This window comes from Lissotriton helveticus, chromosome 1_1 (genome assembly GCF_964261635.1).
Source record: "Lissotriton helveticus chromosome 1_1, aLisHel1.1, whole genome shotgun sequence".
Taxonomy (NCBI): Eukaryota; Metazoa; Chordata; class Amphibia; order Caudata; family Salamandridae; genus Lissotriton; species Lissotriton helveticus.
The window spans coordinates 1,569,476,188-1,569,548,276 of record NC_136057.1 but is presented as its reverse complement, the minus strand read 5'-3'; positions in this window follow the sequence as shown (position 1 = coordinate 1,569,548,276).

Here is a 72,089-nt window from a genome sequence, read left to right as displayed (position 1 = left end):
CTAAGACACTCAAGTCTGCAAGACCAACTTCTCTTTTGACGAGCTGGTATTTGTTAAACCAAATACCACATAATTAACTCTTTCTAGAGCCATACACAGGAACCCAGCGTAAATTCAGGAAGGGCATACTTGGCGTTAGGTGGGCTTTTGTTATGTATTAACGTTTGTTCCTCCACCACAAACCAGACCGTGGAATGTCCCAGAGCACTGCACTGAGGTACGGATAAAGTGTATAGGGCACAGGCTAACAACACAGTAAACATGAAAGATATCTCCACTCTATTATGGAAAACCCAGGATGAAACACGAGCAAGTCCTTGGAATTGCTTCACCTTAAAAACTCTTCGACCAATATCAATCAGGTGGTGCTTATAAGAGAATATATAAATAACTCCCACTTTGTATGACTGATAGATCTAGTGTGTGATGCTTTATCTAAGGCTGCCATCATGATAAAGATGACAGAGACGCATAATTTCCTTCTTCTACATTGTGGTTCTGACCCTTTTGCACAGTACAAACACAGCCTTGCACTGCCTACAGCAAATTCTGTAGATGAGAAAACTAGTGGTGTTAAATCACATAGAATGAGTGGCTTAAGAAACGCAAAGAAATAATGTCAAAACACATTCACAAAATTCAGAATTTGGCAGACAGGCATGGGAGGAAGAACGTAAAAAACAAATTTGAAAGAGAGCAAGAGAAAAAAAGGCATAAAACGAAGAGGTCAATGGAAGAAAGGAAAACGGTAACAAAAAGAACGCAGGGACGAAAAAGAACCTTCTAGACTGAGATAAGGAGACAGGATTTGTAAGGAGGTGGGAGAAAGAGGCACAAAAGTGTAATTAAGAACTAGTCAGCCATAGTATTCAGCAACCCTGGCATTCACCATGCTCAACGGCGGGCTCCAAAGAAGAGCATTGGGCTTCTACACTTTCCCCCCACATTTTAAACACTGTTTGCCCGAGGTAACCCCATATGCTGAATAATTCTTCACCCTTCTCTCACCAAAGCAGCTTGCAGGTCGTGGCATGTGAGATTATTACATTTTCCCCACAATGGAGCACAGTCGAACATACGACTTATAGAATGAAAGGCTCTGCCACATGCATCAAGTGATTTAGGAATCGCAAACGGTGTGAATCGCAAAAATTCGCCCGTTTGCGATTCCTAAATCACTATTTGGGATGCATCAATCAAAAACTACAAGAAATCGCTATTTTTTGCGATTTCTGAAAATGAGATTGCATTTAAGGAATCGCAATTTGCGATTCCTTAAATGCAATGCATGACAACTAAAAAAATTGCGAATCCGCAATTAGGAGGAAAAAATTACCATGAGGTTGGACTCATGGTAATTTGCGAAAAATCAAAAAAATGCAATTTTGTGAATTTTTCAAACTGTCATGTTGTGCACACACATGCCCTTAGGGCATGTGTGTGCACAACATATGTGAATAGATTGATTTCAGGGGTGCAACACGGTGTCCTTTGGACACCCCTGCACCCTTGAAATCGCAATCTCAATTTGCGATTAGCTAATTGCGAATCGCAAATTGAGATTGTCTTCCCATTCATTCCTATGGGCCTTTTGGCCCATAGGAATCAATGGGAAGGGATTCCTTAATTGCGATTCGCAAATTGTGAATCGCAATTAAGGAAAAATAAGGAATCGCTAATAAAATTGCCATTTTTTGATGCATTGCCGTTTGAGATTCCTTAATTGCGATTCCTTAATTTTCGCAATTAAGGAATCGCAAACGGCAACAATGATGCATGTACCTGTTTGCACCGAGAATGTCCAAACTCTTGCTTTATTTTTTGCATTTTCATATCCTTTCGGTGTGACAACCGCACTCACTGCATGAACGTATGCTACAGGTAAGCTGGATAATAAGGGGGAGATGTGTTTTTGTTCAAATATCTTTATTGTTATTTAAAAGAGAAAAAACATTTATAATATATTGCAATACAACATAGCATTATGAAATATATATTAGGCTAAACTGTAGAGTTACAGAATCAAACAATAGATTTCATTTCAAAAGTTAATGAACTGGGATAAAAAGAAGTATGAACATGTCAATATTCAGGCAAGAAAAACAAAATATATAAATGTCACATATTATATGTTATAAATCGAATTAAATATTATTACAAAACCCAGAAAGATGGATTAAACAAGATCGACAGCTTACATATGCTGAGATCATAAACCAGTCCTATTACTTAATAAATAAGATTGCATAACAGAAGAAAGCAAGGAAGAAGAAGAAAAGACAGAAAAAGTAAAGAAAAGAAAAAATATGAAAGGAAGAGGTAGGGACATCTGCTTCAATGAAAGAAATACCTTAAAAAGGATACTGAGCTATCAACCCCTGAGAAGGCAGATTAATATAATTGAATATGGGGAGATTTACTAAATGTGACTCAAATTGCCGCAAAATCTTTATTTCCCAATTTATTTTCCAGCGCTAAACTTGTTTAGCGCTGGAAATAACGGGAAAGCAACGCAAAATAGTGCATAGCGCAGGATTGCATTACTAAGTGTAGCGTCGCGCTCTAGTTGTCGCGTATGACGCGATGACGTGGCGCGAGGCACCCATTTTAGGTCGCACTCGGGAAAAGTAAATTGAGAGCTCCGGACGTTCCCGGCGCTCTCTTTGCTGTTAATTATAATATATAACCTACTTCACCTCATCTGTCTCCAGCGCTTCTTTTGGGGAAGTTTGGAACATTACAGTGGCGACGAGGCTGGGCTCCAGAAAAAAAAAAAAAAGAGAATCGGACCCACCAGGCACAGAAGGAGACACCACGAGGAGCAGTGCTTTAGAGGGGCAGAATAAGCAGCAGGAGAGCGTGGCAGAGGACATTACCACCACAGGCAAGCAGCCAGGGCACTGGCAACCAGGGGCACAAGGGGCAGGACCAGCTCCCAGTACATGCCTATCCCTGTTCCCTGGTCGGATCATTTTCTGGTTCCCTTTGTAGTGAGGGTACCAGAGACTGTAGTTCAGGAAAAAGATACCTGCAAGCATCCACGCAGGAAATGGAAACATTTTCTGCGGGATGACTTCAACAGGGCGCTGATTCAAGGTGGGCCCCCAGGTGGCACAGATAGCGAAACTGCCTGCCTGAATTTGGAGAGGCGTATAGTTGATGCTCTTAATAGGGTGGCCCCGTTGCTCCCTAATAAACCGATGGGCAGGACACATAAATCTGCACCCTGGTTCACTACAGATCTGCATTTTGCAAAACCTGAATGTAAACGCCTGGAGAGGCAGTGGAGAAAGGGATTCTCGTGCCAAGATAGATTGAAATATAAGGTGGTACAGAAAAAATACTAAGGTCTTATTAGATGGGCAAAAGCCACCTATTATCAGGCTAGAATTGGGACTTCGAAAAACTCTACTAAAGAGCTCTTTCAAGTTTATAAGGAGATTTCCTCCCTTGCAGTTACTGCTGCCCCAATAGTTGGCTCGGCTGAGTCATGCAACCGGGTTGCAAACTATTTCTCAGAAAAGGTGTAGAAAATCTACTCCTCCTTTCCTGGGACGGTAAGGAGGGGTATGGAATTTGAGGAAAAGGCTGATGAAGCTGAGGCAGGTCGGAGACTGAGCAATTTTTCCATTCCCTCCCCGGAGCTGCTCAGTAAAATCTATCTCAGCATTAAGTCTGGTTCACCTAGAGACCCCGCCTCACCTAAGTTGCTGGGCGAGAGTATGGAGACTCTTGAAACTTATATTAGGCATGTTTTGGAGGTCTCGTTTAAATCGCATATGGTGTCAGGGAGATGGAAAAGAGCTGTTGTCTACCACTCCAGAAGAAGTCGAATATTAGCCAAGACATATTGCAAAACCCAAGACCTATCTCGCTTTTGCCATACTTGGCGAAGGTCAACAGCTCATCACTTATATTGAGGGCTCTAGCCTCCTACATTCGTCTCAAACGGGTTTTCGGGCTTGCCATTCTACGGAGATTGCACTACTGCTTGCCAGGGAATACATCAGGCAGGGGGCCGATGCTGGACATACTATGGCCCTGATTATGCTGGACCTGAGCGCCGCCTTTGACACTGGATTCAAGCAAGCCGGGCTGAAGACGGCTGAAATGCCAGAAACCGGTCCTCGGAAGCTTGTTTCCGGTCCAGGGAAGTCATGGCTTGGCAGTTCGGGCTGGACTGTTCCCATGAGGCACAGGGTCAGACTGATTTGCAAATGGCCATGTCTGAGCTGGGGTGGCAGAGTGGGCTACAGAACGGTGATGGATTAAAGCCAGATCTGTTGACTGGGTGTGAGTATTTGAGTGGTTCAGATACTCTGTCCATCACCACCCCCTTTTGTACCGCTTTGTTCGCCATAAGTTAGGAGGGTATGCTCAGACGTGAGTCCCTTGCTCACTTTGCCACTGGTTTCAAGCAAGCCGTTTCCGGTCCAGGGAAGGCATGGCTTGGCAGTTCGGGCTGGAATGTTCCCATGAGGCACAGGGTCAGACTGATTTGCAAATGGCCATGTCTGAACTGGGGTGGCAGAGTGGGCTAAAGAACGGTGATGGATTAAACCCAGATCTGTTGACTGGGTGTGAGTATTTGAGTGGTTCAGATACTCTGTCCAACACCACCCCCTTTTGTACCGATTTGTTCGCCATAAGTTAGCAGGGTATGCTCAGACGTGAGTCCCTTGCTCACTTTGCCACTGGTTTCAAGCAAGCCGTTTCCGGTCCAGGGAAGGCATGGCTTGGCAGTTCGGGCTGGAATGTTCCCATGAGGCACAGGGTCAGACTGATTTGCAAATGGCCATGTCTGAACTGGGGTGGCAGAGTGGGCTAAAGAACGGTGATGGATTAAACCCAGATCTGTTGACTGGGTGTGAGTATTTGATTGGTTCAGATACTCTGTCCATCACCACCCCCTTTTGTACCGCTTTGTTCGCCATAAGTTGGCAGGGTATGCTCAGACGTGAGTCCCTTGCTCACTTTGCCACTGGATTCAAGCAAGCCGGGCTGAAGCTGGCTGAAATGCTAGAAACCGGTCCTCGGAAGCTTGATTCCGGTCCAGGGAAGGTATGGCTTGGCAGTTCGGGCTGGACTGTTCCCATGAGGCACAGGGTCAGACTGATTTGCAAATGGCCATGTCTGAACTGGGGTGGCAGAATGGGCTAAAGAACGGTGATGGATTAAACCCAGATCTGTTGACTGGGTGTGAGTATTTGATTGGTTCAGATACTCTGTCCATCACCACCCCCTTTTGTACCACCTTTGACACTGTGGCACATTACACCTTGCTACAGTGTCTGAACAAGGGCGGTGTCTCGGGCCTGGCCCAGAAATGGTTGAAGTCCTTCCTGGTAGAGCGTAGTTTTCAGGTTAGACAGGGAGCGCACTACTCCAGGGACTTCAAACTGGAGCAGGGTGTGCCACAGGGCTCTGCCCTGAGCCCTACCCTGCTCAACCTGTATGTAACTCCTTTGGTGGAGATAGCGCAGGGCTTTGGTATTGGGGTCGTCTCCTACACCGACGATACCCAGCTGGTGATCTCCCTGTCCCAGGCACCGGACGTGGCAGCCTCTAATTTCAGGGCATGCATGCAGGAGCTTGCCTCCTGGATGGCTAAGAACTGCCTGAAACTTAATGGCAATAAGGCAGAGGTGCTTGTGGTAGAGGGTGATCCGGCAGGTTGGACGTCGGCTTGGTGGCCTTCGAGTCTGGGCCCGACCCCTCTACCATGCACCCAAGCGAAAAACCTTGGGGTCCGGCTGGACTCCACTCTTTCCTAGGAAGTGCACACCAGACGTGTAGTGGGGAAATGTTTTGGAGTCCTCAGAAATATACGCAAAACGCTGAATCTACTCCCGATAGAGGCAAGGAAGTCGCTGGTGCACGCCCTTATCACTTCTCGCTAGACTATGGCAACATACTCTATCTTGGTGCCACCGCTAAATGCCTTGGTAGATTGCAGGTTATGCAGAATGCCACCGCACGGCTGGTTCTTAACCAGCCGGGAAGGGCTGCCTCCAAAAGAGCCCTAGATACCTTGCACTGGCTTCCAGTAAGGACAAGAGTGATGTTTAAGGCACTATGTACATGCCATCGCATCACTAGGGTCCCTCATATCTGAGGGAGCTTGTTACCAGCTACGTGCCGGGAAGGTCCCTGAGATCGAGTGGGACTTGCCTGCTGAAAGTGCTGAAGGTGAAGAAGGCCAGAATGGGAGGTAGATCCTTCCGGTTCTTGGCAGCTCAGAACTGGAACAAACTCCCTTTAAAACTCCGGATGGAGACTTCTGAAGTTAAGTTTAGGAAGGCGCTTAAAACCTACCTGTTCTTAGGTTAGTCACGCAGACGCCTGATAACGTAGTTTGGGCTGCTACCTCCTCTCACTGTAGCGCGGGGACACGCCGAGAAGGCATAACCATGCGCTTTATAAATTATTTTATTATTATTTTATTATTAGAGCAGCCCGCCCTAAACAAGGGAAAAAAAAAGAAGACAAAAGAGCTCACAGAGACCAAGGGGGAAGAACAAGCCTTACCAAGCACGACCAAGCAGCACATAAGCGTGGCAGTGTAGGAGACCACTCCCACAAGGAGACCTACCACCATAAGCAAGGAGTGGCGCAGAGAAGGATAGCGCCCCGCTAGAAGGCCGTCAACCATCACAGGTGCCCAGAAGATACCCAGGGCCCTGGCAGAACTAGTGCAACATGGAGAAGGGGGTGCCTTAGAGCCCCAACTGAACCAACCGCATGGCGTAAGTGCAAGCAAGCCGGGCAGCCCAAGGGGACAAGAGACAGAGCCAGAAAGACGCGCCGAGATGTGCGCGCAAGCATCCTCACTCACAAATCTTATCCCGTTCTTACCCAAAGCAGGTGAACCCTTGATGAAGTGGGAGGATTGGAGAGAATATTTTATGAACTACATAGAAGCCCTGGAGGACAAAAGCGGAGAAGCCTATCCCAGCAAGAGGAAGAAAAGAATATTGCTACACAACTTGGACACAGAAGGGATCAGGGTCTTCCAGAATCTAGTACCCACTCCGAGACAAGCCACAGACGACAACGTGTTTCGGCACGCGATAGAGGATCTAAACAACCATTATCGGCCAGCAGTGTGCTCATCCATAGATAGATATAATTTCCAACAAAGGAAACAAGAAACGGGCGAATCTATAGACGACTATGTAGCAGCACTAAGAAAACTAGCAATCACGTGCAAATTTGGTGTTTTGCATGACGAATTTATAAAAGAACAAATAGTCATGCACACAACTAACAAAGCAGTCCAAGACAAACTATGGGTGAACGGAGATGCAACCCTGAAGGAAGTTATTGCCATGATAAAAAAGGCAGAACTATCCAAAAGATGCGCTGACGCAGCAAAAAGAGAATCCACCCCGAGACCCACGGTCAATAAAGTCGATGAAGCAGAACCACCAGAGAGAAGCAAAGCCATTGCAGTGGAAGGGAAGGTGCGAAATAAATGGACGACAAGACCAGCACAGCAAAAAAGACAGAACAAAGAAAGCACAAACACGTGCTACAGGTGCTGAAGCCTGTCCCATGCGGTGTACGACAAACGCTGTCCGACGTTCCGAGCGAAATGCATGTACTGCGGGATTGTAGGACACTTTGAAAAAGTGTGGCCCCGCAAGATGAAGAGACCAACGGCAAGAACCAGAGGAGGAAGGAGAAGGAGAACTGGACAAAGAGGACAATGTACTGTGCGTCGAAGAGCAAGTGCTGGGCATTGACTGCAGACGCTCCAAGAAACCACAATGCGACATGGTTATAGGAGGGATACCGATCAAGATGGTAGCGGACTCGGGCTCCCCGTACACCATCGTCCAAAGGACAGTGTGGGGCTAAAGCTTCAAACCTAGTCTGGGATCGCACCTGGAACCCCTAGACATAAGGCCAGTCACGTTCATGGGTGATCCCATTCCAATGGTAGGATACTGAGTCTTGAAGTTCGAGTTCAAAGCTCGCAGTGCCGAGTGCAAGCTATATGTGGCGGAAAAGGGCCCATTGGTCCTTGAGTGGATGGATCAAGGTGACTTTGGTATACAATTGAACCCAGGAAGAGACACGCAGGTAAGGATGACCAGCACAGAGCGCCAACCGAACTTCGAGAAGATGAAAAGTGAATTCCCCACCGTGTTCGGAGGAACTGTGGGTAAATTAGTGAAATTCACGCTCGGATAAGACCTTAAGGAGAACATCACGCCGGTATCCCACAAAGTGAGGAACATACCCATAGTGGTCAGGGAGGCAGTACAACAAGAGTTGCAGAGACTGGAAGACAATGGGATCATCGAACCCATAAACTGCTCAGAGTGGCTAGCTCCGTTGGTGGTGGCAATGAAACCCAATGGCAAGATCCGTCTATGTGTGGACTCACGCAAATTGAACAAGTGCATAATCGTGGAGAAATTCCTGGTGCCACGGATAGAAGAAATGCTGGCAAAAACAAAGGGGATAAAGTGGTTCTCCACCATTGATCTCACTTCAGCCTATCACCAGATAGCCCTACACCCCACGTGCCGGAAACTGACATCTTTTATAACACCCTTCGGATGCTATCAGTACCACCGCATGCCCTTCGGCTTAGCGTCAGCAGCAGAAGTGTTTCAAAAACGTATGCACAAATTGTTCAGAGACATAGAGGGAGTACAGTACTTCCAGGATGACATCTTAGTGATGGGCAAGGATCAAACCGACCACAACTAAAAGCGGGCCAAGGTACTCCAAGTTTTGGAAGGAAATGGCTACACGGCTGAATGAAAAAAGTGCTGGTTTGGAATTACATCAGTCACCTATCTAGGTCACGAGATTGGCGAACAAGGCATCACACCCAAAGAAGCCAACGTAAAGGTGATATGCAAAGCACCAGCACCAAAGAACAAAGAGGAGGTGAGGTCCTTCTTGGGGATGGGCGAATATTACAGCAAATTCGTGCAACACTTTGCTACCAAGACGCACCACCTGAGGCAGCTCATACGGGACAAGATAACGTTTACATGGACAGAAGAGGCGCAAAGTGATTTCAGAAAAATAAAGGAAGACATCAGGAAAGCCGTACCTCTTCAAGGATATGATCTACATGGGCAGTCCATATTAACCACAGATGCCAGCGAAAAAGGACTAGGAGCGGTCCTTATGCAGGAAATGGACAAGTGGCGACCCTCAGCTTTGCATCCAGGTCCCTAGCCCCAACTGAACAAAAGTTCAGTGTAATAGAAAAGGAGATGCTGGCTGTAGTGTGGGCCATGGGGAAATTCCTCCAATTCTTGTGGGGCACGAAGTTCCAGCTCAAGACTGATCATAAACCCCTGGTCAAAGTACTCACGTCATGTGGCCATGCCAGCGCTACACCCCGCATCGCCAATATGACTCTGAAACTGTTAGACTACAGGTATGATGTGGAGTACCTCCCAGGGACAAGGAATAAGGTAGCTGATTACCTCAGCAGAGCCTCAGCAATGGAGGATGCTCCGACCAGCGCAGACGAGGGCGAAGTCCTTGTGGCTTTCGCAGAAGACCCGGAGAAAGTGATAAGTGGCCAAGAATGGACAAAAGCCTATGAAGAGGATCCTGACATCAGAGACGATAAAGACTTCCTGCTACAAGGGTGGCCGGAAAAGAAACAGCTCAGGGCAGCTCTCAGGAAATTCTTCGAGGTACGCGAGGAGTTGTCCATAGGAGACATTCCTGTTTAGAGGGAACAAAGTGGCTCCTCCAACGACGTTGATACCTCACCTGCTAGCCGTACTGCATGAAGGTCACTTGGGTATTGTGAAAACGAAGACAAGAACAAAACAGATGTACTGGTGGCCAGGAATGGACATCCAGGATGAACGACATGTAAGGGAATGTGACCAGGGCCAGAGAGCGGATAAAACTCAAACCCCACTAAGGCCATCACTAGGGAAATTCGACAATCCTGCAAATCCTTGGGAGGAAGTGTCAATAGATATTCTGGGGTCAGTACTGGATGCACAGGGTACCCCAAAGTATGTGTGTGTCCTCATCGACAGGTATTCAAAGTGGCCTGAAATAGATATACAAGAGGAGATGGACACGGAAACAGTCCTCCGATTCCTAACAGCCACATTCCTCAGAGAAGGCATACCTCGCTCCATTCTGAGTGACCAAGGACCCCAATTCACCTCGAATAAATGGTACAATTACATGGAGAGGAATGGGATCAAGACGAAACACACATCCATATATCACTAGGCCGGCACGGCCTAGCCGAAAGGTTTAACCATGTCATAATGGGCTCTATACAAGCTGCCATTGCAATGGGCATGTGCAAAAACAACAGGTGATGGAGTGGGACGGGTATGCTCAGACGTGAGTCCCGTGCTCTCCACGCCACTGGAGTCAAGCTACCCTGGCTGAAGACGGCTGATAGCCAGAAACCGGTCCTAGGATGCTTGATTCCGGTCCAGGGAAGACATGGCTTGGCAGTTCGGGCTGGATTGTTCCCATGAGGCACAGGGTCAAGGCTGATTTGCATATGGCCATGTCTGAACTGGGGTGGTGTGGTGAGCAAAGAAATGATGGATTTAGGCCCAGATCTCTGTACTGGGGTGAATGTATGACATTGTTCTGCAGTCTGTCCATCAACTGTTGTTTTTGCATTTGTCACCCGAGTGGGACGGGTATGCTCAGTCGTGAGTCCCGTGCTCTCCACACCACTGGAGTCAAGCTACCCTGGCTGAAGACGGCTGAAGGTATGACATTGTTCTACATTCTGTCATCAACTGTTGTTTTTGCAATTGCAATGGGCAAGGACTGGGAAAAAGAAGTGCCGAGTATGTTGTGGGCCTACCGAATTACACCCACTAGCACAGGGTATGGTCCATTCCAGATCTTGAGAGGACGTGACCCGTTCACCAAGGACAACCTGGCGTGGAAGGAAAAGACCGTCACAAGTAAGTGGTCTCCAGCAGTGGTACAGCACAATGTGGAGAAAGCACAAAGAATATACACCGAGCACTACAATAAGAGACGCAATGTGAAGGAGGCCTCGCTAGAAAGAGGAGAGTGGGTCAGAGTTAACCGAACTCCAGCAGCACCCACCTCAAGTGCATCCTGCTCAACACCCGCTCCGTCCACAGACACGCCGTAGAACTCTGGAACCTGCTCGACACCACCGCCCCCGACGTTGCCTTCATCACCGAGACCTGGATGAACGCCTCCTCAGCCCCAGACATCGCCATCGCCATCCCAGAGGGCTACAAGATCACCCGGAGGGACCGCGACAACCAGACCGGAGGAGGCATTGCCATCATCCACAGAGACACCATCCGCATCACGACCAACACCGATGACACCCTCACCACCGCTGAACACCTGCACTTCCAGATCCACACCAACCCACAGACCACCCTCAGAGGCACCCTGATCTACCGACCCCCGGGACCACGCACACGATTCAGCGAGGACATCGCCGACTTCGTCAGCCCGCACGCTCTCCCCTCCGCCGACTACATCCTCCTGGGGGACCTCAACTTCCACCTGGAGAACAACAACGACCGCAACACCATCACCCTGCTCGACAACCTCGACAACCTCGGACTCAAGCAACTGGTGACCACCCCCACCCACCTCGCCGGACACACACTCGACGCCGTCTTCTCATCCAGCAAAGACGTCACCTTCAGCCACGCAACAGGACTCCACTGGACGGACCACAGCTGCGTCCACTTCACCTTCAGAAGAACGACGATCCACCACCTCCAGCAACAGGTTGCTCGAAGAAGCTGGAACAAGATCACAGCCGACCAGCTCACCGCCTCCCTGAGCCAGCACCCACCCGCCAACTCAGCGAACCCCAGCCAGGCCGCCGACAACCTCACGAAATGGATCAACGACTGCGCGGACGAACTCGCCCCTCTGAGAACCCCACCCAGCAGATCCTGCAGCAGAAAAACACCATGGTTCACCGACGAACTCAAGTGCTCCAAGAAGAACTGTCGAGCCCTCGAGAAAGCCTGGAGAAGGGAACCAACGACGGACAACATGACCACCCTCAAGCTCGCCACCCGGAAACACCACCAACTGATCCGCGCCACCAAGAAAAATGCATACAAGGACCGGCTGGACAACAACGCACACAACTGCAAGGAACTCTTCAACATCGTGAAAGAGCTCTCCAACCCCAACGCCGGAAACAACGACATCACCCCGTCGCAAGACCTCTGCAACTCCCTCGCGTCCTACTTCCACAACAAGATCACGGACATACACAACAGCTTCAACAACCAACCAACGCAAGCCACAACCGCAACGACGCCACCCACCACCACCCTCCGCACCTGGACCCCGATCAGCACCGAAGACACCATCCGCACCATGAACTCCATCCATTCCGGATCTCCGACCGACCCCTGCCCTCACCACGTCTTCAACAAAGCCGACGCTGTCCTCGCACCCCACCTGCGGGACATCATCAACACCTCCTTCGACTCCGCCACCTTCCCTGAGAGCTGGAAGCACGCCGAACTCAGCGCTCTCCTCAAGAAACCCACAGCAGACCCCACCGACCTCAAGAACTACCGTCCCATCTCGCTCCTCCCGTTCCCGGCCAAAGTCATCGAGAAGACCGTCAACAAACAGCTGGCCGCCTTCCTCGAGACGAATGGATCCCTCGACCCCTCACAGTCCGGCTTCCGAGCGAACCACAGCACCGAGACCGCCCTCATCGCTGCCACCGATGACATCCGAGCCCTGATGGACAACGGAGAAACAGCGGCCCTCATCCTCCTAGACCTCTCCGCGGCTTTCGACACCGTCTGCCATCGCACCCTGGTGCAGCGCCTCAGCACCGTCGGAATCCAGGAGAAAGCACTGGAATGGATCATCTCCTTCCTCGACGGAAGAACACAGAGAGTCCGCCTACCACCGTACAAGTCAGAGGCCACCAAAGTCATCTGCGGCGTCCCTCAAGGATCCTCACTGAGCCCCACCCTCTTCAACGTCTACATGAGCCCCCTCGCGACCATCGCACGCCAACACAACCTCAACATCATCTCCTACGCTGACGACACCCAGCTGATCCTCTCCCTGACCAACGACCCCGCCACCGCCAGAGCCAACCTGCACGAAGGGATGAGAGACGTAGCCGAATGGATGACGACCAGCCGCCTGAAACTGAACTCAGACAAGACGGAGGTCCTCATCCTGGGCTCCACGCCCTCCGCCTGGGACGACTCCTGGTGGCCCCCCGCCCGCCCTGGGCACCGCACCCAAACCGACGGACCACGCACGCAACCTGGGCTTCATCCTGGACTCCTCCCTCTCCATGACCAGACAAGTCAACGCCGTCTCCTCGTCATGCTTCAACATCCTGCGCATGCTACGTAAGATCTTCCGGTGGATCCCCACCGAGACGAGGAAGACGGTCACCCAAGCCCTCGTCACCAGCCGACTGGACTACGGCAACGCCCTCTACGCCGGAACCACGGCCAAACTCCAGAAGAGACTCCAGCGGATCCAGAACGCCTCGGCGAGACTCATCCTCGACATCCCCCGACGCAGCCACATCTCCGGACACCTGAGAGATCTGCACTGGCTCCCGGTCAACAAGAGAATCACCTTCCGGCTCCTCACCCACGCGCACAAAGCCCTACACGACCAAGGCCCAAGCTACCTCAACAACCGGATCAACTTCTACACTCCCAAGCGCCTCCTCAGATCAACCAACCACGCCCTCGCCGCCGTCCCCCGCATCCGAAGAGCGACAACAGGAGGAAGATCCTTCTCCTACCTGGCCGCCAAGACCTGGAACTCACTTCCGACCAATCTGCGCCTGACCCAAGACCACCTCTCCTTCAGGAAGAAGCTCAAGACCTGGCTGTTCGAGCAGTAGCGGCACCCCCCCCCTCCCAGCGCCTTGAGACCCTACGGGTGAGTAGTGCGCTCTACAAATGACCTGATTGATTGATTGATTGATTGAACTGGCCCAGTTGAGAAGGAAAGGGGAGAGCAAATACAGCCAGCCCATGCAACTAAAGGAGGTGTACGACAGGGCAGCTTTGCTTAGCGATGGAAACGTCTGGTCCCAAGACCGCATGTCCAAATGCAACAAGATATTGCAGTGGTCCAATGAAGAAAGATCTAAGGCACCACAAGACCAAGCCCCATCCATAGACAAAGAAGTACAGCGCGGAGGAGAGGAAGACTCAGGAGCAGGAGTAGGCGGAACTGAGTTCGAGGATGGAGACAATCCTGTTGCAGGGGAACATCAAGAGGAAGTTGGTGAGACTGCGAGGAGAGAGAGCCCCCAGGTATTTGGAGTGGGACTGGTGAACCAGGCGGAGGATAACCTAGGGAATGCCTCCTCTACTCCGGTAAGACGCACACAGGCAGGCAGAGCAATTGTGAAGCCTACCAAATACAGAGACTACGAACTGGGTGACGGGAGATAATGGTGATCTGGTAAACAGACTTTAAGTTTTTCTATTGTTATATAAAGAAGGGAGATATGTAGCATCTCGCTCTAGTTGTCGCGCACGACGCAATGACGTGGCGCGAGGCACCCATTTTAGGTTGCACTCTGGAAAAGTAAATTGAGAGCTCCAGACGTTACCGGCGCTCTCTTTGCTGTTAATTATAATAAATAACCTACTTAACCTCATCTGTCTCCAGCGCTTCTTTTGGGGAAGTTTGGAACATCACACTAAGCACCCATGGGGCGTACCATGGGTGGAGCATGGTCGTTCCCAAGCAACCATCTAAGGTTTCTGACCCTAAACTCAATTTACTAAATAAAATAGACAGGGATTAGCGCCAGAAGATAGCAGACTTTTGAAATAGGTGCAAGGAAGGAGAAATACTTTCATTTCTCCTTCTTTTCCCTTCTTTTCTGACTTTTTCCGACTTTGTACGTGTACTTCACTGTACATCACAGGTACAAAGAGGTCACACGTACAAAGAGGGAAAATGTTTTACGCCAGTCAAGGCATAGCTATGCTAGACTTGCGGAGATACCCTTGCACCATGGCGCAAAGTTGTCTACGTTGGTGCACCACAGCTGATTTCAGTCCTGGCGCTAGGGAAAGGAGAGGAGAGGAGAGTGACATATTTAAGTAAATTTAGCACTCTCCTCCTCTCTGCTTTTAAGCAGCACAGCATTTGCAGCTGCTGCACTGCGCTGTGTGAAAGACTGGTAAATCCACCCCTCTATATGCTTAATATTTATCTGGTTATATTAATTGTGCAGGCTGCATTGGATTGTTATCTAAACTCACAGGCACACACACTGAAGTATGTGATTTTAAATGTGTATATGAGACATTTCATCCACTGGGGGGCAGGAGAGATCAACTATCTTTCACATCAGCAGTGTATCTGACACCGTCCTGCTCTACTAGAAAATGTAGACTGATGAGCAGAGAGCGTTTGACAGTGAGACTCAGGGAGGAAACTAAGACAGACATTCTCTGACCCAGCAACTACTCTCTGACATGGTATACCTATTTATACATTTTTGATTTATAAATATTTGAAATTAACTGAAAAAAACAAAGTTTACAGAGACATTATAGTTAGGCTCAGGTTTCACTTTTACAAAACCAGAGAGATTCAGCAGTTTGCCTCTGTGATGCACTACTTAAGACCTCACATATTACATCACTCATGACATGGTCAGTGACGTCATTGATGACATCTCAAATTACATCACTGATGACATCATGCACAAAATATCTGATGCACTGACTCACCCCGACATATAACCTTTCAGACACTCACTCCAACTTCCACCCTATTATTCTCTTGTTTGAAAGAATATTTTAATTAATACTTTTTGAAATGTATAACATTAAAATGTAGACGTGGGAGATCGCAGTTACCGTCAGACACAGAGCTATTACATGACCACACTACCATTCTCAAACCCTTACATACCCACTCACTGGGTACTTACATACCCACTCACTGATTCATAGTTCTACACACACATGCACTCACTCATCCATACAATCCCTCATAGACCCACTTGCTCACTAATCCAGCCACTGATATGTCCACTCATACACCCATACAGGCACTCACACACTGTCAGTCACCCATAGAGCTACTCACACACCTTCTTACTCAACCATAGAGTCAATCATATAGCCTCTAACTCACCTATACATTTATACACACACCCACTCACTTACTCATACAGATACTAACACATACTCACTCACCTATACAGTTACTGACACAAGCACACACTCACCCATACATCCCTTCTCACACTCACTCACCCATACATTCACTCATATATACACCAGCTCTCGCATATACAGCCTTTCACATATGCAGTTACTCACTTATATACCACTGACACATCCACTCACTCATCAACACATCCATACACACTCAGTAACTCATACAGACCCTCACACACTCACTCACTAACTCATACTGCCACTTGCTCATACTTTCACTCATCCATACAGGCACTCACAAAGCCCCTCACCCACCCACACAGACACTCAGACACCCATGTAGGTACTAAGACAACAAATCACTCGCCCATACAGCTACTCAGATACCCACTCGCACACCCATACAGCCACTTAGACACCAACTGACACACTGATACAGACATTCACACAACCAGTCACTCATCCATACATTCACTGAGACACATAAGCACTCACTTATACAGCCAGTTGTGCAGCTATTGAACCATCTATACAGACACTCATAACCCATTGATTCACCAATACACCTTGGTATATATATTTATCACTCATAAACCTTTTAAAAACACTCATAGTCACACAGCTGGCATAATAGGACAGCTAACAAGATTATTCGGTAACAATCTCAAGGCTGGACCTTGGACGGGAATGGCTGCGGAGTTCCACGCCGCGTAGCCACAGGTGTTCCTTGCCCCGCCCCCAGCAATGGCGATTTCTCTTTGCGTACTGGCGTGGGGAAGGCTGGTGTCCTCCGAGCCTTGCTGAGGAGGTCCAAGGAAACCTGGCTGAACTCGAAGCAGTGCGGTGGCGGGAGATTGACTAAGAGACGGCAAATGGTGCTTATGCGGCCGATCTGCCTGTGAAAGTGCGGCAAAGTGCGAAAGAGACCGACATCTCCTGGATCCAAGACGGTGCCTGCACAGTGGGGGCTTCATGCTGCAGCGGAGGTTTCCGCTTTGATTGACAAAAGTTGCGGAGCCATGGAAATCTAGAGGAGAGGCAGCGTGAGGGAGCTGGGCCTCGAGAAAAAGGTACAGGGACTGTGATCTTGTGACGTGGTGGCGGGCCTGTATAACAGTATTAAAGTAATTACTGGGACACTGCAACAATGCATTAAATAGTATATAAAAGGGCTTGTGGAATAATTGGAACAATTGCCCCCTGCCTCTGCCTTGATTTTTACTGCACTGCGCTGCCTGCATGCAAGTCTCTGAGGGGGGCAGCATTCGGTACTGAAGGGAGGAAGAAAATATTTTGAAGAACAGAACTTTATTCTGCATTGAGAACTGGTGTAATATTTAACAGTGCCTCTGGGTGCTTCAATGGCTGGGAAAGAAAAACGCTGTTTATCCTGTTGAAGAGAATTTCACCTTATAAAACCGCAGATTTCCAGACAAAGAAAACTCCCCATTTACAATTTTCAGGTGACTGCATAGCGAAATAAAAAAAAAAAAATTTAAAATCCAGGTACAACAATGGGCAAGCCCCAGAAGGATGTCGCTACTGCCGCTAAATTAAATAAGGCAGAGGCTGCTGCCCGCCTCAAAGCGAAAGCACGCCAGGCTTGGGCTAAATAGGCAGCACTTAGAGCTAATAAAGGAGCAGATAAGGGAAATAATTCCAGCGCCCCAGATCTTAATAGCACCCCGGAGAGTTCATGGGATGAGTCTCCGTTCATCACAGTTTCCCCTCAACAGGAAGGGTTGCCTGAATTAATGGATGGCCAAGTGGCGGCCATACCGGAGCTGGCTGAGGTCGACTTTTCATCTGTAATGTCTCCACAAGATAGCCCAGTGCTTAAACCTGCTCTTAAAAGTAGCCCAGTGCTGGATGGATCAAGGAAAGGTGGAAAAGGAGTTAAAGACTTTCCGCTGTTTGTTAAAAAAAACTGTCTCACAACTGCCACAGTTCCCTTCACCAAATCCAAATGCAGCCTCCAAATCTTTGAATACTTCGCCATCGAGGCCTGGACTGGTACTAATAGGATCTCCAGAGAACTGTCCTCTAAATCGATTCAGGCCCAAGACTTGGAAAATGAAAGCAGAAGGATTGCGACGGATACCTCAGTGAGCTTGATGTCGTCTCAGCCCCTGTTACAGCCTCTGTTGAAATCTCAGCCCCAACCTCAACTGAGATCCCAAGGGAAACACCCACCAGAAGCTGCACTAGCCCAGGTGGACCCAGAAGTAGGAAATTTGACTACTGAAGCTAACGGCCCAACATGCGATCCCGGCCAGAATATGGAGACTAGGGGGGGTCTTTCAGTTAGATATTAGGGATATGCTGAACTTGATTTTGGAGGAGGTCCGTGAAATGAAAAAAAAACAGCAGATGGAAATTGCGGTGTTGCATCAGAGGTTGTGAAAGATCGAGGAAGTGATGACCGGATTCCCCATTAGACTACAAGAGGCGGAAGCCAGAATCTCGGTCCTGGAGGATCAAATGAACCTGGCTATAGGGGAGTCAAAAGAGACGGTTAAAAGGAAGAACCACCTTGAGAACAAGCTGGAGGAACTTGAAAACCACTCTCGGAGGTCTAACCTCCGAATTGTTGGGGTCCCGGAAGGGATAGAAGGTTCTCAGCCCCTCGCTTGGGTAAACACTTTCATCAAACAGCATGTACTGCCTGAATTTGAGGGTTACCTCACTATCACTAGAGCCCATCAAGTCCCCGCGCAACCTTTCCCAAGCTCCGCAATACCAAGAACTCTCCTGCAGAACTTTACGGATTTTCGCATAAAGGAAAGGATTTTGACCAAAGCTATCCAGCAGAGACAGTTCTTTGTGAATGAGACGTCCAAGTGCCGCATATTCTCTGGAATGACTGCTGTGGCGGCACGCAGGAGAAAAGAGTTTGTTAAAATCTTACATCTGTTTGAAGCACAGGGTGTGCAGGCATCAATTGCCCAGCAGTCTAAACTGAGGGTTTAGGTCAAAGGAAATTTGAATTTGAATTTAATTTGAATTTTGAATTTTTTTAATTTAAAAGAATTTATAAAGCGCACGTCTACCAAACGGTTTCTCGGCGCTAAGGGGAGACTGAGAACCCAATGGCGGGGGCACATAGGGCTAGGATGGGAAGGCTTGTAAAAAGAGATGCGTTTTGAGAGCCTTTCGGAACTGATTGTAGGAAGGAGCAGATCTAATAGCAGAGGGAAGTGCGTTCCAAAAATTAGGGGCAAGGACAGTGAATTTCAGGCCTCCGACCTGCTTTTCTTGAAGCGAGGTACAGAGAGAAGGAACTTGGTAGAGGAGCGTAGCTCTCTGCAAGGGCGGTAGGCCGTGATAGCAGAAGAAATGAACGCGGGGGCAGACCCCGCTTGAGCCTGAAAGGTCGTACAGCCCAGCTTAATAAGAGCCCGTTCTTTAATGGGTAGCCAATGTAGTGATTTGAGTATGGGAGTGATGTGGTGGGATTTGGGTAGCCCATAAATCAGGCGGGCAGCCTGATTTTGCACTAATTGAAGGTGTCGAAGGGCACAAGCGGGAACACCGTTGTACACAATGTTCCCATAATCCAATCGCGATAAAACCATCGCCATTAGAATCAATTTTAAAGCAGAAAGTGAGAAAAATCGGGAGATTTTCCGAATGGTGAGGAGGGTAAAAAAAGAGGAGGAAACTACAGAGCTAATCTGGGCATGAAGTGTGAGGGGTTGATCTAGGGTGATCCCAAGTGTTTTAGCAGAGGCCGACGGTGAAGGAGGGGAACCTAGGTAGGGGGGCCCGAAGATGGGGGACCAGGGACTGCGACTACCACCGGTAAGAACTAGCTCTGTCTTATCCGGGTTTAATTTCAGATGGTTAAAGTTCATCCAGTCCCTGATAAACAGCATAACAGATTGAAAATTGTGAACAGTAGTTGAGGAGTGAGAGTGATTGAAGATGAGCTGGAGGTCATCGGCATAGTTGTACACCGTGACCTCCATCTCCTGAAGTGCAGAAATAAGGGGGAAAATGTACATGTTAAACAATAAGGGGGAGAGGGATGATCCCTGAGGGACGCCGCACTGTACCTTGCGTGGAGAAGCAGTGAAATCGGCAAGGTGGACGGCTAGGGTGCGCTCACTCAAGAAGGAGCTGAGCCAAGCCAGCACCAGGCCCCCTATGCCCGCCGCTTTGACACGGGTAAGAAGAATGGAATGATCAACCCTGTCAAAAGCGGCGGACAGATCTAAAAGAATGAGGGCCTGAGGGGTGTTGGAGTCCAGCCCCTCTCTATGTTCGTCTATGACCGAGACGATCACCTTCTCGGTGGAGTGTCGAGGGCAGAAACCCGCCTGGCACGGTGCGAGGTTGCCGCTGTCTTCCACGAAGGAGCTGAGCACCTTGGTGACATAAGACTCAAGGACCTTACCCAAGAAAGGGAGAAGGGAGATAGGGCGATAGTTTGAAGTGGAAGAGGGATCGGCACCAGGCTTTTTAAGGATAGGAATAATGGTGGCCGCTTTGAAAGTTCTTTATGTTCTCAGATCTTCACGAGGCCCAGGCCTTGTTAAAGGAGATTTCAGGAGGGTCCAACGCTTGAATACTGGTTTTTAATAGAGCTTTTGGTAGTACCGGCAACATTTAGGGCACCCTCTCAAGAAATCCACGGGTGGCTAGGAAATGTACTATAGATAGGCAATTGTGTACAGTAAGCTGGAGCTAACCCTTTGGTAAATGCGAGGGAAAAAAAAACGAAATTTGGAGGAGGGGGTCTCCCCGTTTTGATCCTTAGCTCATGAACACAGGAATGTATAGAGAACTGCAGTACTTCTGGGTATAGTAAGAGTTTCCCCCTAGAGACGTATACCGGGAGGGTCAGGGAATGCACTTATCGATAGGTAACTGCCAATAGCAATAATTAATATTTCTTGCCGTCATGTAGGCAGATTGCCTTGTTTTTCTTTAGAGGGTTTGCTGAGGGGGTCCGGGGCAGCGGGGTCACACAGGGTGTAAATTCATAACACCCAGAAAGATAGATGGGCGGGGAGAAATGTGGGTAGCGTGGATTGCAGGGGTTTCTCCACATTTCAAGGGGTGGGTTTTTCTTTGAGGTGGGAAGGGTCCAGGGGGAGTAAGCAGTCGTAAAATGAGCGGTAGCAGGGTTTCGATTGTAATAAGCGGTAGGAACAAACAAAGTTCTGGTGTAGTTGGCATGGCTTATAGACATAGTTTTTGTAATGATGAGTACATGTAATATTCTTTCGCTTAATGCGAATGGCATTTTGAACAAACAAAAATATGGAGCCCTTATTAGATGGCTAGCCCCAAGTATTATTCTTGCAGGAGACACATTTAAAAACTAACTTCCCTACAATATTTCTCCCAAAAATGTATTCTCATGCCTTCTTCACCTCTGCAGGTTTGGCAAAACGAGGAGTAGCGATTTATTTTGGAGGGGTCTCCCATGGGAATTTGGCCAAGTGAAGAGCGATCCTCAGGGCAGGTGGATATGGTTTGAGGCTAAATTGAATGGTACAAGTGTGCATTTCATTAATTATTATGGCCCTATTGTAGATGACACGATTGTCCTGTGTAAAATTAGCTAATTAATAAGGGGGATACCCGGGAAATGAATTATGGAAGGGGATTTTAATTTGATCCAGGACCTAAAAAAAGATACTTCGAACAAAAGTAAAAAAGAGCTTAAACCGAAAACTAAAAAGATGATTGAGGCCTTAAAACAGGAGCATATTTTGATCGATCCCTGGCGAACTGCCAACCCTTCAAAATTGGAATTCAAATGCTACTCTAGTCAATTTCATACAGCCTCTCGAATCGATTTGTTTTTTTGTTTTACAATCCCTGGACTTTACAACCTCCAATATTGAAATCAATCCTTTTTCCGACCATTCTCTTCTCAAACTCAGTATAGATATTGGTGTAAACATGAGGCCAAGATCCAGTTGGCAGATGGATCGGCTCCTGCTGCAAGATCATCAATGGGTGGCAGATACCAAAGAGTGGATTGTTGAATTCTTTAAGATTAATTTGAATACGGCAGAAATCTTCTCAGTTTGGGGGGCCCTTAAGGCGGCCCTTCGCGGGAGAATGATTGTACTTTCCGCCTTCCTAATTAAAACTAGAAAAGAGAAAATAGTTAAACTCCAGCAGGCTGTAGCAGAAACAACAAAAATCAGATATGCACAGTCTCCAGGCCTGGGGGATGCTAAAGCAAAGCTAGATAGGGCCAAATTTGAGGTAAAAGAGTTTTTTACTTTGGAAGAGATTGCTAGCTCGAGAACTTACTTACAGCGGGTATATGAGGAGAGTCAGATGGTTGGCAGGCTGCTCGCTGGGTCTGTGAAAACCAAACAGGAGGCAGCCACTATTACGTAAATTATAGATCCCAAAACCAGACTGCCTGTGACAGGCAAAGAGGAGATAGCTCATGTTTTTTTAGATCACTACTCCCAGCTATAACAACTAGATATAAGGCTGGAGCAAGTCAAATTAGCAACTATTATGACAGAGTTGAGATTCCCTCTGTTTCAAGGTCCCGGGTGGAACAACTTCTGTTGGACATCTCGGAAGAGGAGATTTTAGGGGTTATTAAATCCATTCCAGGAGCGAAAGCCTGCGGTGCTGACGGCTTTCCTATAGAGTTTTTTAAAACTTTCTCCAAAGAGCTGACCCCGTTCTTGGTAAACCTTTGTAACTACTTCACCCAAGGAGGGTGTGTTCCCTCAAATTTTAAGGAATATATATTGGTTATCTTTGTGAAAAAAGGTAAAAATGGTAGAGATATTAATTCATACAGGCCTATTAGTCTCCTTAATGCAGATTTTAAAATATTAATTAAAATCTAGGCACAACGCTTCATGCCTATTGCCCAGGAGCTTATCCACTGTGATCAAACCGGGTTTGTTGCAGGGAGATACATGTCTACAAATACTCGATTTTTAATGCAAGCACTTGATTATGTAACAAATAATAAAATACCTACTCTCATTACCATGGTTGATGCTGAAAAAGCATTTGACCTTGTTAATTGGGAGGCACTTTTTTTGGGATTAGGTACATTTGGTTTCCCGGCTCAAGTGCTAAACATGTTGAAAAATATTTACCAAGGTGCTCAAGCTCGGGTGATAGTCAATGGAGAAGTAATAGGGACTGTGGAAATAAATTGTGGTACTAGACAAGGGTACCCGATGTCCCCTCTTTTATTTACTTTTTTCATTGATCCCCTTGCTGTAAGAATTCATGGAAACTCCCTTATTAGAGCTCCTTGTGAAGGGATATCAAAAGTAAAATTATTTGCAGAAGACATAATCATGTACATCTCCCCGGAAAAACAGAACGTGGAAGAAGCCCTTTCAGAGTTTAGCAAATTTGAACAACTAGGAGGCTATAAGATAAGAAAACGGAGGTGTTATTATTTAACTCGAATGGTGATGGTGTACCTACGTTTTTAAGAACTCAGGCCCAGAAAGATGAGCCAATCAGGTACTTGGGCATCAATGTCTCACCCCATATAGAACAATTGTTCAATTTGAACTATACAGCTGGGCGAATAAAAATTAAAAATGTATTAGACAATTGGTCCCTTTTGCCTTTGACACTGATTGGGCGTGTTGCTTTCTTAAAAATGTCAATTTTCCCTTTATTAATATTTTTGTTTGTTAATGTACCCTTAAAAATTAATGCTAAATATTTTAAAGAAATCAACACTATGTTTAGGGAATTTGTCTGGAATAAAAAGGCGGCTAGGGTCTAATTGCCTATACTACAACTAGAGACTAATCAGGGGGGCTTAGCCCTACCAAACATCCGTACATATTATGAAGCTGCGCTATTAGATCTTACGGCACGCTTGTTGAACCGAATGATCAGATGGACACATTTTTTTTTAAGAGAATGATTGCTGAGTCCGGTACACAAATCCCAACATCTAAAGTACCGAAAAAGTCGCGCTATAAGACTGAGCGTGACTATTCGAATCGACTTCAATTGCTGTTTAAACAAGCTAATATCTCCGGATTTGCCTTTCTAAAACTGGATGAATGTAGGGGGTTTGGCCTGTTTATTCATTCAAGTCATGTTAAGTTATGGAAAGATATTTGTCTTGAGTATTTGGGCCAGTTTCTCATCGGTAATAACATGATTCCCTGGGAAGGTGTAATAGGCAGGGTAGGGAGCAGAAGGAAGCCAGGGTTTCTAGAATTTTTACAGATTACCAATTTTATTAAAAAATATATATTCCCGGTAAGTGGGGCACCAACTCCCCTAGCTAATGCACTATTCAAAGTAAATTTGAAGGGAATTGGAAATTGGTACTCCTTACTTATGAAGCACAAGGCATCTCCTTTGGTGGATGAATTTCTGGGAAAAATAACACGGGAGATGAATTGTGTCTTCTCTCATTAGGAATGGTAGACTATAGCCCAATTAGGAAGCTAATTTTAAAAGGATGGCTTTCCTGTCGCAATGGCTGGCTTATTACGCTCCGGAAAAGTTAAATAAATGTCATCCGGAGGTAGACAATAAATGCTTTCGATGTCTCTCCCAAGGTGAGGGAGATTGGCTCCATACGGTCTTTACATGCCCGAAGCTTGAGACCTTTTGGGAAGATATTTTTTTAGCAATGAGCCAGTCAATTAGAAAAAAGATCAACCCCGAGTCAGAGGTGGCTATTTTTGGACTTTCTAAAATTAGGTCAGAATTGACCAGAACTGAAGAGATGTATATGTCTATTTGCTCTACAGTGGCACTCTCATTAATCCTCCAAAATTGGAGGTCGGAGGAGGCTCCAACTTATCTTAAATGGGTAAATAATATGGTAAGAATAAGGAGATTTGAGGAAGCATATGCTAAACGGGTCGGCGCAATAAAACAGTTTGCTGTAGTTTCGAAGTTCTTGACATCTTGGCTGTACTACAAGATTTCTAGGACTTTAGCACGTAAGCACTTTAGAAAATTAGGCACTTTAACACACTGCACCTTTTTAATTCAAGTCCAGGTCTTGTACTGTAGTAATAATGTCAAGATTTGTCAAATGGAAAAAGACACCGATGAACTAACTGATTTACTTGTACTCCTGAGATCATCCGGTACGAGTCACTTTAGATAGTTTTAAACGTGAAAGAGGAAATTAATTGTTAGTTTGATGTTTATGAACTTAGGGTAGTGCGGACTCCCTGTTTTATTTCTTCTTATGATGTGTATATTCTGGTCTGGTGGGTTCCACCTTTTAACTGTACATATGATATAGGTGATATGTATATATTATAAACGATATATGTGCGCTATATGTGGAAATATGAGTATTATTCCTTCCTGATGATCAATGTTATGTTATTCCTTTTTTTCTGATTCTCTGCTCTGCTCAAATAAAAAAAACAACAAAAAAAACAATCTCAAGGCTGATTCTGGAGCACCTGGCACACATTGCATTTTTAATTTAGCCTCTATTTCTTGATTTTTTCCCATACATATGGCAATGTCCGGAAGTGTAAGGTCCTCCAGATCCTCATGATCAAAACTGCAGTTGACAATCTGGGACGCTTGTGGGGTCACTTTAACTGGTAAGGCACCTGGTGGTGGCTCTACAACTTTCAAGGGGCTAGGTATAGTAGCCAAAATCATATGTTCCATTTTAGCCACAGATTTAGTTGATGTATTTACATCAACAGCAATAATTGCCTCAAGCTTAGCCTTGTCATCATCCAAGTCCATGTGCAATTCCGATTCAAATTCAGTCTTTCCAACCTCTGTCAATAAAACAAATTCATCCACTTCCATTCCCATTTCATTTCTGGATGTTCTAGCTTCTGATGTTAAAATATAATCATCAGTGACCTGAATTAAAGGGATTGGTACAGGCAAATTCAATTTGGAGAACTTGGAGAACTTGGAGTGATGAAAGACTGTCGACTCGGGGAGAGCCGTACATATGCTTGTTATATCGGCATCAACAACACCTAGAGTCATTCCTGATTCCTTATTCCTTAACGTTGATGTTAGACCTGGCACCTTGGCGTGAGTCTCCCTTCCACTTTTTGCTGATGTGCCTCAGATGTTTTGCTGGTGTTCGATGCTCAGGGCACTGCGCCACGGCCAATCCGTGCCGCAGTGCAAGTGCTCCCAATCTGAAAGTGTATGTGTAATTGATTTCCACGATTGGCTTATTTGGTTTACTGTCAGTCCCCAGTAAAGTGCACGAGGAGTGCCGGGGCTCGTGAATACAAATGCTGCTAGTGGGCCTGCAGCGCTGGTTGCGCCACCCACAGAAGCAGCCTCGCGTACGGTCTCGTACTGTCACGCTGACTGCGCAAGTGCCCACACTTGCCAGTCTCCGAACCTTCTCTAACCTTCATATCAGTCACCCCTATGGTAGGCCTACGGGCAGGGTGCATTGTAAGCGTAAGGTAGGACAAGCCTAGAGTGTGGCGTGTCCTAGTAGTGAATTACCGCCCTTTTCATTCTTCACTATTGAAGGGCTACCTGTTCTCTTAGGCCAAGGTGAGCTGCCGGATCTATTACACGCTATAGTCCCGGCAGGCTCAGGGAACACGGTAGCACGTCAAGTTTAGTATGCCTGAACTCAGAATAATAAAATACTTCCTTTAGTAAGGTTTATTTTAATATCCTGTGTTTGCAAATGCTACTTTTAGAAAGTTAGCCTTTGCTGGCCTAACTGTTCAGCCCGCCTCTGCCAGGATGTGTATCTGCTGTTTGGGTTTGTGTGAGTGACAGAGCTGGGAGATTCCCGGGGATAGTCGGGGCCTTCAGGTGGTGAATAGGGTGCTTACTCCAGGATGGGTGGGCGGAGTAGTCCTTGACTCTGAATAGGGTTGTGCTCCACCACGACAATGCTGGCTCCACCTCCTGCGGAGCGTCTGATGTCTCTGCCCCACACCCTGAAAGAAGACGGCAGTTTCCTGTCAACAGAGTACTCCAAAACCGGGTTGAACTAGGCTCAGGCCCCCTGGCCTGCAAAGACAAAAGAATTGCAGTATAAATATAGGAGCTCCGCTCCTTACAAATCAGATCCAGTTTTGACCACGACGAACCTCTGCCTGACTAGAAGGACCAAGAGAAGCTGAAGGACGGAAACCGGTCTGTATCCTATAAGACTGGCCTGCAGTGGTGCCTTGCTGAGAACGGAGAGGAAAGGACCAGAAAGGACTTTGTAGACTTGTGCCTGAAACGATCTCCAAGGGCTTGATCGAGAGCTTGCCCCCTGAACGGAACCCCAGGACCACTGGGTTCTATCTGCTTGTGCCCGTCTGCTGTTGGGCCTTAGTTCTTATTCCCTCGCCAGAGTTGTGACTCGGGTGCCTTCGCCCCCTCCCAGGTCGTGACAGCTCGGAGCCTGGTCGCCCCGCCGTAGAGAGCCCCGCTCATCCCTGAGTGGCTCTGCGCTTCAGTGCCGGGCCGCCCTCTCTCCTGTCACCTCGCCGCTAACGGAGCGCGTGGTGCGCCTCTCATCTTCTCCAGCCGGAATCTGCACGGAGAGCATTCCATAGCCTCGGACGGTCCGTACGTCGTAACGTACCCGACTGTCTCGCTCTGCCCTCCTGCATACCAAGACTCGTGCCGCACCTCAAGATTAGCCTCCTCATACAGTGGTACCGGAAGCCTGGTGTTGCACCCGTCTGCCCGAGAACGCGACGCCCCTCGCAGATCCATGAGTACGACCCGGCGTGCTAAGAAGTAGTATGTCCCTCAGGCCTGAACGGCGCCTCGCCCTGTGAGCTGCATCGATCCCGGATCGCCACAACCCTCCACAGTCCTGCTCCCCTGCCTCGCTCCTCGAGGGGGACCGAGCCGGAGAGATCCTCTGGAGAACCGTCGGCCTCGTCCAGGGTCCGCCCTCACCAGTAGCCGCGCCTGAAACGCCTCGGACTTCCACAAGCAAGGTACACTTGAACTCCGTCTCGAGTTCACATTGGATCCAGGGTCCGCAACGTTCTTATTTCCCTGTCATCGTACCTTGCTGAACAACGAACATTTAAAGACTAAGCTTACCTATTGTAATCTGGTGGCCTCAAATCGCTAAACGTTATATGGTCTTGTGATAATCCTTGAATCTATCTTTTATATAAAGTATACGTATTTTTGATACAACATACGACTGGTGTCCGTTTGTGGTGGGTCAGTGGGTTTACTGTGTGTGATCATAAATGCTTAACTTACTATCGCGTTGAGGATTAGCCTTGTCTGCTCGCGCCACACTACCTAGAGGGTGAGCAGGGGTTATTCGAAGGAGTAGTTCCCTTGCCCTGACTGGAAGTGAGGGTCCCTGCTTGTCACAAGTACCTACCTGTGCCAACCAGAGACCTCCGGTTCCAACAGTTGAAATCCTCAAACCCTTAGCACGGAGGGATGAGATTTCACATGGGACAGGCAGGCTCCGGCTCTTCTTTCGCCAGATGGCCTTTATCAGTGTTGGAGAACTGGAGTGGTTAGAGGTAACCCCAGAGAAGCCAGGAAAAGATCCTTGCGATTCTACGAGGGACCCTGAGGATGTAATTAAGTGACCACAGTGCAAACACCTAGAGGACATCCTATTGACCCACAAAAGATGATGCGCAATTTAGCAGGAATGTCTTTCTTGCTTTCCTTGTTGATTTATTGATTTGGAGATATCTAGAGTCACCTGTAGGGGCATTTATTTATCAAGTTCCTTTTTGCCAAAGGACTGCATCCCCACACCTCTACAGACTGCAGTTACGGATGAGGGGCATGAGCACACAGTTTAAACAGCTGTTCAAATGAGGGTAAATTGACTGTGGCTTTAAAAGTATGTCACTTGCTAATGGGCTTACTGGGCTTCAGGACTGTATGAGGACTGTGCGACAGAAGGGGTGATGACAAAGGCAAGGGTGCTCTCCCAACTTCACAAGCCGCACCCAGACCTAGCTGGGCTGCCGCTGAGGAGCGGAGCTTCACCTGTGCTGTGAAAGCTGACCAGCAGCTACCTTGCCTGCTGAACAACCCCTATTTTTTTCACTTCTCCTGGGGCCTCAGTCAGAAAAGAAACCACTGCCCCGCTTGCCCCAACTTCACCAGCTGCAATGGTAGTACTTAGCAAGGCAGTCACGGTGGTAGCAGAAAAATATTCAGCCGGTTCAGTGGAAAAGGTGAGGTAAGGACACTTGAAGTTCTGAGGCATGAGGCTCTGAGGTGCTTATCTCAGCTGGGCGGGGCTGGCTGGAAACAGGCAGATGGGAGGTCAGGGGGGCACTCTCCCCGGAGGCCAGTTTAGGGGTACATGCCTATTCTAAGAGAGTGAATAAAGCTCTCCTTGCTCACCTCACTGCCCCCACTCAGACTCCTGCCTCACCGTCACCATTGGTGTCAGCTTAGAGGCTTCCTGTTCAAGGCTCCAGCACTCCAGCTGCTATGCGATGCAACATCAGCCCCCACGCCTGCTCCGTGCAGCTGCTGAAATCACAGCTGTGGTCGGTGGCTAGGGCTTGGGCTAGGGCTAGGGCTTGGCTCAGCACGGGCGGGAGCTTGGGTACAAGCACAGCCTGAGCTTGACTTCAACGGCACAACGCAGCAACAGCAGCGCGACGTGGCTCCGGCTCCCAGCTTTTGGCTTCCGACTTTGCAGACACACCCCACTCGTTCATTCCACTCATAGTCACTGGATGATGTCATCAGTGATACCATCAGTGATGTCATCAGTGATGTCACTGACCTCATCAGTGATGTCACTGACCATGTCATGAGTGATGTAATATGTGAGGTCATAAGCAGTGAATTGCGGGGGAACTAGTTGTAGTTAGCTCAGGTAACTAAAACTGCTGAATATCTCTGGTCTTGTATGAGTAAACACTGAGCCTAACATCTGTTTATCAGTGACTCTCTATGTTTTTTTAATTTCATTTCTTATCTGTAATGTCCCTGTAACTTTTTTTTGCAGGGAATTTCTAAGGTTTTTAAAATGTTGATTTATAACTATAAAGTACCTGTAACCTTTGGGTTTTTCAGTTAATTTCTATGGTTTTTTTAAGTAGTGGTCATGTTTGCAGAGTGGTAGAGAAAGGGGGCGGGGCCTCGGACCAGCTCTCAGGAATCCTGCTGTGTAGGACCTACAGGAGGTACCAGGAGAGCTTCCCGGCCCATAAGGTCCCTCAGGAGGAAAGTAGACTCGATCTTCCAATAATAGTGTGCCAGGCCCGTGTTTGCATAATGGTGGAGAAATGGGGTGTGGCCTCCTAAGACTTCTTAGCAATCCTGCTGTGTGGGACTTACTGGATGTAACAGGAGGGCTAGTTGGCCCGCAAGGATTGCTAAGAGGTTTTCGGAGGATTAAAGAAGAAGTCATTCCCCAACCAGTAGCGTGCCATGAGGCCCGTCTGTAGAGTGGTGAAGAAAGGGGGCAGGGTCTCTGGCAAGTTGCTGGCTTAAAAAAAAATTACTTTTTAGAAAGGGCATGGCCCCCTGTCCCTGGACCGATTTGGCCACGGAGAACCCATTCCCACGGCCTGTTCCCCTTTAAAAAAACTTGTATAAAAAAGAGAGGGGACCATGTGCCCCCCCGGGCTAATTTTGGCCCGGGGACCCCATCCCCCGGGGGCTTGGCCTCTCTACTGCGTGCCCTGGTCCCATACGGGGCACACAGTCATTTTCGTTGTGGACAGCGGTGGGATCCTGAAGGCCTTTGCGGTCGCTACTGGCTCATCACGTCCTGAGGGAGCAGGCATTGCTTTTGGACAGTGGGAGCTTCTTTATTGCAGATACCTCTGTCCAAAAGCTATTCTGCTCCGCTTCGTGCAAGCGAGAGCATTTTTCTGCTCTTGCTTTCACATAGCAGAGCAATGTTTGCTATGGCTTCCAAGACACAGCAAACTGCAATGTCCCATGGGTGGACATCCAGGAAATAGCAGGAGATGGCCCTGGGGTGTGGCAGTCCTAAGGGCCATGTTGGCTTCAGGAGGGGGGCTGCAAATTTCTGTCATATTTTGCCCCGGGAAGGCATCGGTCCCTGGGAGCTGTGGGGGGGCCTCACGGGGGTGCCCAGGTGAGGTGGCGGTCCGCAGGGTATGGGGGTTGCCACGGGGCGACCCTGCATAAATGAGTCTTAATGACCCAGGAAGGTGGTGGTCCCCATTGCTTTAGGGATACTAGGGGGGCCCAGTGCGCCCCCTCCTACATATTTGTGCATGCCCCTAGAACCTGGCCCACCCAGAGGCCAATAAGAAACAAGGCACAGGACACTGCACTTTGTTTAAAAAAAGAAGTTCGACGAGATTCACAAATCAGGCGTGACTCCCGCAGATTTTTAAAAAAAATGCTTTTTTGGCCCTATAGCACCCCTGTGGGACCCCCCAATAGGCCTAGGGGGCAGGGTGTTTCTACCCTGGCTCCTTTTCTTTTTTAAAAATCCTTTTTCTGTGACTCAGTTCAAGCGAGTCACAAGATGGCTGCCAACGCTTCCTGATTAGAAGATTTGTCATGTATTCACAAAAAAGACCTAGACCCCAAAGGCATCTGTAAATTATCCACTTAATGTTGTACCATATATTGCAAAACTTTTGCAAAAAACTCCTCTATTTTAATTAATGAGGTAGGAGGTACATCCATGTTATGCCATATTTAAAAGAATATGCCCAATCCCTTGAAAAAATGACAGTTGTGAGACAACAAATAACACACACCTATGTGCCAAACTCAGGAAGGTGGAAAAAAGTGTGTGTGAGCGAGATGGCGCCTCACGGGCGCACCACCAATGGGAACCTGGCAGGTACTCACCAGGATTGCCCTGATCTCATCATTGGCACTATCAAGCTCCAAAGAAAGAAATGTGTCCAAAAACAAACAAAGCAGTGTTTGTGAGAATGTGCAGTGTATAAAAACCACGAACAACACAGATCGTGTCAAAAACAAACATATAAAAACCACAAACAACACGGAACTTGGCTTTATTCTGTCTCTCTGTTAGTTGTGGGCACTAAAAAAGTGAGAATGGCTACTACCTATCTAACCACACACCACTTGCCGACATGTTTCATTGCCATTCACATTTAGGCAATTTCTTCAGGGCGTCACACATTTTTAGGCCACTGCATTGGACATGCGTAATCTTCACAACCTCAATCGACCACCTTGGCGCATACCAGTCGAGAGGTCCGTACCCTCGTAGGTTTCTGAATGACTCCAGGTGTGAGTCACTTTTCCATCGATAATTTTTTCGATAGGATAAAGGAAACCCGGCGTTTACTCAGTCCGTGTGATGTCACACACGGCAATGTGAATGGCAATGAAACATGTCGGCAAGTGGAGTGTGGTTAGATAGGTAGCAGCCATTCTCACTTTTTTAGTGCCCACAACCAACATGAAAGAGACAGAATAAAGCCAAGTTCTGTGTTGTTTGTGGTATTTATATGTTTGTTTTTGACACGATCTGTGTTGTTCGTGGTTTCTATACATTGTACATTCTCACAAACACTGCTTTGTTTGTTTTTGGACAAATTTCTTTCTTTAGAGCTTGATGGTGCCAATGATGAGATCAGGGCAATCCTGGTGAGTACCTGCTAGGTTCCGTTGGTGGTGCGCCCGTGAGTCGCTATCTCGCTCACACACACTTTTTTCCACCTTCCTGAGTTTGGCACATAGGTGTGTGTTATTTGTTGTCTCACAACTGTCCTTTTTTCAAGGGATTGGGCATATTCTTTTAAATATGGCATAACATGGATGTACCTCCTCCCTCATTAATTAAAATAGAAGATTTTTTTGCAAAAGTTTTGCAATATATGGTACAACATTAAGTGGATAATTTACAGATGCCTTTGGGGTCTAGGTCTTTTTTGTGAATACATATATTGAGTGGAGGGCGACCTATGACCCCTTTTCCCTCTAAGCTCCTCGTTGTTAGTTATAGAAGATTTGTCAGCCAATCAGATCTCAGCATGAGATCCCGAGGGTTCGCAAATCCGCTGCGTCCCTATATGTACACCTGGAAATTTCTTTAAATTTCCCAGCAACTGCTGAGTGGATTGACACCAAATCACAAAAAGGCACATCCCTGAACAAACATCTACCTTCCTGCCAAATGTGGTGTAATTCCATTCAGTAGTTTGGGCTGTAGCCATGTCTAGATGTACTATGGGAATTAAAAAGGGGGAAAAAGTACTTTTAAGCACCTCTTGGTGCTTGGTCCCTGTTTTACCAATCATCCAGAAATTTTTGAAATAACAGCAGAAGTGAACATAATAGTAGTTTTAAAAATGTTACGAAGATTCATCAAACTGCGCCAAAGTTATTGGCAAAACAAGAAAATCATTTTCCTATGGAAACTAGGTCCTAGCTATAAGTACCATATATATATATATGGTAGTTATATATATTAAAAACAAAGCAAGTTGGCAACCAGGCAAAAGAATAGACTGACCGGGCGCTCTACATTCATATAGGGCAAGTGTGATGATGAGAAACAATTGTATGTTGGTGCTCCAAGGGAAGAGTGGTAGGCTGCCAATTCAAATACCAATAATCCTCCCAAAGAAGGAAGTACAATGACAATATGGTTCCCTCCCTGATTACTCAAAATTGATAATGAAGAGTCCAGTAGTAATGAAAAGTCTCTTATTGCACTTTCGTTCCACTTTTTTTTTGGGTACTCAGCGTCCGATGTTCAACAGTACATATGTGTTCAATATACAGCTTCCACAGATGTTGATGTATGATAGAACAATGTACAGCCATCACGTGTTTCGTCGTGTGTTTTTACACACAATGACTTCTTCAGGGCTGTAAACCCAAGATAAAAGATGTTATCATCAATGTTCCTATTTTTAAAGACATAGTGCCCATGATAACCTGTGTATCATGCAACCAAGTAAGGTACCCAACTACCAGCATACATGTATGAAAAGGGAGCGGGAGCTTGGGGTGTAAAGAAAATATAGAAATAGAAAGGCTAGAAATCAACTAGCCTGATCAAGGTATTAACCTGATTCTGTAACAAGTTAAAATCCACAATTCAAGCAGTCAACAAACCACCAAAAGAAGATTTTATCCTTTAAGCACAAATAAAACCCCTTATCAGTCCGTCGGGCTAGTGCTAAACCTGAAACTTCAACTCCCTTTTTGCACACGGGTGCTGGTAGCAGGGTATTGTCCTTTTTCAATTTTGATCTAATACACAACCATGCCCTGAAGAAGTCATTGTGCGTAAAAACACACAATGAAACACGTGTTGGCTGTAAATTGTTCTGTTGTACATCAACATCTGTGGAAGCTGTATATTGAACACATATGTACTGTTGAACATCAGACACTGAGTACCCGAATAAAAATGAGGAACAAAAGTACAATAGACTTTTCATTACTTCTGGACTCTTCATTATCAATTTTGAGTGCTCGGGGGGGGGGGGCATATTGTCATAGTTATATATATTACCTACTAGTGGTCACCAGTAGGTAGTTATAGATAGGTAAATGTTTCCATAGGAAAAGCGTTTTTTGACTTGCCTATAACTTTGGCCTTGTTTGACATATCTTCACTAAAGTATCCCAAAAAAGTGCTTTGATGATTTAGTTGCACATGAAAAGCTTCAGGACGTGAAGTGGGGGCTGAGAAACATGGGGTTTAAAAAAGGGTGCATTTGCAATGTTAATTCCCATAGGACCTGTCAACAGGTCTACAGCCAGAACTGCTGGATGAAGTTACACCAAATTTGGATGTAAGGTAGATTTGGTTACAGGATTGTGATTTGTGTTATTTGATGTAAAACCGTTTAGGTTTTTTTTGAGAAGTTTAAGAAGAAAAAGTTAGTGATGTCTGTGACCGAGGATATTTCTCTGTGACATTGCGATTAATCATGAAAAAAGACACGCTCATGCAGGGAAATACAGAGCTCTGATTGGCAGCCACAGGGCAAAATCGAACAAAGTAGGAGGATGTGCGGCCCACCTCCTGAAGCCATAGATGACCCTGCGGACTGCCACACCCTGAAGCCAGCTCCTGCTATGTTCCAAGGTGCCAATCCTTGAGACAAAGCTGTTTGCTGTGGCTTGGTGGGAGCTTTACTGCCCCAGCCAAGCCACAGCAAAAGCTCAGCTTCTAGCAAGTGAGATCGTACAAAAATGCTCCCACTTGCTAGAAGCAGACCAGAATTGCTTTTAGACAGAGCAGAGGGAGCTGCCTTTCCAGCAGCTCCTTATGTCTAAAAGCAATGCTGGCTCCCGCAGGAGGCGGGAAGCCAGCAGAGACCACGGGAGCCTTTAGGCCACACCATGGTCCCCAACAAAAGCCAAATTAGGTCTGGAAGGGGGGCCATATATTAAAATAAAAAGCTAAAATAAAAAGGCCAGGCCCAGGGGGATGGGGTCCCTGGGGCTCAAATTGGTGTGGAAGGGTGGCCACAGGCCCCCCTCCCTGAATAAACCGAAATTATATATTTTTAAAGCTGGACAGGTAAGTCGCTGGAGGCCCGCCCCCTTCAACTAACACACTGAAAATCGGTCTTCTGGCACACAACTGGTTAGGGGAAGAATTCCACTTGGCTGCAGAGCGTCCTTGGAGGCCTACTACCCTTCCTGTTACTTCCAGTAAGTCCCACACAAGGGGATTGCTGAGAGGTGATCAGAGGCCCTGCCCCTTTCTCCACCACTCTGCAAATGCAACCCTGGTGCACTACTGGTTAGGGAATGAAGTCCCCTTGCATGATGAGGGTCTTGGATCCTGAGATACTGTTTAGCAGGCCAAGACTGGTCCTTGTATCTGACCCGCTCTCCATCAGGGTCGACCAGAACTTTTGGATTTGCCCCAGTCAAGTGCAACCAGGTGGACCAGGTTGGCACTATTTCTATCTAAGCACTACAAAACTGTTCTTTCTTTGAAAATGCATTTCTTGACTTCTACTTATTGGATTTTTGCTGTTTTGTCTTGTTTTACTCATAAAAATATTGGTTCATTTTCTAAACTGGTGTGGAGTCCTTTTGTGATGTTCTCACTGTGTTACTGTGTGTTGTGTGCACAAATACTTTACACATTGCCTCTTAGTTAAGCCTGAATATTCAGTGCCGAGCTACCCGAGGGTGAGAACAGGTTAATTTAGAGTGTGATGCATACCTCTGCCCAACCAGAAACTCAATAAAAATGAAATATATAATCAATGGACCTGACACAGATCATGCTGTGTGGTTGTCCCAGGTAGGGAAATCCAGTGACCCTTGTGATAGTGTACAATCATACCCAACCAACCACACTTAAATTCATGGGAATACTCACAAAATCATACCGTAATGGACAAGGCAGTGTCTAAGGTCAGAGAGTGTAGATAAAGCAGTGGAAAAAGTGAAAGCGTAGAAGTGGAGAACAGAGCCATAACCTTTGAGTAGTAATATTTGTATGTAAATGTGGACTTTACTGCCAAATCTGAAGACTGGTTTATGGGTAGAGTGGCTCTTGCAAAGTCGGAAATTCCTAAGTAATTTCAGCATATTTTATGATCATATAGTGTCTTGTTTTATTTGGGCTGATAACTCATTCATTCCAACTTTCCCCTTTGCTCTATTTGGGTAGAACTCACATCGTGATCTCTCTTTCCTTGTTCATACTGCTGCTGTGACATTTCAGATGGATATTATTCAAGTAAAATAACATTTTGTTAGGTTGTATTGCTGTGTCTTTTTGCATTATGATATTTTGCCACATTTTTGTTATGCTTGATCAGTAGTACACACAAAAGAAGGGGTGAGGTTACGGACTCACCTACCCCGAACCCCCTACCAACACTTAATACACCAGAAGGAGTGGGGAGTAGTAAAATGTATTGCCTGATGGCACGTGCTGTATGTGCTAATACTGCCCTCACTCACACAGATGTGTGACATGCTTCATCATTGGTGCCCCAGGACTCATCACATGTGATATCATCGCGCCTTTATTGGCGCGGTTTGGGAACTTAGATTCATCCGAATTCGGATGTGTGCTGCTTCGAGGGCCTTGACCTTGGATTTGCCGTGGCTTTGTTGACCGAGACTTTTTGAAAAGGAGCATACTGAAGTGTATATATATATATATATATATATACATATATATATATAGAGTAAGAACATCACCTTCCCTTTGCGGATTCGCATACTTATTTTGGAACATTAAAGTGGACGTTCTCACGTTTGAGGACATGCCCTGTGTGCACTAGACGAGGAAGTCGCCTCGTCCCCCAGGAACTTTAAGCCTGTGGGTTTTATTATCAAGTACCCGTGTCCTGATGAAGCCTAAAGAAATAATTGGCGGAAATGCGACCGCGACTGCGTCGACACCATTCTAAGGATTCCCCATATATTTACTTCTTGTGTTTGATTTCTGGTGCCTTGATTTATATATATATATTTTGTGTAAAGAGAATTTACAACTCAGGCGCTGAGAGGATTTCCTTTGTAGCTATATATCACTCTAAGCTTGTAGTGAATATTGTATATCACAATTATTATTTTCCTTTTTGTAGGGTACACCATTTTATATGTAATGTATATATTATATTTAGGTGATGTATATATATTGTAATTGTGTATAATTTATATATAATTTTGCTGTTGTGTGCCACCTTGTCCTGTGATGCCTACATCTGTGTTTGTAAATTTGTGAAATTGTATTCCTTGCAAATAATTGTACATAACAAGATAATTAAATATATCTTGGTTATAAAGTTTTTGTTGAATTGATCCCTCAATACCCCCTTTTTCTACTTTTTATCCTTGTGATGTCCGTAGCCCAGGTATGGGAGGGTAATTTGGGCAGAACCCCTTCATAATTTTTTCAGCAATGCTTCATCATTGGGCTGCTTACAAAAACACCCCAGGGTAACCAAGCGTGAGGTGGAGCAATAGGGTTGGGGAAGACAATACAACACAAAAAGACAGAAAATAAGTACACAGTGACTGGGAACAACGGTAGTGAAAGTGCAGTGTAGTGTGGTTTAAAACTAGCTCGGAAGTGTCGCTCTGTCTAAAACTTTATATCTGGACATTCCTGCCAGGGTTAAAAAAATATGAAGGATGGTGGTGGTTGGGAGATGCGATGTGCTCCTAGCACCCCTCCTTTACTGCCAGGTGGTCAACATGTTTCGCCCGTTAGTGTATGCACTTCGTGTTGGGTCACGTAGGCCTTCCTCAGGCCTCTACCTGTCCCAGTGCGCTCTCACTCTAACCTCTAATTGAGATAAGCGGGTAACTTAAAACCAGTTCCTTCCATGGCGAGGAATTTCCTTTAGCAAGTCAAGAGAATACTAAGGAAACCGATAGAAAGAAAGAGGAGAAACAACCAGTTAGGAGTAGTAGTTTCCTCCAAGTATATGTAACTTCATTTTGAAAGTTTCATATATACATCAGTACAACCCGGGTGTCATTCATACCACACGGAAAAACTGTGGTGTCTGTCCCATCTATTATAACTTGTGCCAAAAGAGAAGGTCAAAAGTACCTAAAAGGTAAATGATCACATCTACAATTAAAAATGTATACAATTAAAAATGTATCTCGAGCATATGCAATCATCAGGCTATTGTCCAAGCAACCAATCCGCTTCCCATTAGGGGTCCGGTGTGTGTCTACTCACTGAGTTTACCCCAATTTCGGATTAGAACTGGCGGCAGGCAAGGGGAGCCCCCCTATAGTCACACTCTTTGCAGGGCAAAGACAAAACATGAAATATTGTGTGAGATCATTATGTTAATACCCTGAACAAGAGTTCCCGGCGCAAGACCATTGCTTATTTCTAGTGCGCCCTAGCCTAATGTGGAAGTCTGATTGGAGGTGTTCAAGGCTGTTGTAGTGGTAGAGATAGCTTGTTGTGTCTGACAGTTATTGCTAATAGGGTACAGTTAACCATGTGAAGCTTAGCGATGTATGTGACAGCTTCCACATAACGCTGACTGGTTTAAGATAGAGAACCGGACCATGGGTACACCGTTACATAATAGTATGTTAAACTATGCCGAAAGCCACAAAGTGATATAGTTAGAACAAGGTTGATGTCAGCACAGTACCCCTATCCCTCTTTTGTGTTATAACAGTTAAACTGTAGTATCCCAACAGTACGGCAGATGCAGTAATAAAGCGGGTAGTTACATGCCCCCCATGCTGGCCCCCCACACTCCTTAATACTCCAAGGGTGGTCCTCCGCTGAAGATAATCGCCTTCTTTGGCCGTGTAGAATAACCGCATAGGCGAGAGTGAGGTGCTTATATCCCTGTCTTTTGGAGGCTCCCAGTTCCGGTCATATGAAGTGCGTTGTGCACTTGATGATGTGAACGTGGCCGTGTCGGCCCGCATCGTCTTGAGCGCTAACCCAATGTATTCATGGTACTTGAAGTTATAATGTTGGTCACCGTATAAGTGTAAATTGGGGTCCTAGGTCCCCATAGGGATGAACAATGTGTATGCACACAGTCCAGAAATATCACCCGCTGGCCAGACAGCTCCTAACCATCCCAGTACAGGTGATGTTGGTGCTTGGGTTAATTATCTAGGGGCATGCAAATACCGCAATCTTATGGAGGGAAGATGATTAATCCCAATTACTCATAGGGTACATGTCAGGTAAAATTTTTAAAATTTCCCTTCCTTTACAGGAATTACACGACAAACTAAGTGCTGTGGTTTGGAAGTTATATGATGAGTTTACCAAGGACATGAGTTGCGTGTTTTTAGTAGCCAGGTTGGTTATGTGTTTAGATCTTTTTTTATCCAGATGGCTTTTTGCGAAACAGTCGGAACAGGGCAGGGGGGCTTTGGGTAGTTTTCAAGACGGGGGGTTTGGGGTAGTTTTCAGGGATGGGGGTTTGTGGTAGTTTTCAGGACTGTGGGGGTTGGGGTCGTTTTCAGGGCTGGGGAGGTCAGGTAGTTTTCCGGGATGGGGTAAGGGTGGTTTTCAGGACTGGAGGGGTAGTTTTCTGTGACAAGTCGGGAACTTGGGGGGCTGTTTTAGGGCTCAGGGCGGGGCGCAGGGATCGTAATACTTTTTAGGCCTTGGGGGCAGGGTCATTTTTAGGGCTCAGGGGGAGGTCAGGTAGATTTTTTCGGGCGTAGGGGTGGGTGGGTCATTTTTAGGGCTGGAGGCAGGGAAGTTTCCAGGGCTTAAGGGGCAGGGGGATTGGTTTTCAGGAGGGAGGGGGTAGGTTTAGGACTCAGGCCAGGGGTTTAGGTCAGGGGGTTAAGACTCACCTGTCAAGTCTTAACCATGGATATGTTTTTATCATAAATGCCTTGACAACGCATACTTCGTTGTAAAGGCATGCATGGTAGGAGCATATTCAAGGTTAAGACTAACCCTGGGCGAAGCACTACGCTACGCTCGCGTAGTTTGCGAAGTTTGCGCAACTTCGCACTACGCGAGCTGCACGTAGCACAGTGCGACCACGCGTAGTGCAGCGTAGCGTAGTGCAGCGGTCATTTTTGCTTGTTCCCGGTCCTCAACGTCATGCTCGGGACCGCGAGCAAGCAAAATGACATCCCGGCGAGATTCTCAACGCGGGGAGGTCAGGTTTCTCAGTGCGAGTGGTTGCGCATGCTCGCGACCGCTCGCAATGAGAAACTACCAGTTCGCGTTGAGGAAGTTGCTTCTCGAGTAAAAATCTACTCGAGCAGCAGAAAACTACAGCTCGCACTGTGCAAGATGCCGTTTTCAATGATTGCACAGTGCCGGATGCTTGTCCGCACTGTGCAATCATTGAAAACACATCTTGCACGGTGCGAACATGCTACTACGCAGCTCGCGTAGTGCTACGTGAAGTTCGAGTAGTGCGAAGTGCACTTCGCGTAGCTTCGCGTAGCGCTACTTCGCGAACTACGCCCACCCTTAGTTAAGACTTACCTTAATTGGGATAGGATCACCTGCTCGAAGTCTACAACCTCTCTACCATAATTTGATACTGCGCGTCTTTACAGGATAGTGTGCCACCATTCACAGCCCGCTATATACATGTTTATTGTACTACTCTCCGTGACTCAATTGTACTGTAATTATGCAATCTTTCTAGTTTCTTATTCTTACTTGTTGTCATTATTGCATTTATGTCCTTCCTTCCACTCTATTGTAAAGCGCTCTGATATCCCTCGGGATCTAGTTCGCGCTATATAAAACTTTATAAATAAAATAAAATAATATGTAGTCCTCCAGGCCCAATGCCTAATTCACCCAATATAGAGCAAGGTGGTAATTGCAAGTGTGTGAATATACTATTAAGGTAATTCACAGAAACAGGGTTGAAGGAAAACATCAAGGGGGGATGTGTCAATGTAAGGCAAAATACCCACACCCCATGTAGAACATGATATTAATGAGTCCCTATAAAGGGGATGATGCTGTAATAGTATGATTAATCCCCATTACAAAGGATACTGATTCACTGAGTGTACCCTATTACAATCACTCCTGAAAAATGACCCTGATGTTGATGGTTCCTTGCAGGGAGGGGCAGAGTGCTATGGTAGTGATAAATGTACAGTCTAGAGAGAACTGATTTATTGATTGTAGGGACATGGTTTCAACGATTCAGGGCATGCCTTGGGATATTGTCATTGAGTCCCACTTGATGACTCCGCAGGCGGTACACCCATTTTTGTTCCCTCAAGAGTAGAGCTCTAGTTTTGTCCCCTGTGGAACTGTAGAATCTCAGGTTCTCTATGACAGTCCATGTTAACTCTTCAACAGTGTGACGTTTATCCAAATAGTGTGCAGTCAGTTTTGTGTTGGACCTCATGCACCTTATAGTGCAGCGGTGTTCCACGATGCATGTCTTAACTTTGCGGTTAGGCATGCCAACTTATCGCATCTAGTACGGGCAGGTAATGAGGGAAATAACACCCTCTGAATAGCAATGTGTCTGCGTCCTCTGTTCCCAGGGGTAGGTAAGTCCCACATCAATGGATTTGGTATTGTTAGTGAGGTGGCAGATATTACAGCTGCCACACCTCAAGTGGCCTTGTACTGAAGGTAGTTGACCTATTGCCATTGTTCTACTATATGGCAGGAGAACCGGTCTGGTATGCACTAACATGTCTTTAAAGTTGGCCCTCCATGTATAAGAAAATACGGGTTTTTCAATCTTCAGTCCATTGGTGTTGAGTATTCTCCAGTGTTTCAGTATTACTCGTCTGATTTGGTGCAACGCTGTATTAAATGTAGTGACACACACTGGTTTGTCAATGTTAGGCCTGGTTGCTATCTCCAAAAGATTTCCCCTGTCGGCATTCTTGGCTATTTTCCTGGCTTTCTTGATGGTACATTCCGGATGCCCCCTTTGTGAAAGTTTTCTAGAGAGGACAGTTGCTTCCTCTTTGAAGCTGGTTTTCTCTGTGAACCTCAGTCTCAGGTGGAAAAATTGGCCTACTGGCAGGCTCTCTCTGAGAGATTTAAGGTGGAAACTCTCAAAGGAGAGTAGGGCATTCTTATCGGTGGGTTTATGGTAGACCCTCGTATGACTTTTTCCTCACTTGGGTTCAATCATCAGATCCAGGAAAGGTAATCCAGTCTTTGCGACTGTAGATGTAAACTGGAGTAAGGGGTTTCTGTGGTTCAACCAATCAAGGAAAAGGGCCACCGATGGTTCATCGCCCTTTCATATAAGAAGCACATCATCGATATAGCAGCGCCATACTTTGATGTTCTCTCTCCATGGGCAAGCCGGGTCATTGATCACTGTTTTTTCAAAAGCCCCCACGTACAGACCCACCAGGCTTGTGGCAAAGGTACTGCCCATCGAGGTCCCATGGGTCTGCAAGTAGATGGTTCCCTAAAATTTGAAGTAATTCCTGGTTAGTGCTATCTCAGCTAGATTCAGTATGAAAGCATGTGTGGTTTGATACTTCCAGTCCTCCGCAAACAGGATATCCTCCAGGACCCTTAGGGTTTCTCTCTGTGGTATGTTAGTATACAGTGCCTCTATGTCAAGACCTATGAGGAATTCACTATTAAGATGAAGTCAGATCTTTCAAGTGATTCAAAATGTCCAAGGTGTCCCGCAAGTAGGCAGGCTGCTTCAGGACCAGCGGTTTTAAAAAGAAATTGCAAAATTGTGACAGCGGTTCCAATAGGGATCCAATGCCGCACACAATAGGCCTCCCTGGCGAGGGTCGGGCTGCTTTGTGTATTTTGGGCAGAATATAAAATATGGTGTCCTTGGTTGGTTCTTGATAAGATATTCTGCCTCATGCTTAGAAATCCAGTCGATCGTTGCACCTTCCTCCACCAGGGTAGCAATATCTTTGATGATATCAGGCATAGGATCTCTTCCTAGCCTTTGATAGTTCCTGTCATCTGATAGTTGACATAGACACTCATTGTCATACGTAGTCTTGTCCAAGACTACTATCGCTCCTCCCTTGTCTGCTGGTTTAAAAATTATAGCGTTCTGAAGTTCCTTCATAGCCACCTTCTCAATGTTCGTCATATTAGAGAAGGAGAGTCAATCCTGTCTCCGTAGGTTCTCCATTTCGTGAATCACAGCTTGTTCAAAAGTGCCTATCTCCTGTGGGAGGTTGGCCAGCTGTGGTGTGAAGGTGGATTTAGGGCTCAATGTTGTGTCTCCTGATGCTGTGTTTCTTTCCTCCGTGTCCTCAAAGAATACTCTGAGGCGGATGCTTCTGAAAAAGGTAGCCAGCTCTTGACGTAGTTGGAAGTGGTCTAATGGGTTGTAGGTACAAAACCCAGGCCCTTATTGAAGAGATCTTCCTGAGTCTTGGTGAGGGTCATTGAAGAGAGGTTCACCACTAAAGATGCTCCCTGCTTACTCCCGGTTGCATGCCCAGGGCCATGCTCCTGGTCACCTGTCCCTGCCTCTCCCTAAAACAGGCATCTGTGGTTGTTGAAATTGTGCTGTTTGGAAATGGGGGTTCTGAAACCCTGGATGTTAAGGAAACCCATCACTGGCCAATTGTAACCCTGATTTGGGTAGTTTTGAAAGGGGTTGGGAAAGAAAGGTCTTGGTCCCCTTTGATATCCATGGCTCCTCCCTTTCCTGCACTGTGGGAAATCATTGTCACTACAGTCACTGGAGCTACTTGCGGTGTCCTGGTGTTTTCTACCCTGTGAGTTACCCTTTTTCATGTCAGCTAACTTCTGCTGGACATACTCGTTGGTCGTGTAAGGATAAATCTTCTCTTTTGAAAATTTCCTCAAGTCCTTTTGCAATTTTGTGATCTTAAATTGCATCAAATACTCACGGTATTCCCCCAGTTCCGTGTTGGCCGCATCCAGTTTATGACTGAGCGTGGCTGTAACAATGTCTGCCTTCAGTCCTGTCACAGTAGTCTGTTTCTGGATCCACAGGGTATCGGTTAGTCTTTTAGCAGTGCTAATGATCAAGACCAGCCAATCCCTGGTGAATTTCCACGCGATGAGAGCCCAAACCCTTCTAAATGCTGCATTCTTGAGGAAGATGAGGGGTTCATTAGTGACCAGGAGACCGCGTGGAGCCGCGTTACCCTTCAGATACTCGGTGAGGATGGCCCCATGGAGTATAGTCTTCTTACGTAACCTCTTAAGCTCCAGCAGTGTGTCCCACCTCCCCACTGTGTTAGGACCCTGTATACAGCAGGGTCACCCAACAGCGATGAACCAGCCGAGATCTCAGTCACCAAGTCCTCTCCATAGGATAAGCTCTGTTCTTGTGCCATGTTCATGCAATGGGTTTATAAATATATATTACTGTATGTATATATATATATTACCTACTGGCGGTCGCCAGTAGGTATATATAGTTAGGATTTTTTCCCTATGGGATTTTTGAAAATTCTATGTCTAATAACTTTGGTGTTTGTGGACGGAATTGGCTGAAATTTTCTGGAAAATGGAACATTTTGTTTCTGAGCAGCCCTTGAAAATTTGGGGGGGGTTCGTCAAGGGGGGGCCGAGAAAAAAGGGGGGTCCCAAAACGTGTTTTTAACATTGAGTTTTCCATAGGGCGGTTGGCCTCACTTTTAGCCCGAACGGCTGAATGGATTTGCACGAAACTTGGCAAAATTGTAGGGACTGGTAGCCCGATGTGCCTTTTGTAGGTCTCAATATATGTGCTCCAGTGGATTTTGAGAAATTAACGTTTAAAAAAAGATATATATCTGTAAGCGCGCTCCGGTCCGCGCCCCGGTTCGCGGACCGGGGCGCGTACCGGAACTTCGCGTAGCGAAGCTGATTGGCTCTCCGGTGTCTGTCAACATTCTAAACAGTCCGTAGCGGCCGCCATCTTGTCTCTCGGTAGGATTGAGAGACAAGAGGAGGCCAAAACAAAGGGGGAAATGACCATAAGGGGGCATAGTAGATCCTCCCTGACCCCCTAGGTTTAATGTGGAGGCTTTAAAAGGGCCCCGCGGGGCAAAAAAAAAAAAATGTTTTTGTTTTTTTTGCGTGGGTAGCGCCCGGTACGCGAACCGGGAAGCGTTCTGGGCAGCGTACTACAATGAAAAAAGAATGAGAGACTTTTCAAATGCAGTATGTTAATTGATTGTTGGTTTTGTTGATTATTTTTTATTTTCTTTATTTTTTAAGCATTTTTTTTTATTGTGATTGTGTTTCATAATTTATTAAACTTTCTAACATTTCATTGTCAGAAATTTCATAATTATCATGGAATATACATTGTAGTCTCTGAGGGTGTAAAATGTCCTCATTTGCAAGGAGGTTATCTACTGCTTGTACACATTGCAGTAGTTCATTGTCCCAAGTTTCATCGAAAAATTCAATGTCAATTTGATCAATTGTATCAATCAATTCTTGGCTGCTCTCTTGCAGGTCCATTTCAAAAGAAACTTGGTTTTCGCCTTCCATTTTGCCTGAAATTTGGATTAAAAAAATATATATTAGTAGAGATAGCGCAATGTTGGGAATAATTTTAGATAGGCATTTTTTTATCAGTGAATTTATCTTTGGGCAGTGTATAGTATCAGAGTGGAAGTAGGAATTTAAAAAAGTGTATGTGATTTAACGTAAGTAAATTCATAATTATACAAGAGAAGCCTAACTACATCCATAACTATAACAGAGAAGTCTCTCTAAATCTATAACTACTACAGAGGGATAGTATATATCTATCAGAAAAAGTTTACCATATTAACTTATAGTGCACAATATACTTCAGTTTTAAAAATAAAAACTTACCTTTAGAAAGAAGTTGAAGGAATTAGTGAAAATACTATTGAAATGTACAGCAAGAAGTAGTAGTCAAAATGGCTGTGTTTTCTTCTCTTCCTTTATATATATTCAGGTATATAACCAATGAAATGTCAGGTAAAAAAAGTAGAAAATGAAAGTAACATTTTCATTGGTTGTCAATTCCAACACTTCAGATGTGTTTTGTGAAGTAATTTACCTCAGGGTATTTAGAGAGGTCTACAGGCTAAATGACTAAATGGAATTCCAATCAAATTTGTGAAAATGGTAGGGATTGGTATGTAGTATGAGCTAATCTATATTTGGTGAAATTGTCTCCAGTGGCTTTTCTGTGAACTACTTTCCCACCTTTTTTGATGGTGCGCTTCCCAGGGAGCGACCCGGTACGCAAACCGGTGAGCGCCCCGGTACGCGAACCTTAAGCGTTACGGGAGTCCACCATTTTGTGTTTCGGTCGAATTAAGATACAAAATGGAGGGCAAATAATGTTCAGAATGGGTAGAAGGGGGCACGGTAGACTTATCTTGACACCCTAGGTTTTGTGAGGGTGGCTGAGGAGGCTTATATGTGCGGAAAAAAACCATTTTTTTTTTAAATTTCGCGAGGTTAGCTCCCGGTTCGCGTACCGGGTAGCGCCCCGGGGAGCGTACTTTGTGGAAAATTAGTGAAAAATGTTAGAGTAAAATAATAATTGTGAGTGATTAGATGTAGGGTAGCTCTGAGAAGAGCTTTTGGGTTTATGGTACATTTAGGTACTTATAAGTAGGTACCAATGCACATTCTTAAATTCAGAGTGAAAACTCTGTTGCCCTCATCTGAGAAGTGAACTCCATCTCCTCTGTAGATATCTTGCATGTAGTAACGCAAGTTATTGTTGTACAGGGAGCCCATTCCATGGTCTCTCATGTAAGCTGAAACAGATTTGTTTACATGCTTCCTCGACTTCTCAATTTGTGGACAAAATTGGTTTGACCACCTCCATTTCTGTCTTTGGCATATATTTGAATATACCAAGGCAGTCTGAGGAAAAAGTGCCATCAATTGCTCAAAGGTGTCCTTTAAAAGCATTTCCAGACCTACCCCAGTCAAAGTGCCCAAGTCATTACCTCCACAGTGCACAATTAACAGGTCAGGTTTGGGCAAATGCATAAAGGTTTTCACCAATGGTATCAATTGGTGACATTTTAATCCTCTGTGGCCAAACCACTTAATTTCCACATCTTGTAAATTGAGGTTAGGTAATTTCCTGTTTTCAACGTACCTTTGAGCCCAGTGAATATAACTATGTCCAACAATCCAGACAGAAAACATGGTGAGAGAAGGTTCTCCTGCAGTCAGATGAAGTGTGGCAATGAAATGGCAGTTGAAAAAATGAGAGTTTAAAATGAAAAAAAATGTGGAGTTTCTGTGTTCATGAAGCAGTAACAGTGATTGGTGGATTTTGATTGCTGAAAACAGAAAGTTAGGGTGCACGGATGTGTTCTTTGAAAGATGTATTTTGAATGGTCAATAAAAAATCATTAAATGAAAGAATGCACTGGATATGCAGGTGCACTGAGAGTTCAGAGTTCAATTGCAACAAAGTTGTGTGAACTTGCAAACACCAGAAGTCTTCCAATGAGGTGGTTGCCATGCAGAAAAGGCATGAAATGGCAGAGGGGGGAAGGGTTTTCATTTGAAAAAAAGTGAGGGAAGAGTTTTGATTGGGTGACATGAGAGATATGTGTGAAGATTTACAGCATTTCTGTGCTTTTGATAGCTGCAGACTCTGGAGTGCATACCTTTTGCTCTGCTGAAGACAAATTGGTGTGTTTCTGAGACTGTTTTGAAACTCAAAGTATTTGCTAAGGTGAGAAAATATTTCTTTAATTTAGATAGAGAATAGTGTGCTTTAAGGAGAAAATTATGAATTATGTGGCGCAAATTGCTTGTAAATATGATCCCACATGTGCATGGAAAATTTAGATTTTGAATGTTTGTGTTACATAGCCATGTTAAAAGTGATACAAACATGCTGCAAAGGCAATCAAAAAACGCTTTTATGTGTCTTAAGGACATTTTAAGTAATTTTCCCATGTGCAGTGTTTTGAAATTATGATTTGAAAATCGTTTTTGGGGAAAAGGAATTGTTTTTAAATTTATGACAAGGACATAATGGTGTATGCTTCTTTATACGGCAATTGACTGTCCCTGATGTTATTTTTCCCATTTTAATGTAAGACCTTTCTCTGTGGCGCAAGTTGCTTGTAAATATGCTCCGACCTGTGCATGGGAAATTTAGATTTTAAATGTTTGTGTTACATAGCCATGTTAAAAGTGACCCAACCATGCTGGAAAGGCAATAAAAAACACTTTCATGTGTCTTAAGGACATTTTAAGTAATTTCCCTGTGGGCAGTGTTTTCAAATTATGAATTGAAAATCGTTTTTGAGGTAAAGGAATGTTGTTAAAATGTATGTGCGCCATATGCCCACAAATTTCGTTTTCAGGGGTGCAGCAGGGTGTTCTTGAGACACCCCTGCACCTTTGGAAAAATTCCTAATTTGCGATGAGCTAATTGCTAATCGCAAATTGCACCTTCATTCCTATGGGCCTCCTGCTCCATGGAAATGAATGGGTAATTTGCAATTAGCAATTTGCTCATCGCAAATTAGGAATGGTAAAGAATCGCTATTTATTCCTTAAAATTCGCTATTTTGAAAATGCAAAATAGTTATATGATACATATGGCGGTTAATGTCTAACAAGATAAGAAGCTTAGGGATACATTTATGATGACTGGCGCAATGAAGTGGACATCACTTACTTCATTGGTAGAGCTTTACATGTATTATGTCCTCTGTATTCTTCATCAAGCGTAACTTTAATCTGCAATCCTGAGTAGGCCTCACCTTAAACAAACCTCTGGATAGGCCACACCTTATCGTCATCCTGAATTAATCATTTAAAATGCTAGGGACAGATTTATGATAGGTGTATGCCTCTTTTGTGCCACTTACAAAACACTGACCACGGGGAAATGACTTAAAATGTCCTTAAGACACATGAATGTGTTTTTTGAAAGCGTTTGCAATTTTTTGGGGTGACTTTTAACATGGCTATGTGACTCAAACAGTCAAAATCTAAATTCACCATGCACAGGTGGGAGCATATTTACAAGGAATGTGCTCTATGGGGAAAGGTCTTATAATGTAATATGGGGAAAATGACATCAGAGACACTGAAATGCCTTATAGAGAAGCATACACCATTATGTCCTTGTCATAAATTTTTAACCATTACTTTTCCCCAAAAACGATTTTCAAATCATAATTTGAAAACACTGCACATGTGGAAATTACTTAAAATGTCCTTAATTCAAAATTTGCTATTCCTTATTTTGCGATTGCACTGAAGGATTTGCAAATTTTGCGATTCCTTAAATGCAATGTATCAAACAAAAAATATGTAAAAAATGATATTAAGGATTTGGAAACTACCACCAACTTCTAGTTTGTGGTAATTTGCGAATTCTTTTCAAAAAGCATTTTTTTCCAAAAAACAAAAGGTGCCATATGACGCCTATACATGTCCTTAGGGCATGTATGTGTGCCATATGCCCCCAAATTTCTTTTTCAGGGGTGTAGCAGGGTGTTCTTGAGATACCCCTGCACGCTTGAAAAATTTCCTATTTTGTGATGAGCTAATTGCTAATCGCAAATTGCAACCTTCATTCCTATGAGCCTCCTAGCCCATGGAAATGAATGGGTAACTTGCAATTAGCAATTTGCTCATTGCAAATTAGGAATGGTAAAGAATTGCTATTTATTCCTTAAAATTTGCTATTTAGGAAATGCAAAATAGTTTGATGGTACATATGGTGGTTCATCTGTAACAAGATAAGAAGCTTAGGGATACATTTATGATGACTGGCGCAATAAAGTGGACATTACTTACTTCATTGGTAGGCCTTTACATGTATTATCTCCTCTGTATTCTTCATCAAGCGTAACTTTAATCTGCAATCCTGAGTAGGCCTCACCTTAAACAAACCTCTGGATAGGCCACACCTTATCGTCATCCTGGATTAATCATTTAAAATGCTAGGGACAGATTTATGATAGGTGTATGCCTCTTTTGTGCCACTGTGCGTCACTTTTATGATGCAGCGGCGGTGCTAATTTGCAATTAGCAATTTGCTCATTGCAAATTAGGAATGGTAAAGAATTGCTATTTATTCCTTAAAATTTGCTATTTAGGAAATGCAAAATAGTTTGATGGTACATATGGTGGTTCATCTGTAACAAGATAAGAAGCTTAGGGATACATTTATGATGACTGGCGCAATGAAGTGGACATCACTTACTTCATTGGTAGAGCTTTACATGTATTATGTCCTCTGTATTCTTCATCAAGCGTAACTTTAATCTGCAATCCTGAGTAGGCCTCACCTTAAACAAACCTCTGGATAGGCCACACCTTATCGTCATCCTGAATTCATCATTTAAAATGGTAGAGACAGATTTATGATAGGTGTATGCCTCTTTTGCGCCACTGTGCGTCACTTTTATGATGCAGCGGCGGTGCAAAAGATTTGCTATGAGGCGACAACATTACAAATTGATGCATTTAGGCAGATATGTCATGGTGTAAAAAAAACGTACCACATGAAACCGATGCAGCAGTGATGCAAAAGATGCACCATGTCGCAAGACAGGCCTCACTTGGGGCCATATGTATCAAGCTAATTAGCATTCGCAAAGATCAAAATTCTACGAATTTCGGCCTTTGCGAATGTTAATTAGACAAATGGTATGTATCAAACAAGTTTGATGCAAAATAAGGAGTAGCAAAATTTGCTATTCCTTATTTTGCAATTGCACTGAAGGATTTGCAAATTTTGTGACTACTTAAATGCAATGTATCAAACAAAAAATATGTAAAAAATGACATTAAGGATTTGGAAACTATTGTGGTAAATTGGTGGTAATTTGTGAATTCTTTTCAAAAAGCTTTTTTTCAAAAAAACAAAAGGTGCCATATGACGCCAACACATGCCCTTAGGGCATGTATGTGTGCCATATGCCCCCAAATTTCTTTTTCAGGGGTGCAGCAGGGTGTTCTTGAGACACCCCTGCACCCTTGGAAAAATTCCTAATTTGTGATGAGCAAATTGCTAATCGCAAATTAAACCTTCATTCCTATGAGCCTCCTAGCCCATGGAAATGAATGGGTAACTTGCAATTAGCAATTTGCTCATTGCAAATTAGGAATGGTAAAGAATTGCTATTTATTCCTTAAAATTCGCTATTTAGGAAATGCAAAATAGTTTCATGCTACATATGGCGGTTCATCTGTAACAAGATAAGAAGCTTAGGGATAGATTTATGATGACTGGTGCATCACCAGGGATGTGTCAGTCATCCTGCGCCGCTGTTCCGCCACCCATGGTGTGCTGCATTTAGAATGCGGGGCATCATGGGGCAAAAATGGCACAGATGCGTGACGTATCTGTGCTGTAAAGGTAGTGATTGCTGGAGTTGTATCGCAAGTGCGATGCAGCTCAAGCAAGGCTCAGGGGTGCCCCATCTCCACAATGTTGCGTCAAGACCTATGCCTGCTTAAAGCAGGCGCAGGGTTTTGACGCAGCTTTCTCCTATCTGATTGTAAATACGGCACACCATGGGTGGCAGAGCAGCGGTGCACGTTAACTGGTACATGCCTGGGGATGTGCCATTTAACATAAATCTGCCCCTTTACATTTAAGTATGTGCAGGGGACACAGAGTTGGTGAGGCTTATCCAAGGTTAAGAAGAGATGAGTCCTGTTCACTGAAAAATTAGACATAGGCTTCACCTGCTCAGCATCGCTGGACATGGCTAAATAATAGCTGCAAAATGTTACTCTTGTTAAACAATTTTACTATTATAATCTCTGAGATTTGTCTCTTACTCTGCAACATCTTATTGTTGTTATCTTTCTTTAAAGATAAAGACAACATCAACATGAGCGACAATCTGCAATCAGTTGATTTTGACCTCATCATTGAACTTGTAATTGAAACATCAGTGGATGTTGATCCCTTGGATGATTTAAATCCTGAGGATGAAGAAGAGCGTGATGAGGATGCAGATTTGTCCGAATTATATGACATAGGGTGGGAAGCTGACCTGCTTGAGCCTGTGGAACTATAAACATTTATTTTTAAAATTTATAATAAATAAAAAGTAAAAGTGTAAACCGTTTAATTTAAAAATAAAGACACCTTCAAAAACAGGTTATGTGTAGTGTCTTCAATAAAATATTAAAATATGCTCATAAAATTAGATCAGATTCACATATAAAATAGCACAGGTAACATGAATATAAATTCCATTTCTTTTCTGCTATTTCTGTATTGTAAATTTGCCAAGGACTAAAAAATCTTCTATTTAAAATGTCAAGTAGTGTGTTAAGTTTTTGATCACTGTTATTGATTTACTGTTTGGTAATAGTGGTTAATAACATTTTTTAATATATTTTACCACGGATTCAACTGCAGATCATTTCAACATTTCACCATGACATCGAAAGAAAGAGAGAGAAAGGCTGCAAAACATCAAAGACAGCAGGTGAATCAAAAGAAGCAGCAGTCCTCTAACAAAAAGATTTGTCAAGTCACGAAGAAAGCACCGGGTAAGAGTACAAAAACATTCATAAGAAATATGTGTAGTAAAAAAAATATTACTACAGAAAATGTTTCAGTCCATAAAAAGAGAAGCAATTCAAATGGAAAGGAAAGGCCAATCAAAAATGTTACTGCTAGAGCAAGAGATAACTCTGTGCATGATAGTAGAAGGAAACAACAGTTTAGGGACATTCGTAAACGAATGTTCCGCAACAGGATAATTGGCAATTTAAATATTAAGAAAGGTCAACAGAAAGTGGTTTTTTATAAGAGAAAAAAAAAAGTTGAGAAAGTTATTGATCAGGCATTTGAAATTAAACGTAAGTTATTTATTTTGATAATCAATAGAATTAGGAAGCTAAACAAGGCAATTTATGATTTCAAAAGAAATAGTAGATGGAAGAGAATAGTTAATCGTAGTAATTTTTGTGAAGTTTTTTCTGGAGAATGGATTCATAGTTCAAGCTGTGAGGCATTTTTTAATGAGGAGAGTTATTTCCAGGATAATGATTTGGTGCATGCAGTTGACACCAGTGGTCGTGCTTATGAAGTGAAAGATGGTTGTCCAGTTGAAAAAGAAAAACTTGTGACAACAGAGGCAGAAGAGGTGTTAGGTAATGAGGTTTTAGGAAGACGTGCTAAGGGTCCTGTGTACACCTGGAAGTGTAGTAGTATTTGTAGTGTGCGACAGGATTCCATCAATTTGCTTTGTGATTTTGTACGGTCATTTAATAAGAAAAGTTTGAAGCAGAAAATAAGGTTGTTGCAAGAATTAGATCCTTGCAGAGTGAGAGAAGTGACAGGTTTGCATGGTCATTCACTGGCTTGTCTTTCCAGGAGAGTATGCCAGAGTGTTTTTCATCATTTCAGGATGCTAGCAGTGCATCATAATAAAGTGAGGAAATTAGTTAGAATGTTGTATTATGCTAAGAGTCCAGCAATTATGCTTAAACAATTATGCGCTGCTCTTTTGCATGGTTCTGAAATAGATGTGAAGAATATATGTGAAGAAATTGAGTTTTGTTACTTTGGAAGTAAAGAGGAGAATGTTGAAATTGACCAAGAAGAAGCGGGTAATGTGGAAGATAGTGTACAGGTTTCCAGTACAGATAATTTCCAGAGGGAAATTGTCACATTTCAGGTCAAATCAAGTGAGAGGCCAAATTTCACTTGTGTGTGTTGTCGACGCACTTATTATAAGAATCAGACTAAGTTAGTGGATTTATATGCAAAAAGTGAAAGGGAAAATAATAGTGAATGAAAGGATTTTGCAACATACTTGATGGTAGAAAATTGTTTTGATTTGGGATTGGATCAACGTGTGTGTACTTATTGTTGTTGCAAATTAAATCAAAACCAGATGCCTGCTAGAGCAGTTCATAATAATCTGGAATTGGTTGAGATTCCTTCTGAATTGAAGGATTTAAATACTTATGAATCTATTTTGATTCAAAGTATCCATCCCTTTCAGGCTATTGTAAGAATGGAGCCAAAGACAGGGAAATTGCCTCCATCAGATTTACAGAGAGGATTAAAGGGAAGAGTTGTTTATTTGCCTCTAGATTTGAAGAAAAACATTAACACAATTGGAGTAGAAAAAGTGGAAGAGGAACCTCTGGTTATCTTAGTTAATGGGGTTCCGACAAAGAATAAGAAAATATGGCAAGATTTAGTAGATGTTAGGAAAGTTAAAAAGGCAACATTGTATTTGAAAAAAAATAATAAATACTATAAGAATGTATATGTTGCAGAAGAGGAAGTAAGTGAGGAAGAGGATAGCGATTTGTGTGCTGGTCAAATTGAGAAAGTAGAACCCTCTACTAGTGAAGAAATATATGAACATTATAGTGTTCATCCTTTGCATTCCGAGGAAGTCATGGGGAATGCTATTGAGTTGTTTCAAATGAAACAAGCCAAAGGGAGTCCCATTAGTGTTTGGGAGGAAAGTTTGGAAGCTCGGTGTTTCCCACAGCTTTTTCCAACAGGTCAGGGAGGAAGATATGATGAGCGACCTCATCAAATTCCTGCTTCTGAATACCGGACTTTGCGATTGCATGCAGGAGATGCTAGGTTTCGACAATGCATTCCCTATTTGTTTCATCTCCTGTTTGAAAGCGATCTGTCTGGACTGTCATATGCAGTGAACCACATCTTGAAAAGTGGTATACACATGCAAAACATCTCGGCAAGTGACTTTATGGATAAAGTCAATGTCCAAGACAGTATTTTGGATTCTCACCTGATTAATCTCATGGCGTGTCAGCGTGGTACTAATGAGTACTGGTACCGTCGTCATGGTGATTTAAAATGTATGCTGAGGAACTTAGGTACTCCCACATGGTTCCTCACTCTGAGCTGTGCCGAGTATGGCTGGGAAGACTTACTTGAATTTCTACGAGAGGCAAATGCTAACGTAGATAACATCGAATTTAAGACACCCGGAGAACTGTGCTCTTTGGATCCAGTCAATGTATGTAGGTACTTCAATCATAGATTTGAAGCTATGATGTCTTTCATCATGAATAAGAAGAATCCACCTCTTGGAGAGGTGTTGGATTTCTTCTGGAGAAAGGAGTACCAAGCAAGAGGTGCTCCTCATATACATATGTTGCTGTGGATCAAGGATGCACCTAAATTTGGAACGGATCCAGAAGACTCAGTGATGAGTTTCATCCAACAGTATTCTACGTGTGCTGTTCCAAACGCAAAGGAGAAGAAAAGCCTAAGAGAAAAAGTTCTGCGTTTCCAAAGCCATCGATGTGGAAAGTACTGCCGTCGTAAATTCCGAAACAAGGACAAGTTCTACACCAAATGTCGTTTCGGCTTTCCACGACCGGTGATTTCTAAAGGAAGAGTAAACAGTTTGATGTCTTCGCTGCGACATAATGTGATGAAGAAATCACCTAAAAACACATACAATTTGAAGAGGAACGAAGAGTCCAAGTACATCAACGACTACAACCCGGTGATTTTGTCCATGTGGAATGCTAACATGGATATACAGTTTGTGGCTGATAACTGTATGGCTGTGGCTCGGTATGTGACGTCTTACATCACCAAAAAAGAGAAGACAGAATTGAAGGATATGTGGGAGGACATTTCCCATGAAAAGAGCCTCAGCAAGAAGTTGTACAGTTTCAGTCTGAAGATGTTGTCGCATCGAGAAATTGGAGCTTACGAATGCTCTGACCGGTTGTCTTCAGCAAGTCTCTATGCCAAGTCCAGGAGTATCGTTTGGGCGAGTCTTGGTCTTGCTGCAACGCGTAATCGAGTTCTGAAACCTGTGCGGGAAATTGAGTATTTGGCGGAAAAGGAGCCAAACAGTACCGACATTTTGAAGACCAACATGTTGGATACATATTATCCAAATAGAAGCAGTCACCTCGACAATGTTTGTCTGTATGAGGTTCTTCAAAATTACATATTCAAGAGGAACATCAAAGAAGATACTGAGAAAGGAGTGTATGCTGTAATAGGAAGTGAGGGATGTCTGGTCAAGCAAAGAAAATGCCACTTGGTAAACCATCGAAAATTGAGTGGCGAATCTCCTGAAAAAAAGGAGTTTTTCTATTTAGCACTTTTGCAACTTTTCAAGCCTTGGCGTGCAGAAGAGGAACTGCTTGGAGATTTCCTCTGTTACGAAGACTCTTTCAATGCCGCCAAGGAGACCATAGAATGTCCTGCTTTTCCCAAATATGTAGAAATGTTGAATGCGGAAATTGAGCAGGAAGCAACGATTGCAGCCGAGATTGCCAGAGACAGTTCTCAGGACAGTCAGAGTTCTGCTTCATTGAGTCAGGATCCACTAGGAGGACCTGTTATCGAAAATGAAGCTGCCACTGCCATGAATGAAGTGGAAAGAGCCATGGCACATGCTCAGGAGGATGCGGTTAACTTAGAAGAGTTGGAAAGACAACTCAACGTTGAGCAGAGGAAAATATATGACGAAGTTACCATGCAAATTGATCATGGATTAAGTCATGACAAGAAAGAGTGCTCATGTACGTCGTTGAAGCCTGTCCAACTGTACGTGAGTGGAGAAGCGGGAACTGGAAAAAGTTTCCTCATTAAAGCAATTTCATGCTATTTGCAGGAAAGGACAGAGTCATCGCTGTCTTGTGTTGTCACCGCTCCAACTGGACTGGCAGCACATAACATTAAAGGGATTACTTTACATCGTTTACTGATGCTGCCAGTGGAGCATGACAACAAATTACAATATCACAAGCTAGCTGGAGATGCTTGTTTTAAAGTTTCAAGAATCTTGAGGAAAATGAAACTTCTTATCATTGACGAAGTAAGCATGGTTTCCAATGTCATGCTTGCCTTTGTGCATTTGAGAATGCAAGAAGTTCTCAAAACAGAGTATGATGTGTTATTTGGTGGCAAACACATCATTGTTTTCGGAGATCTTTTGCAGCTGACACCAGTGAAAGGGCAATCTGTGTTCAAAATGCTCACGCATAAAGATACCAGGAAGTGCCTAGGCAGCATTGGCAACGTCAATATATGGTTAAACTTCAATTATGCTGAACTGCATGAAAATATGCGTCAGGCGAAGGATGAAGTTTACAAGACTATTCTACAAGATGTTAGAATTGGAAAAGTGACCGAGCATGGGAAAGAAGCTTTACATGCACGATTACTGTCAAATTTATATCCAGAACAAGATGTTGTGCCTGAGAATATTTTTCAGAAAATTACTGATAAGAAATCTGGAATATGTTTGATGCCAACTCTTGCAGAATGTGCCAAATTCAACAACAAAATGTTGCATTTAGAAAAGCAAGAGATTGTGAAACTGGAAGCTATTGACAGAGTAGAGCATATGGGATCAACAATTATTTTGTCTGAGAATCTGAAAACAAAATTGGATTCATTAGAGAAGAGTATATCTAAAACTGCAGGTTTTGAAAAGACTCTGAATGTGTGCTTGAACTGCCGTATAATTTTAAGAAAGAATTTACATGTTGAAAGAGGTCTGGTAAATGGATCAATGGGTAATGTTGTTGATTTTGTAAAATACAGAAATAGAGATGGGATTGAATTTTTAAAAATTAAATTTGATGGCATTGAGGAAGTACAGCTAATTGGTCGTTGCTCTGCTAGATTTTTGCTTGTAAAAGACTTATATGTTCGCCGTAAGCAGTTTCCTGTTTGCTTGGCATATGCGGTGACAATCCATAAATCGCAAGGTTTAAGTGTAGACTGTGCATTGGTGAATATTGGCAGTTCTGTGTTCAAGGAGGGTATGGCATATGTGGCATTGTCACGAGTTAGAACTTTATCGGGATTGTACTTGATTGAGTGTGATGTCACAAACATTTGTGCGGATCTAGATTGTGTTAAGGAATACAATAGGTTAAGAAGAGAGTATGCGCCACATTTGCCTCAGTATCCTTTGTTTGAGAAACGTGTGGTAGGCCGGAAACGAAGAAATGTGACCAATACTGGGGAGGTTGTAGCAAAAAGACGAAAAGTCGATGAACCTAAAATTACAAGCAGAAACAAAAAGGATTCTGTTGAAGATGTTGTTGGTTTTCAATTTGAAAACAGTTCTGGTGTCAACTGCTATGCTAATGTAGTGGTTAATGTTTTGTTTTCTCTAGAAAATGTAAAAGAAGAGATTGTGGTCAATTCTGATCAAAGATTTTGCAGTTTGTTAAATTCTGTGTTAGAGAAATGTAGCACTGATAGAACAAACATAGAAAGTGTGTCTGAAATTCGAAATCTGTTAGACAGATGTTCAGGCCAAACACAATTCTCTCAAAATATTCAGCAAGATTGTCAGGAGTTTTTAATGTATATGCTTGATGTATTGCATGCTGAAGGTGTAGATGTAGATCAGCTGTTTGGGCTTTCTTATCAATGGCAGCATGACTGCGAGAACTGTATGGTATCAAGTACTACTAGTGTAGACTCAGAAAGATTTATATATTTAACTTTGCCAGACAGTAAATCAGTCTCTTTTAATAAGCTAGTAAAAGCAGCTGATCACAACATGGAGTGTAGCCAATGTAAATCTGAAATGATGTCCACATTATTTATACGAACATATGGCCAGTATGTCATTTTAATGTTCCAACGATGTAGGCCTGATGGAACAAAATTGACAACTTTAATTAAAAATTTTGTAGCTTCGCAGTTGTCAATATCAGGAAGGACTTTTGTAACTGCAGCAATTATATATCATGACGGCCCTTCAATAACATCAGGACATTACACAGCTTATTTAAAGTCTAGAAATGGCTGGTCATTCTGCAACGATTCTGTTTTAATTTTCAAAAAAAAATTGCCGTATGACCTTAAAAACTCTTACCTGGTGTTTTTAAAACCAAAATTTTAGGGAAATAATCTCGGGATGTGCTCTGTGGAATTTCAAGAATTTCTAATGGCTCCTACACAATTTGGCCTTGAGGATAAGTGTAGTTCAGAGACATAACTTCTAACCATAAGACTGGACGTCATGGAGAAATAAGTGCACTTTGAATGAGTTCAGAAAAACTATTTCTTTTTATAAGCTAATTGAAGCAGCCAATCAAAACATAGAGTAGAGGGAATGTAAGTCTGCAATGCTGTCTACTGTTTTACATTGCTTTGTGATTGAAAGTGATGTAGAGAATTAAATAATTGTAGTAGTCATAGAGTTAGTGTAAGTCTGCTTCATAGTAAGCAGTATCAGTGTCATAGGAAATGTAGAACATGACTGAGCAAGAAGGGGAAGATATTACTATTCCTGGATTGTGAAAATGATCTTCAACATTTTAATTCTGAAAGTTGCAGAAATGCCAAATGACGGGATTGGCTTACAAGAAATCCAAGAGTTATAAATGGCTCTGACAAGATTTGGCCTTGTGGAAACTTGTGGTAGAGAGCAAGAAGTCATTTATTGCATGTAACATGTTTTTAAAAACGATGGAGATTTTCTTTCAGAAAGTGGCGGGCTGAAAGTAATAACAGCACAACAGAGTGTAAGCTGTTCATAGGACATCCTTTGACGTCATGGAAAGTAAGTTAACTTTAAGGAGTTCTGAATTCAAAATTCGAAGCCAATTAAACAGAGGAGCCTCATTACAAGAGCATGAGGTGAGCTGTTCACCAATAATTTTTTCAAAAATACCCATGCAACAGTTTGCCAGCACTTCATCCCAGGATGTAGGTAGAGTATTTGTGTGTTCGAAGAAGGAACAGCAGATATGATTATATGTGAGAATTTCAGGCAAATATTTTCCCGCTTGTTTTTTCAGTATTGTGAAGTCATTGAATTCCCTGTTAGTACTTCTCGGCACAGTGAGCTGTATTGTATTTAATAGTCATAAAAAGATTTGGGTTCTTTTTTCACAGGTTATTACTGATTGAGATTGTATATATGTACTGATGTGTTTGTATTGTGTGTTTGCAATTGCAGCCCTGATGACGTCCTGCCTCTAGGACGAAACGCGTCGGCTGCTGAACAACAAGAAAAAGAAGAATTTTGATTGTATCTATGGTTGCAATTTATACTTTTGAACCATTGATCAATTTGTGTTTCTTTTGTAAATTAAAATATCTAATTGTTTCGGACATAAATAAGCACTCCCAGCTCTCTTTTTTGCATTAGTTTAGTTTAACCTGGGGTTGGGACGATGCCCCAGTAGTTGGTGGAGTGCTAAACAGCGTGATTTTTAGTGTACTATCCCTAGTGCACCATACTATACCCTACGTCGTCCAAAAATCTTTGTTGGGTAAACGAGTTCTGAATTCTGATTTGTTATGTTGTATGGGTTTTTTAAACACAATCATTTTGATTGTGTTTTTTTTCCCCGCTGTTATATGATGAATACCTTCAAGTCACTGTTTTTAGTGAATTTTGATACATTCTGAGAACAGCAAAAATAAACCATTTAACATGTATAATTAATTCTGTACTGTTTGCATTTATGATGTATATGTAGAACTGTGTAGGAGGCATGGAGAAGGTGAGGCTTCTGTAAGTGTCAAAGTTGTTGCATGCAGTGCTGCGCTTCTGCGTATTCTTTCATATGCTAGACTACATCTGCACAATGAGATACCTAAGCAAAGGAAACACAAGTGATGTGATTGTGAAATGAGCAAAATAAATTGCACGTATTTCATTTACATCACCTGTGTTTCCTATCATTACGAATCACATTGTGCAGATCAAGTTTAGGTCTGTCCAGGGAAACATAGGAGGTTTGGACTTTGTTCAAGAGTGCAGTGGACATGACTCACTTCATTGGTAGACCTTCACATATATTATGTCCTCTATTCTCTTCAACAACTCGAAATTTCATCTGCAACCCTGAGTAGGCCTCACCTCAAACAAACCTCTGGATAGGAGACATCTTATTGGCATCCTGAAGCAATTATTTAAAATTTTAGTGTCTTGCGACACTTTTCTGAGACAACAGCAATGCAAAAGATGCACCATGTTTTAAGATAGGCCTCACTTCATCTGCATCAAGATACTGTTAGTTTAAAATATATATCTTTAGGACTGTGTAGGGGGCCTGGAGAAGCAGAAGCTTCTGTAAGTGTCAAAGTTGTTGAAAAACTGTTTGTCCTTCAATCTTTTCCCTTCTCTTTTGTAATTTTTAAATACATGTTTTAATATTTTTCAAATGTTTGTTCTCTCTTTCACAGATTGAAAGTATAAAAACAAAAAGTGAGTAATTTAACGACAATTATAAGGTAAATGTTTTGTACTCTTTTCGTTACATTTCTATCACATTCACCTACTATTAGTTCCACAGCTTCATTTCTTTAACCCTCAGTTTCCTGCCTTTGCTACTTCTCTCATTCCTTTCTCTATTACCTACTTACTCAACTCCTTCCACTCTTTTTCTCAGTCCCTCTCTTCTCATAGTTCCTCACTCTTGTTCACTCACTCCGTCTCTATTACTCTTAGTGTCTTTGACTGATCACTGTATCACTATTTGTTCATAATGCTTTCTCTGTGTAGTTGAAGCACACTAAGGGGCATATTATGAACACAGCCAATAAAATTATTGCTCTTTTTATTGGCAGAAAACTGGTGCAAAAGTGGTTTTAGTGGCAGTTTTCTGCCGCAAAAGCAGCTTTAGCGACACATTTCTGCCAATAAAAGCTGCAAAACTTTTATTGCATATGTTGATGATATGGCTCTATGTTACTTACATTTCTTTGCTGTTTCAATTAATCTTTTTCTGTTATTTTTTGTTTTCTGTTTTCTATTTTTTCTCTCTGTTATTCTTCATGTTTTAATCTTATTTTGAACATTCACTCACATTCTCCAAGAAACTCTTCTTTGTTAATGTTATACTCTCTTTTTTTTTCTTTCACTTCGTTATCTATTTTGTTTTTCACAATTATACCCTCTTCCGTCTTTTCTTCGGTAAATAGATCTGTTAAACAGTATCTCTTCTTTAGTCCCTATAGCTGTCTTTCTTTTAACATCACTCTCTGTTTACTTTCCTTATACTTACTCTATTTTTTTATTTTTTATTTTTTTGGTTAGCTCCCGGTCCGCGTACCGGGAAGCTAACCGGCAAGCGAACCAAAAGAAATAGAGCTTGCCAGAGTGCTAAACATTCTAGCAATTTTTTAATAACGGGGAGGTAGTTCTGAAAAGAACTTTTTTTTTTATATTTTTGTTGTTTTATATTTTTTTTTTCTTTTTTGAACATTATTTGTTTTTTTGTATTTTTTGAACACTTATTTGTTTTTTTTGTTTTTTTTCAAAGGGAAAGAACAGAAAGAGGCATTGAAAAAGGCTCAACAGGAGCAACAAAAAAAAATTAAAACTTGCTGCGTTTGGAGCATCGGTGTTTCTCGAAAGCCAAATTAATTAATTTCAGACTCATGTTTGCGCATGAAATTAAAGTGCCACAATATAAGCATGTCAGCTTCATATGGACAATTTTTTTTTGAATATTTGGCACTGTTTCGTTGGCCTCTCCAAATGTGAGAGAGATATCAGTAGATGTTCTTGTCACCGAAGTTGGGGGGTTCTGTTGTAGTTCACGCATCTCTGCACGACTATAGTTGTTTGGATGCCACCTCTGCATATGTCGGTGCATCGTGTGATTTCCATAACTGTATTTTTTATTAGTGCCCCGGGATAACTTTTCTTGGCAGATAAGGCACGTAGCATAGCGTGCATTGACTTTTTTCTCTCCTGGTGGAATGGAAAAAAATTGCCAGATAAAGCTAACTTTGCGATGAGATACCCGGGGTAACTCTTTGACAAATCGTGGTCCCTCTTCTTCCTCTCCGTCTTGTTCTTCCTCTTCCTCCTCTGTGTCTCCAATAAACTCTGCAGGTGGTCCTCTCTTCCTATGAGGAGATGGTGGTGGTGGTGGTGGGGGTGCAGAAGCTGAAGCTACTATTGAAGCCATTTTTTAATCAGAGCAAATGATCAGGTCTTCCTTTCTCAAAGTTGAAAGTCAGAGTGAGAAAAAAGGTGGGGGCTTTCATCATTTGGGAAAAAAAATAGTTCTAAACCAATGAAAAGTGTTATTTTTAGGTCACCTGACCTAGCCTTACATCATTATGAAACCAAAATTGAAATGAACCAATGAAAAGTTTTATTAACAAGTCACATGACCTCTCACGCTCATGTTACGCGCTGCGGAACGCGCCCCGGTTAGCTTCCGGGTCGCTGCGCTTCGCTGCGCTTCGCGCCTCGGTCCGCGCCCCGGGGCACTTCCGGGTGCGCTAACGCGGTACGTCACAAGACGCATTACGCGGCAACGCGATACGTCGCGCTTTCGCGACGCGCCGCGGATCGCTTCCGGGGAGCTGCGTTTCGCGCCTCGGTCCGCGCCCCGGGGCACTTCCGGGTGCGCTAACGCAGTACATCATAAGACGCATTACGCGGCAACGCGATACCGTCACTATGTTGATTTCTTACCGGTTCGCGGACCGGGTCGCGGCATCAATTTGAGCTAACGGAAAGCTTTCCGGTTCGCGGACCGGGAGCGAAACAAAAAAAATATTTAAAAAAAATTATTAATAAACATATAAAATATATTTTTGGATTTAAAGAAGAATACATTTTACAGCTATAGATATTAGCTTTTAAAAAACCAATGAAATTCACTGAAAAAACCATAGGTTATAGACCATATATAGTTAGGAATTAGCATTTACAAAACCTTGAAAATTCACTGAAAAAACCATAGGTTATACACCATATATAGTTAGGAATTAGCATTTAAAAAACCTTATTTTACTCACACAAAACCAATGAAATTCCATATATAGTTAGTTGTACTAACTATATATCGCGCACCCGCAATCCACTGCTGATCATGTCACATATTACATCATTCATGACATGGTCAGTGACATCACTGATGACATCACTGATGACATCTCAAATGACATCACTGATGACATCACTGATGACATCTCAAATGACATCACTGATGACATCAATGATGACTACATCCAGTGACTGTATAATTCTGTAAAGTTAAAATATGTCTTACATATTGAAGAATGAGTGGATGTATAAGTGTCTTGATGAAGGATTTAGTAGGGGCATGACTGACTGTATGAGTGACTGATTAAATGTGTCTCACTGAGTGCATGGGTTAGTGACTAAACTGTCTTAATTTGTGCATCATTATGTCTGTTGTTCTGTAAACTGCTGCATGTGTTGATCAGTAGCTATATGATTAACTATATGGGTTATTGATTGGTTGCCCAAGCATTTGTATGGGAGACTGAGTGTGTGTGTGGGTGGCTGGGAGGTGTATGACTCTGTGCATAGATGTATGGGTTCAAAAGTGCATGTGGAAAGAGCTGTATGGGCGGTTGACTGTGTGCATGACTGTATTGGTGAGTGAATAGATATCTCAGTGCTACATGTCAAAGTAAGTACATATGTAAAATACAGTACATGTGAGAGTTGACATATATAAATAACTGTGCATAAGAGCCAGTGAATGTGTGAGTGGCTGTATGGATCATTGTGCACTTGTATCCAGGATTGTATAAGTGAGTAAATATGTTTTAGTATATGTTTGAATAAGTAAGGTGTGTATAACTGTATAGTTGTGAAAATGGAGGTGTGATTGATTCTTTGCATGACTGACTAGGTGTGTAAGTAACTCCATGGATGAGGGACAGTCTGTGAGTGTCTGTTTACACTGAGTGTATCTAAGGTTATATTAGAGTCTGAAGAGGTTCATCGTATTATCACATGAATTATGTCATCAGTGATGTGATCAGTAATGTCAAATGAGATGTCATCAGTGATGTCATCAGTGATGTCATTTGAGATGTCATCAGTGATGTCATCAGTGATGTCATTTGAGATGTCATCAGTGATGTCATCAGTGATGTCACTGACCATGTCATGAATGATGTAATATGTGACATGATCAGCAGTGGATTGCGGGTGCGCGATATATAGTTAGTACAACTAACTATATATGGAATTTCATTGGTTTTGTGTGAGTAAAATAAGGTTTTTTAAATGCTAATTCCTAACTATATATGGTGTATAACCTATGGTTTTTTCAGTGAATTTATATATATATATATATATATATATATATATATATATATATATCTGTCTGATTTTGTATATCTTACCTGCAATGGTGTAATCTCCAAATGCCTGATTGATATAGCATGCTGGTAAATGAAGGCTGAACCGCCGCTGAATACACAAGTACACACAAAAAAAGGGGTGATCCTTGATCACCTGAAAAAATCTGCATGTAAGATATGCCTCCTCTAAATTGCTCAAAGGATTGTGCGTTCCTTACATGGGATGCCCTTGGCAAATCTATGTGCCTTTTGTATCCTTTTTTATGCTTTGTACATGCTGAAGGCCTGTGACATGCTGTGATCTCTAGAGCATTGTGTAGAGATGATGCTGAAACTTCTAACTTGTGAAGATAACAGGATTTGTTTAACACAGGAAGCGGAGATGCTGCACCTACAAAGGGCCTAAAAGATCTGTACATACATTCCCCAGGTTAAACAACAATACATATACACTCCAGAATAGAATATTACAACCTCCAATAGAAATAAAGAGCATAAATACATCACAAACTATGTAACTCTGCTGAAAGTGTTTGACAAGCAGTTGTTACACATCGCCTTCTTTCCCAATTATATGTACATACATCTGACAAATGTTGATGTCTAGTCAAATAGTTTCCTAGGCACTTCCTGACTCTCATACTTGTTTTGCAATGGTTCATTGCGTTCACTTCTGATCTCATCATTGTGGCTGTATTCGCCACTGATTGTATCACTGTGGCTTTTATACATTTTAATTTCCCTGCGTTTACCAACATTTGCAACCACATTATCATCTGATCATCCATACTTACTTTGGCAGTACATAACTACCATACTCTCCCATCTATCCCTAAGCCCCTGCTAATATACATCAAGACCACCTGTCCAACCCCTCCCCAACCTGACATACAACTTGGAATCAGCCTCACAGAGCTACATTGGGCGTGTTTCAGGTGAGCTGGAGGAGGTGCCGAGATGTGTGTTAAGAGGCAAGTCCCTGCTCTGATGTAAACAGTAAGGGAGTGGCCTGTGAAAAGGGGCTGCTGCTTCATTTTATTAACTAGCAGTAGTGAGGGCAGCACATTTCTTTGTGCCCAGAGCACTATTGGAGCAAGGGCAGACTCTGATGACATTTGTCACACGCACAACATTGCCCCTAATTTCAATTATACTTGGATGTTCAATTACATTCTGCAACTAGAAACATCTTTCCTCAACAATAATGGATCTTTGAATCAAACCCACTCACCCACCAGGAATTGAAAGTTTTAAGCCCTCAACTCCTTCTCTATTTCACACCAAACAACACTGCATACATTGCTGGTGGTTTTATTGTCAAAACTGGATGCGATAACATCAAATTTTTCATTCAGAGATTTGACCATCCAAAATGGACACAATGGAGACACTACTTTCCTACTTCCCCTTGAGTTTAAAAGGAACTTTTCCTGTGACCAACTGTGGTTCCATAGACTAAAAGTAGGTTTCTGATTGCATCAATACAATCAACTTTTGAATTGATGGCCCTTTGAATACACTTTACCAGTATTCTGTTGAATCTTTCATCTTTGCCATTTTCCTGCGGATCGTACAAATTTATGATTTGGTGTTTAACACCACACTTTTCTAAGAATCCTTTCAATGTGTTAGACTTAAATGGAACTCCATTATCTTTTTTTGGGTTATCATCCTGCATTCCCTCCCTCCCTGCAAAACTCTTTTTCTATCACCGCGTAATGTGTTTCAACAGCTTTCTTTCTTCTGGATGCAAAAGATAGTGACATTTTCCCCATGTCTAACTCAGATAATACTGCCCCCATTCCATAAGGGCTGGCATCCACTGTGCTGAATGTTTCACATCCCTCCACATACCAGTGATCTTGATAAACTTTGAGTAACATTTACATAGCTCAAGAAATGAGTGAAATTGTTCTCTGTCCAGTGGGTGTTGACCTTTAACAATTCCCACTACAAAATCTGGATTGGGTTTGACCTCCTTGCTGGAGAGAACATGGCCTAAACATACATTTGTCACTTCTTATTGTGGCCCCGTTTTCCTGTAGGCTGTGAAGCACTTTCTCAACAATGGTTTTGTGTACTTGTAAGGCTTTTGCAAACACCCAAACATTTGACACATTATCAAACATTTTAGTCATACCCTTCTGGAAGTGTGACGTCGGTAATGCTGGTCCAAATGGCATGCAACAAAATAAAAATGTACCATCAGATATTACAAACGAAGTGAGATATCTAGAGGTCACATCAAACTCCACCTGATGGTATGCTTTATGGGGATCCAACTTTAAAAACAATTTGGACTGGACTACAGTCATTCATCAAGTCTTCAATGTGTGTAAGAGGAAAATGGTCTACCCAAATTGCATTGTTGAGGTATCTGAGATTAATCCATAGACATAATTTTTCAGCTTTTTTCTTAAAATGCCTGGTGAAAGCAATCAAGTTGCATCAAGTGGTTCAATAATACCATCAACCTGCATTTTCTTAAAAATTAGGAACTGCTCGCTTCTAATACTGTGTGTAGCTTCTGTTTAATCGAAGTACTGCCCTACTTGACCTTAATAGTGTGCACTAAAACCATTAATCCTCCATACTTTTCTTGAATAACATGATTAGGCTGTTCTAGCAAAGTGATCTTTAACAGAGTCAACCAAAGAAACAGGATGTTTATATCATGGTCTGATGAACATGCCAAAGTCAACTTGATGCCACCAGCCCAATACAGTGACATTGATGTTTTTCTTGGCTACCCAAACTTTTCCATTAATCTTTTTACTTTTAAATCTAATTATTCACCAAAAATGTCCTACTAAATCAATTCTGCTACCTTCAAAAGCAGTAGTAATTATGTCAAGGGGTAGCAATGCTTTCTGAGACTAACATTATTTGTCTTTCTCAATCAATATATTTGTGATCCTCGCACCAAAATTTAGTAGTAAAGGGATGTCAATAACATCAAAAGTATGAGGATCACTGTAACTCTTTTGTTCACTTCCTATTTCCACATTATCTTCTGATAAAACTAACTCACCCACCTTACTACTAATGTCATCCATATTATTGTTAAAATATCGATCTTGATAGCTTCTCACAGTTACATATTCTCCCCTGCAAACCACATCAAAATTCCCAACTTTGTTACACTTTGAAAATGTTTACGCAAAAGCTGGACAGATCTTAAAATTACAACTATGTGACATAGATCCACAACTAAAACCTGAAGTTATAAATGAAGGGTGAACAACATTTCTACCTCTATTGGCATTGAAATTCTGGTTAGGTGGTTGTGATCTATTGTGACCATTAATTTTAGCTATGCGATAATTTGTACACCCTGCTTCTAGGTTGTTTGGCGCCCTCCTCAGATCATGAAATGTTCTTGGCAATGTCCACTACTGCATCTAAAGAAGGGTTTTTTACAAGTCAGAAGGCTTTGTTGTAGTCTCGAGATTTGTAACTGAATCCAAGCCAATCGCATATTAATTAAATCGTGAGATTTTTGAAATCACAATATGCAGCCAACATTTTTAATGCCGTAACACATGAATCACTCAGTTGCCAAATGGGGTTCTTTGATCTAGAAGGGGCACAACAAGTGCACATATCTTAGTTAAAAGTGAGTACAGTCCTCTGAAGGGTGTGGAAAGTAGCAGCAGGGGTGGCAGCAGATTATTTTAGCAATGACCGATGATGTTGTACCTCTTATCTACATTTGAAAAGGAGCCTAATGGCCTGCCTTGCTAAAAGAAGGGTACATGCATGTTTGTGCTGTTTTGTGTAGTGAAATGCCCATAGTGTGTGTGTATGAATCTCTCTTACATGTCTTAGCAAAGAGCGATTCATATACAAGAAGACTGGTTGAGAATATCTTCCTGACAGGGGATGTAGACGGAAGGAAATGCTATGAGTTTTCCTGAAAGCTTTGGTAGTGTCCAGGCTCCTGTGAAAGGAAAAATAGAAATAGATCCCTTTGAAACATAGGGACACTTTCTGCCTCTTTTCTTATTCATTCCAGAGGGGTGCGCATGTAGGATTTGGGTATCAGCAATAGGAGAGAAGCCCAGCTATGCATCATGAGTCTTGTAAGTACACCCACCTCCATTCTCTTCCATGCAACACCTACAGAACAAAGACCTATGAGTAAGTAGCAAGATGTTCAGTGAAAACCACTCCCCTGAAACCAGACCAGCTGCAACAGATCAGCGGTTTTCAATTCATATTGCTAGTATATGAGCCTGGTATAATGATTGGAATACCATTCAATGTTCCAGGATTTGCCACTGAGTTCTGCCCAGTCGGTTCACTGCAGTGGAATGTAGAAAATATGCATTAGCCATGGTTGGGGCGTTAGTGCAGTGAGCCGCCTCTCTGGTAATGACCAGACCTGCTCTTCAATTTCCATCTTGCTAGTAGTGCAATGTGGGGAGTCTTGAATGAGGGAGTCATTACTGTGGCGAAAAGAACATTAATGGTATCCCTAAAATGAGGCATTGTCTAGAAGAGTGAAGTACCTCACAGTTACCCAAAGGGGATAGGTAGTTATGTAAAAAGAACACAAGAAGATCAAGACATTGAATGGGTTGTTGGAGAAGGAGCTGTTTCTCTTAGTAGTCTCAAGGCCTGTCGGTGGGTGAGTAACGCCTGGAAGAAAGACTCCCTCACCAATGAGAGCAGGCAGAGGTGATGCTAACTCCTGTGGGCTGATGCGTGCCAATCCTTCTTTGGTCTAAAGGGGAACAGTGATAGTTCACCCACAAATTCTGTCTAAGATCTAGTTGTTCTCTAGATACTCCACAACATTCTACCTTTTTAGGGACTCTGGTGTACAGGCACCAGATGCCATCCGAATTTTCCGCTCAGGTGCCTGTAAAATGCTTCAAGCAGTGACCCATTTTCCATCTGGTTAGGCAGAGTTTTGAATTGGCCTGTGTTATACATCCAAAGACCACCTACAAGGCCAGCTCCATCCAGGTAATCTACAAACAACAACCAGAGTTTGTCCTCAGCACCAGCAAGTAACATATCTAACATATCGGTTGTGGGTTCTGCTCTCCAGCACAGACCACCAAGGCAATGTATAGGGTATGTGTGCACATGTCCCAGAGGTAGAGAAAGAGCATACACCAAAGCCAGCTGCGGTGGCAACGTACCAAGATGGTTAGTAATTGTGTTGTTACTATCATTGGCAACAGGGCAGGGGCAATGTGTGGTGGCAATGTGTGGTGAAATCTGCAGTTGCCTCCTGACAATGAAAAATGCAAAAAGAGATCTTTTTTAGTGCAAAATGTGGCCTCACATCAGTTTTAGAAACAAGGACATATATCGTGGCAATACAATTGTGTGAAAAAAACTAGAGGAGTGATCAACAGTTGCTCACATTCTGTCCGTTCGTGTAATTCCCACATTCTAGTGGTAAAAGTTTGCCACAAATAGCATGTAGTTGCATGATGTGGTAGAATGGTGTAATTTTGGGATTTCACATAAGCATAACACAACATTCCAGAAATGACACAAATTACCTTCGTATAATTTAAATTTCGCCCATGCCTAACTGAGACTTGGATATCTCCACATCGCTACCCTGATGATTAAATGATAATGGGTGTACTCGGTATTCAGTTTTAAGTCCAAGAATTGGTCAGGCCTTGGTACAGCAGTGGTAAAAGTCCCATTCAACACATTTTAAGTCCAATGTCCCCTGTGTGCTTTGGGATCCCTGAACCAGTTTCTGCAAGGAGCCTTGGAGCAAAAGATGAAAAGAGAACACAGTTTCTTGATGGCAATCTCTGCGATTTACTGCATTGGGACAGGCAGAAAATTGAAAAATGAAATTCAGTGTCCTCTTACTAAATTTGCCAAACCAAAACAATAGGAGAAATGAAAACAAATGTTTTCAGAGGCAAAGTAAGGTCAAATACCAAGACAGTTATAGATGGCATACAAAGTGCACTTCGCATCCCACCCCAATTCTCCTTCTCATAGAAACACCTGAGTCAGTTTTGGTCTTCACAGTGTAAACTTTATTAACGTACAGATACGGTCAATTACTCCATTGGCCTCTATTTTACTTAATTTGTGACCATCCTATAAGCTTGTTTTATTCAAAACACCACAGCACGCATATAACTATCCAGATTATACATTTCCATTGTATTTACAATTGTCTCTCCACGGGTCCTCTTGCTTGACCTTCGGGCTGTGCCAGCAGGCCACAACCAAGATACCCTGCTCTCCTTAGGCTGACCACCCCCCGGTCAACAGAGCCGCAGGTAAATAATTTGCCACCACTTGTGACAATCACTGGCTTCCTGGGTAGAGCCAGAGAGTCCGGAGCCACCAGCAGGTCAGCCCCCTCTCCCGCCAGCCCGGAGCCCCGATAGACTTCAAGACCTGTTCTGGGGCCAAGCAGCCACCGACAAACGGAGTCCCTGTAATTTCTCTTGCCCAGGACCCCGCCACAGGGGGAGGCGCTCACTGGCGGACTCGACCTTCCCCCCCTACACAGTCTATCTCCTCAGCGAGGGCTCCCACCACTGTCTGTATAATCAACTCACAACCTGCCTTGGACAAGTGTACCCCATCCCCCACATAAAGCTCTGCCCTTGATGTTTGTATTAACTCCTGCCTGATGGCACGAATGCTGGATCTCTTT